This window comes from Harpegnathos saltator, unplaced genomic scaffold (assembly GCF_003227715.2).
Source record: "Harpegnathos saltator strain DR-91 unplaced genomic scaffold, Hsal_v8.6 scaffold839, whole genome shotgun sequence".
NCBI classification, from domain to species: domain Eukaryota; kingdom Metazoa; phylum Arthropoda; class Insecta; order Hymenoptera; family Formicidae; genus Harpegnathos; species Harpegnathos saltator.
The window spans coordinates 726,780-789,757 of NW_020230692.1; the positions used below are offsets into that span (position 1 = coordinate 726,780).

The following is a 62,978-nucleotide window of genomic DNA, read 5'->3' on the forward strand; positions in this document are numbered from 1 at the left end:
ATAGATTCTGGAAGATCAATAGAGGTTTAATTTATGTAGAAATCAAAGTCCATTCAAACTTGAAATGGCAGAAAATGCGCAATTTGCTGCTTGCAGGTTCTTAAAGCGAAGCTGGATTAAGTAGATTCAAAATAGGTTGATGTAGGATTTGATATCAAATTGAATTGGAGTCAAAAACGGGATCAAAATTTCTGGAATATCAAAAAAATTGGCATTCTATATCCATGGAGCAAAAAATTGTTAGAGCCATCCTTATGAGGCATAAGGCCCCCGAAAATAGGATGCCCTAAAAAAGGATGCCTCCTTATTATCACATCAGGCCCTGAGATGGATCTTTTAGAGATACTTTAAATTTTACGAAATAAGGTTTTGATAGGAAAAGCTTTAGAAGGATTTTTCGGGACGCTTTAGATTTAATGAATAAGGCTTTGATAGAGAAAGCTGAGAAGGGCTTTTTAGGGATTTTTTAGGGATACCTTAGATTTTAGGAAATAATAACGCTTTAACATGAAAAACTGATGTGGGCCTTTTAAGGATGCTTTAGATATACAAAATTAAGTTTTGTTGTGGAAAATTAATAAGATCTGAAGCATTTAATAAAATTGTCACAGTTTAGTATTGTTTTAGTAAGTACGCTCTAGCTGGTTCTTCTATTCTAAAAGTGTCCTCTCGGCAAAGCTGTGGGTTAAATACAGACAAAATAATGGGACGAAAATTCGAATTATCGAAAGAATATCCGACGAATGTCTTCTCTTACGATCGAAAAATTATACTTTCTGATTACTTTCCGGCGCTGCAGCAACGCGATTTCCAGAAACATGACAACCGAGTTCCCGATATTCTGTCAAGCGACGCGTTAGCGTTCCGCTAAATCGAACGGCATACTTCGCTCGAGGAAGAATACTCGACGCTTCCCGCAACGTGAGGCCCGAGTCCGAGAAAGTATCCGCGACCCATCTTCGTGACGACGAAGTTTTACGATAACGCGCTTGTGCTGGCGTACTGGATGTTTCGTAGCTCTATGCGAGACCTTAAAAGTTTCATCCCGCATGATAGAAGCGCATGCATCCTAATCACTTTCACTCGCTGCTTATTACCGCTCGCGTACTCGAAGTGAAGGTTGAGAAGGAAAGGACACGGAATACACATCACCTTCTTGACCTTGACAGACATCGAGACGGACGTGAAATCCGCGAAATTAAACCGCTAGGAAACCCGTCCAGGGTAGGAGACCCTTTGCGCCTCGTCGCGATATTAACGCGAATTATCTGAAAAATGTTTTCGTTCCCGCGGAAAAACGCCGCGCGCTCGCGATTGTCCTCGATTTCCATCCTACTCGACATCGAAAGGGACTCGCGACTCGCGAGCGGATGCCCTCGACCACATCCTAAATGCACAGGACGCGTCATCGAGTCGAACACGCGTTCCGCATCGTCCTTAAGAACGACTCATCTCGCGACGATGAAACATTGACACAATTCCGCGCCCCGCGAGACGGCCGATGTCGGCTGAATTTAAATACCTTTCACCGTCGGTACGCGCGATCATGTAACACTTCACGTAACACGTAATAACCGGATCTGGGGCAGACACGCTCGTTCGGGGACGCTCGTAAAAATCGTCTCAGTCTTCCGCGAGGTGGACTGCCGCGGCCGGAGGAAAGAGAAAAAAGAAAAGAAAAGGAGAAAAATGCGGCTCTCGGCGCGCCCGGTCGCGCTTATAAGGGCCGGGCGCTGCTGGCGAAGGTGTTAGAGGGAGAAAAGAAACAATTGAATCTATTTACAGCGAATGAACGTGAGAACGGAAACGGACGCCAGAGGTGGCGCAAATGAAGCTTTATTGTTAAGGAACGGCAGGAAGAGGCATTATCGTAAGAAGGAAGTTGGCGGGTAATGAAGCGACGCGCGTCGGACCGAAAATTGCGAAACGGGTCGCGCCGCATTATCGGGCCTGGCGGAGCGCACTGGCCGATTTCGGCCGGAACGGTCATAGCTATCACGTTATGTGTTAATTCGTACCACGTTAAAGAGTCAATTAGCTGGCTCAAAAATATGCGCTAATTGCGCACTCGCGTGTATCACGGCCGAACGCTGTAATGCGCGCGTCCTATCGATCGGATTTGACCGCCGGCTGTTTTTGCTTTCGTCTATTCGCCACCGTTATTATCTTTTGTTCTCACCTCCTCCCCCCATCTCTCCCTCTCTCTCTCTCTCTCTCTCTCTCTCTCTCTCTCTCTCTCTCTCTCTCGTGTCTTTCGTTTCTAACGCAATTTTTAAATCCGACGGTACTCCGTACTTGCGGTTTCTCGAGTCGCGCGCACGGCTCTTTTAGGCGAAGATAACGAACAAGGAGCTGAGCTGTACTTGAGCGAAAATGGAAAATGACATGTAAATCGAAACGGCGCCGAGCCTTCGCTTCGCATGCATATACAGAATATAATTGACATCGCTCTCCCACTTGCTCGGCGAAGGTCGTCCGAAATGCGCTACGCACAAAGAGACTGGAGTGTAAGACGTTTTGTACGAGGGAAAATATATTCCAGCGTCTTTCCCACTGTTCGAGTGAGATACTACAAATCCTCGAGCAAAAGTGTTCACAACAATTAACGAAACAACGTCCCTCTTCGAAAGGATCCAATTCCTGATGCTACGATCGTCCGCTCGGTGTTCAAAAAAAAAAACATTCCATCTACAATCCATATCAGACCAGGTACTGAGGACTTAAAATTAGAGACAAATCGATCGATTTCAATCCCGGCTGGCGCTTCGTTTCAGCGATTGCTCAGATCGTGGAGTCTTCCGTCTGCGATCTGCAAAATCCAGTTTTCAGCTTAATCTTTTATATCCTGACGGCATTTAAAAGTGCCACTCTATATAAACATTCATGTTTTTCAATTTTTTTTCTGTGTCTTACTGCATGTCTATCGATATTTGTAAGCATCATCTTAAAATCAGGAAATTGTTATAAAATTAATTTTCCTGTTCCTTATGTTTATAAAATGCCAAAAGCTATTTAATAAGAAGGTCCTGGGTAAATTAATTCACAGGGTTATAAATAAATAAATAAATAAATGAATCATAAAATTGTTGCAAAATTAATTTTCCTATTCCTTATGTTTGCAAAATGCCAAAAGCTATTTAATTACACACAAACTTGACAAGAAAACCCTAGGTAAATTAATTCAGAGAATTATAAATAAATATATCAAATATATGAAATTGTTACAAAATTAATTTTTCTATTTTTTATGTTTACAAAATGTCAAAAGCTATTTAATTACACACAAACTTGATAAGAAGGTCCTACGTAAATTAATTCACAGGGGTATAAATAAATAAATAAATAAATAAATATATAAAGAAATTGTTACAAAATTAATGTTCCTATCCTTTATGTTTACAAAATGCCAAAAGCTATTCAATTGCATACAAACTTGATAAGAAGGTCCCAGGTAAATTGATTCATAGGGATATAAATAAATAAATAAATAAATAATTAAATCAAGAAATTGTAACAAAATTAATTTTCCTGTTCCTCATGTTTAAAAAATGTCAAAAGCTATTTAATTGCACACAAACCTGATAAGAAGGTCTTGGGTAAACTAATTCATGTGGATATATAAATAAATAAATAAATAAATAAATCATGAAATTGTTGCAAAATTAATTTTCCCATTCTTTACGTTTACAAAATACCGAAAGCTATTTAATCGCACACAGCTTAACAAGAAGGTCTCGCATAAATTAATTCAGAGAGTTATAAATAGATTAATAAAGGGGTATAAAGCTGCAATTTTGCGGCCGGCACTCGCGGAGCGATCTAAATATCGGGAAATATCGACCGCGGGGCCCGCGGGGCTCGCAGGAAACACGGGGTCCTTATCAGACCTGCAGGACGGACCACCGCGAAGTAAAACGCGTCCCACCCGTACGGAGCGCACGCACGCACGCACGCACTCACGCGCTCCCTCGTCGCGACGTACGCACGTACGAGCGCACATGCGAGCCGCGTTCGCACACGCGCTCTCGCGGTCGCGCGATCGTTCGCTCCCTCGCTCGCTCGGCCGTTCGCTCGCTCGCTCGCTCGCTCAGCGCGAGCAGATTCGAGATTTCAGCCGCAGTCGTAGACGCTCGGTGGCCACGACCAGATCGGGGCCCCGGCACGAGAGGTCCCGCGTGCACAACGAGCCGCGCTCGTCGATCGCGCTCGAGATCGATCGATAGGTCGCGCCGGCGGCGGGGTCGCCCAAGTGTCGCACCACTTTCCACCTGGACAAGACGCGTGCGCGCGCGCGCGCGCGCGCATGTCAGCGCGTAGCCGAGGACGCGCGTCGTAATCCGCCGATCGATCGATCGGCCCGGCAAGTCGGTCGGCCGGCTGGCCGGTCGGTCGGTCGATCGATCGATCGATCGACTCGCGATCCAGCGCGATCCGACACACCGCGTCGGCCGCATCATCCCCCCGCGACTCGGGAGTTCCATCAGCGCGCAGCGGACGGACGAGTTGGCCGAGGGGCTGAGGGTGACGGGGACGAGGGTGAACAGGAACTCGATGTCCGGCTCGTTATCGATCGATCGGTCGACAGCCGGGAGATGGATGCAGCCGCGAAAGATCGCCGTGGAGATTCCGTGGCGGCATAGATCGATCGGTGCGACGATCGTGATACCTGCTGGTGTACAGTCGGTGCGCGCGAGTCTGACGCAGCCGCTCGTCGTCTGGGTCGTCGCCGACCTCGCGGCGGACGATCGTCCGAGATAGCCGCGCGAGCGCGTTCGCGCGCGCGCACGCAAATTGGCCGATTTCCCTTGGCCCGATGACACTCTCCTCCGGGGACTCCTCGAAGGCGAAGACAGCCGGACACCCGCCGGGACTTCCGGGCAGACGACGAGCTGAGGAGGCGACGACGAGGATGGTCCGAATGCGCGGCGCATAAGGGTAAGATCTTGTCATTCGTCACCGCGCGCGGAATGTGTGACCGGTTCGGTGAAGGTGGAGGACGGGCCGGGGGGAGGGGAGGGGAGGGGGGAAGCGCTCTGGAGACTTGTGCGGGATCGGGCGGATTGTTTCCCGGCGACTCGCCGATGACAAAATTCGCCGCGATGACGCGGCGCGGCGGTGGGCTCGCAAGGAAAATGAGACAACCTCGCTGAAAGACGGGCGGTGTCGCAACGCGCGGCGTTGGATTTTCCTGCAGCGTTGATGCGCGGCGGTCCACGTATCGCGCAGCCGCGATTAATAACACGAGAGTCATTTGTAAAAAGGCGATAAGAGCCGCTCGCCGCGTGGGTCTGAACGAGAGAAGTGCGAGAGCGTCCTTTGTCCCGTGCTCGATGCGCGACATATATCTCTCCCGTTCGCGTCGCCATTGGCTGCGCGTCGGCCGCGCTGAAATCCAAGGTGTTTCCGCTCCCATCGTCCGCGAAGCCACCTTCGCGAACTCCGGCGAAGTCTCGTGACGAGAACCGCTGCGATCCAGCCGAAACGCACGCAAGGTAGGAATCATCAAGCGGCGACAAAGGCTGCGAGCCGTCGAGGCGTCTTCGGCGTCACATTTGCGCAATCGGCGAGGGGGGCGAGGGAGTGTTTTACGGCACCGGCTCGTGGTGATAATTGGGGGGCGAACGTTCCTCGCGCGACATTTCGCTTCGACGGCGACGGCTCGGCGGTGGAAAGTCGCGATCTGCGGCGCAGAATCGGCCTGCCGACCGGTAGAGGCGGATTAAGCTGGACCTCCTTTCAGGAAGAGAACTTATCGGCGATAATGATACGCGCGTACCCGCGAAACACGCTCCGCTCCGCGCGTGTCGGTTTACTCAACATCGCGTTATTCAACATCGCGGCCCGCTCGCCGCGCGCCGCGCCGCGTCGCGCATTCCGCGCAAAATCGATCGCCACGCTATCCGGATTATTTGCGCTAATCGCGATTCAATGCGCTCCGTTTGTTTCATCGGTCGGTGAGCAGCTTGCGCGCATTCATATAATTGCGCAGCGGCGAGTCGCGAAAATCCAATCGAATCCGTCAGATATTTATGACGTTATATTCGCGGTCCGCCGAAACGCGCGCGCAGCCTTCTCGCTTCTCGTGACGTCGCGTCGCGAGAGCAACGTTCGCACGCGATGCACCATGGCGTTTCTTTTCTTCCTCTCCTTTTCCCGCGCAACGCGAGGAGAGAGGAGGCGGCTGAAACAAAGATGTAAATCTGTATCATGCACGCCTCGCGAGTGATCGCGGTTGAAGACAGCGCGCCGAGCAGCGTTACGTTTTTCCATGTCGCAAGCGACGGCAGCCCGATAAAGATAAGTAAGGCACGACAACGTTGCAACGCGTGCGCGCGAGGAAGTTTTACAATATGGTAAATTATCATCTGAAATGCACAGACTTGTCCGTACGCTCGCAATCGCGCCTCTGTGCTGTGCAATAATCATCGCGAGCGAATTCAGGTCGGCGAGACAAAAACGCGATTTTCTCGTGCGAGACTTAATGATGGCTTCCCCGAGCGATGGATATTATTACGAATGGATATTATCTCTCTCTCTCTCTCTCTCTCTCTCTCTCTCTCTCTCAGCGATATACATTTCGCGACCGATTGCAGCGTGTGCCAATCGCAACCGCTGTCGCGCGTTGCGGCGACACTTCTCCCCTCGTCGTTTTGACGACGACGAAACGATGACGAAAGCGCCGGTAGGTGCTCGCGCCATTTCCACAGCGGGCGAGAGAAGAGAGCAGCGCGCGACGGGCGGGGAGAAATGAAGCGCAAAATATTTAGCAATCGCGGGCCGGCCAGGCCGAAGAGGACAGGGGCTCGCGGCAGAAAGTGCCGTTTGCGACGACGGCAGCCTTGGACTCGTTGTACTTAGGGAGCCGGGGAAGTTTGTGCTAGAGTCGCGCCGTGACTCGAAAGAATCGCATAATGCGCGATATCCGCGCCGTGAAAACATTAACCTTCGCGCGCTCGAGTGCCGCGGATCGCTTTTTGCCGAGCAACCTCCGCAAGCATCGAGAGCACATGAGAGTATGCGCGCGCGCGCGCTCGCTTCGTATCGATCGCGCTGGGAAAAGCTGAGACGAGGGCCTGAGACGTTTCCAAGTGCGTCGACTCCGTCGCGGGAAATGAGCGGTCGAACGGAGAAACGAGATTCGGCGATAAGCGCGTCTCCGCGCGACTAATCGCGTATGCAACCTTCAGCAGGTGAAAGCAGCGCGAGCGCGTCCGTGTGCGCCGCCGCTACGTGCCTCGCACATACGCACGCACGCACGCACGTACGCACGCACGCACGCACGCGTCGCTCTGACGAAACGAGGCAGACAGGATTGCTCGCCGGTCGATTTATTTATAAACTCGCGCCGGGCGAAAAAAGCCGTAGTTTCTCATTGCGATCAATTACCCGGGCCCGAAGGGGCATCCCCTTTTTCATATATCAGCCGCCCGCATCTGCCGAGCACGTGTGGGAGCTCGGATCTGTTCGAGCGCGATCCGCTCGAGCGATACGCTCGAGCGAGGATGCAGCGATTTGGTCGCACCTTTCGAAAGTGCGCGGCGCGTCGTCGGCGGGCAAACCGTCGCGGTGCGTGACATTTCGGCCGGGCGCGTGTTTAAACGCCAAACACGAGCGCGCGCGACAAATTGCCTCCTGCGCCGGGCTATTATAGTTTGCTATGGTCGCGCTATAGTCGCGTAGAATCGCCGCGAGCGAATCGCGGACACCTCGTCGCTCTCAGCGTTCCCAGCGCGATCTACGTGGCGATCTGCGAAGGGGAAAAAAGGGAACGCGCGCGCGCGTGAGAAAGATGCATTTGTCGCAGCTGATTCGCGCTCCAGAAATCGCGCCACTTTCGAGGCTGTCGAAGCGAGCGGGGCTTGTTTGCCCGCGCGAGCGCGGTGAATGTCGAGCTGGCGAGCCGCGCGCGTTAACAGCTGATTCACCACGTGTCTCGCGCCGGCGTCTTGCGTTACGTCAATTCCGCGGCGAGGCACACACAAGTGTCCACTTGCCGAGGAAACTCCTCCGGAAAGGTAAACAGACGTGTATCGTCCGACGACTGTAAGTACAAACTGCATCGCCGAGATAAACAGGAAGGGAAAGAGAGAAAGAGAGAGAGAGAGAGAGAGAGAGAGAGAGAGAGAGAGAGAGAGAGAGAGAGAGAGAGAGAAAGGCTCTCGCGGTGGACATATCACTGTGAACGATCACCGCTTGGCACGAGGCGAAATTTCTCAGCCGGACGCGCGCTTTCCATCGCGCGAAATGGCAGACGTGTCCGCGAATTATCATTAATATATTCGCGTTATGAATTAGCTGGCACGCGCGATGCCAGATGAAACGTCCAGCACGAGTCTTTGGAGCTCCCGCGCCACGTCGTTGGAGTGAAATTTTATTTCACTTCACAACGAGGGGATTCGGTTTGCATCAGCAATCCTCAACCCACCCGCCCACCCATCCGTACCTCAACTCTCATCAAATGTTAGTGTCAATTTGACCTTTCTGAAGGTTATTTAAGTAGAACTTTTTTTTTCCGCGATCCGACCAATTTCATCTTTTGCCATCCGGCTCTATTAAATGTCACCGTTACTTTGTTAAAATTAAATTGAATTTAATTAAACCTGTTTTATTATCTGTAAAATTAAATTAAAATTAAATTAGAAATAAAATTTAATCAAAGATTAAATTTTACGCGTAAAACTTCAATTAGCATATCGATTTACTTGCAGAAATGAATATTCAGAAAGAAGTAATTTCAGAATAAGCGGAATTGTTTAAATTTTAGAGGATTTTATTTTTATATATGGCCTCAAAAAGATTTCTCTAAAATTAAGAAGAAGATATTATAAACATATTATTCTTAAAGTTAGAGGGATTATATTATATATGTAATGCAAATCTTATTGATTTTAATATAAATTTCCTCTTATACACAGATTGTTTAATCCTTTTTTAGAGAATTATTATTTATCCTTACTGTACTTTATTCTTACTGGTTATTATATTGGTTAATTTGAAAAAATATAATGTATAGCGAAAAGTAATATATATATATATATAGATGTACTTTTGGCTTTAGTTTTACAATAAGTAGGCACGAATGAAATAGGATTATCATAACAAATAAATTTTCAATTAATTTTGTTATGGACTTCATAGTTACAAAGGTGTTTATCATGATCAATTGTATGAAACGTAGTTAAAAGAAAGAATATATTATTTAACTTCTTACAATAAATTATAAATTGTATTTGACCAAATATGGATAAATTATCTTCGTTATATATTACAGCAACACACACACCTTTTTTAAAAAGCGTTCCAAATATTCTGATCCATGAACATATGGTTATTTTTTTCGTTCATGTCTGTAGGTAGTGCATGACTGAACAAAAAAAGCCGACATTCAAATCAACATATTTCTCTTCACACAAGAGGAAATTAATTGATATAAGAGGAAATCCTCTTGAAATAAGAGGAAAATAGTTAGAATAACTAATAAATCTAATAAATTTTTGATGAATGATTCACTTTAATCGCTTTATCGCAAAAGGAATTTTTTCCTGTAAAAGACTTCGCTTAGAATATAAGACTATAAGAAAAATCACTTTACAAAAATAAAATACTTTTTTTTGGGTGAATTGATTCTAACATCGGATTTGAATTTTCAAGGTTAAAGTCCCAACTTAATATCACAATCTTTCTCCTCGAGATACCATCACAGCAATGTTGTATATAATATTTTTTATACCTATTTAGATATCAACATCCTGTCATATGCCAACTATTCCACTTTCACTTGTATTCCTCTTCGCTCGTTCTCACCTCAGCCTTAACGCCGCGTCGTTATTATTCTTCCGCGTGTTCCCGCCGAATTCGCCGAAGCTCTCGCCGTTATCTTCCGCGGCGAATGCTAATTCCATCGTGACGAACGCGCGAACGACGACGCGTTTGCGACACAGCAGCGATAGCGCAACTGAAACGGCCTGACCTTTCTCGCGTTACGTAAAAGTTGAGCGAATATTTGGGTCATCGTGTCGATGCTGCTCACCTGATCGCAGTTCATTAACGGTTCCCACCGCCACGTCCGCCATGAGAATCTTCGCGGACGCAGGCGTTTGAAAAATTACACGGCTCGTTACCGACTTGCGAAGGTCGCGGGTGAACTTCGCGCGCGTAAACTATGACCTTCTTCGTCGCAACTCCTCAACGAGAGTGTGAGCGTCTGCTTTGTAGGTGAATAGCGCGATCAAAGTTTGACAGTCTCGCCGACGACGCCAAGTAAAAAAAAAGAAAATACCACGTTGAATCGGTTGTTTGTTAACTTGCAAAATTCGCCCACGTTTTCTCCACGCCCTGGTTTTCTTATTTATACGCAACACGCGCAACGTATACCGCGCGCCTTGCGATAGTCTCAGCTCGTCATAGTCCGCTGAATATTGTGCGAAAAATAGAATCTCGATTGGATCAACGGCGGGACGCGGTAACGCCGAGACATTACGTGTTCCGCGCGCTCGCCTCCCTTTGTTTCGCGCTCGCTGCCTTTTCAACTCCTCACGCGCCGCCGAGTCGTTACAAATATGCATCCCATTGCAGAAATTACCCCCACTGCGCGCTCAATACCAGGATGTGACTTATTATTCGCGCGCGTTCGCGAGATTTCGTCGATAGCGTTTGCTCACGTACACGACCGATCGATTGTACGCGTTGCAATCGCCGCGCTAATAACGGGCCGCGCTCGGCGTCGAGAGAGAAGCGCAATTATCCGTCGAATTCACGTCGCCGCGCGACGTTGGGTACCGGCTTATCCTTATCTTCGCGCCTCTTCCCGCCGGTTACAAACACAAAGGGGTCGAATTAATAGCTAATCAGTCGCCGAGGCACCGTTCTTCTTCTCTCTCTCTCTCTCTCTCTCGCTCTCTCGCTCTCTCGCTCTCTCGCTCTCTCTTTCGAGGCTGTCGTTCGCCGAGACAAAGTACAGGGCTGACGAGAGCGAGCGAGTCAGCTCGCTATACACAATGGCTGCTGTTGGCGGGCTCATTAAGAGAGCAACTTCTTAGTCATAGAGCTCCGATCGATCATCTCGCTAGCTCGCAGGTGCAAGGAGAGCGAACTGCGGCTCCGCGGCCGCGCTCGGTCGCGACTGCGTCGTTTAGAGCTAGCCGTGGCTTTTCACCGTATTTATCAGCTGTATCATGCACGCACTTTCACACTCTACAGCGCCTTAGATCGCGCTGCACGCGATAATACCGCCGCTGCCGCAACACGCGGATACACCCGGCCGCGGTCCCGGCAGCACCCGGAAAATAAAAGGAGATCAGAGACGTGGGTTCTCCCCTTGCGATCGCACAACACACGTGCGAGAACAGCAGCGTGCGCGCGGCCGACCGTCCTTATGCCAGTTACCCACATTTTCCAAGCAGGAACAAGGCTTATAATAGTACTACAGGCCGCCACCGCGGTCAGAATACCTGCTGCCGGCCTGTACTTTCGAGTTATTGAAGCAGATCATTCGTAGATTGCACTTACTGACCTTAGGCGCGCGCGCAGGCGGCCGCCTTCGTCTCTCTGCGCCCATGTGTCCCGGCTTGATCATTATTTTAATTATTCCCTTGCGAACGCCGCGTGCGATCGCTCCCGCAGATAACCGGGCTCGCAGCCCGGTTGAGGTTCGCGCGGCTGCTCGTCCGACACATTAAAATGATGAAAAAGCGCACGCGGGGCCGAACAGGTCCGTTCGTTCGGCACGTCACGCTAAAAAGAGAAGTAATTTCGGAACGAGTGGAATCATCTAAATTTTAGAAGATTTTATTCTTATACAGGGTGCTAAATTTCAAACGTAACAGATAAAAAATCTTGAAAACTATGAAAGATATTAAAAAAAGCTCAAACACACGTTCATTATCGTGACATTATCAGTTTTTTATTCGGAGGACATTTTCAAGGTCAGTTGAAGGTTAACTTAATTTTTTTAAATAGAAAGCCCAATTTTTTATTATATCTTCTTTTTCTACCAATTATTTTTAACAACTTTTGTTTGAAACATTTCTTTATTTGCCTAATATTTTTTTAAATATTTTAGGAAACTTACTTGGTAACTTTTTCAACATTTAACTTACGCTATCTCATTTATCTCGCTAATTATTCGTCGAAAGAAAAAATAGTATTAGACTTTTTTACTTTATTTACTATCAAGAATATATTACTATAATAGTGCCCTACTTTTGTTAATATAATAATTTTGTTAATATAATAATTTTGAAATTTCCAAAGGTCGATAAGTTAACAAAAGTTAGCGAGATAAATGAGATAGCGTAAGTTAAATATTGAAAAAGTTACCAAATTTTCCTTAAATATTTCAAAAAATATCAGACAAATAAAAAAATGTTTCAGACAAAAGTTGTTAAAATTCATTGGTAGAAAAAGAAGATATAATAAAAAATTGGGCTTTCTATTTAAAAAAATTAAGTTGACCTTCAACTGACCTTGAAAATGACCTCCAAATAAAAAATTGATAATGCCATTCTTTTTCCCCTTCGAAATTATGGAACACGTGTTTTAGCTTTTCTTAATATCTTTCATAGTTTTCGAGATTTTTTACCTGTTACGTTTGAAATTTAGCACCCTGTATATGGCCTCAAGAGAATTCCTCTAAGATTAAGAGGAAAATATTGTAAACACATTATTCTTAAAGTTAGAAAGATTATATGTTATATATATAATGCAAATCTTATTGATTTTAATATAAATTTCCTCTTATATACAGATTATTTAATCTTTTGTTTAAGAGAAATATTATTTATTTTTACTGTACTTTATTCTTACTGGTATCATACTGGTTAATTTGAGAAAATTATAATGTATAACGAAAAGCAATATATGTATAGATATACTTCTGGCTCCAGTTCTAGAATAAGTAGGCACGAATGAAATAAGACCATCATAACAAACAAATATCCAATTAGTTTTGTTATGGACTTCATAGCTACAAAGATTTTCATCATAACCAATTATATGTACGGAACATTAAGTTAAAAGAAAGAATATATTATTCAACCTCTTGCGATAGATTATAAACTGTATTTGACCAAATATAGGTAAATTATCTTTGTTATATATTACCGCAATACACGTATCTTGTTTAAAAAGCTTTCCAAATATTCTGACCCAAGAGCATATGCTTATTTTTTCGTTCATATCTGGTGGTAAAGCATGACTGAACAAAAGAAGTCGACATTCAAATCAATATATTCCTTTTCATATAAGAGGAAAATTAATTGATGTAAGAGGAAATCCTCTTGAAATAGAAAGAGGAAAACAGTTGGAATAATATCCAATAAATTTTTGATGAATGATTCACTTTAATCGCTTTATCGAAAGAGAAATCCTATTCCTGTAAAAAGCTTCGCTTAGAATATGAAACTATGGAATATATGAGAATATGAAAAGTCACTTTACAAATAGAATACTTTTTTTATGGGTGCAGTGACATATCTACGGGGAAATCCGCAGCTCGTCGGCTGTCGGGAAAAGCTCGGGCTCGATTATGCCGGCCCGCGTATCTCGGCGGCGCATTGAAAAGTAATGGACTGATTAATTAAAAAGCAATTAAAATTTCGAGTCACGAGCGCGAGCGCGGACGTTATCGCGGACGCTCGTGTGTGCTTGTTACCTCGCTATCTGCGTATGCATGTGTTTGTGTGTTGCCTGTAAATCTGTGTTAACTCCAACGACAGCGACCGACGGGGCCGAGCGCGCCGCCAGGTGTCTATAAGTCAGGAAATCGCAAATCAGATTACAGATTGCCGATCTTTTTCATTAATCACTCGCGCGCGGCCGGCCGCCAGCACGCACTGTGCTTCTCTCTTTCGCGTGTGCGCGCGCGCGCGCGGGCCGACAGACCTAAAGTCGAGATAATGAAATATTAATGAAGCGATTAGAGCCACGCGGCTCGCAGCGGCCGTGCTGGACGCTGCGTGAAAGCGTTCGCCGCCGATACGATACAGTCCGCGACAATGGAGACGTGTCGAAAAAGTCTTTCGGAGGAGTTGCTGTGCGCCCTCGAGGTCCGTTCACTTTAAAACGGTCCACCGACGTCATCGTGCTCTCCTGTCGAGCCGCTGAATGCGGCCCCGGTCGCGCAGCTTGTACGGGGACAAAAGTCAGATACAAATCGGCCTGTGCCGTTCGATCGCGTCGCGTGATCCGTGCATCTTTGTGTAAGTGTGTGTGTGTATGTGTGTGTGTGTGTGTGTGATCGGCGGCCGCCGCTGGCGGCGATTTCCTCGGCGCGGGGAAACCGAAAGGATTCGGCGCGGAGAAGGCGGATGACGAAATTTCGGCTGTCGTCGGGAATGCGAGGCGCACGAGCGCCGCGTCGTTGCGTCGCCGCTCGATCTCCTCGTCAATGTCGGGTGTCCTTCTTTCCGTGCAACGGCCGCAGAATCTCGGTCTAAGCGAAATCCTCGGGCTTGCCTCATCGGGGCCGCTCGCCGATTCATGCCCGAACGCTTCGCGTCGTCAGCGAGTCGCGGCGGCTGGACGAATTGAGAGCGCGCGCGCGCGCCTCCGAGTTGTTCCTCGTGACTCGGGGTTAACGCCTGAGAGACGTTTCTGTCGTCGGGCTCGTGATAGCGGAGAAATGGTCTGTGTAATCATTTCAGTCAGTTCGACGCGCCGGAGCGCCGCGACGGAGCCGGCAGCATGACGAGGCTGCAATCGAGCGCGGTGGCTAACCAGAAGCACAGAAGGACGTTTCTCTTCCCGGTAGCTGGCTTTCGTGAATTTTCGCAATCGAACTTACTAATTCGTCATCTCCCCCGGCGAAGAGACGTGTCATTTACGAAACAACCCCGCGCGTCCCTCGATGGAAATCCGACTCCGATCGGCCGTCGAGCGAGTGGATTTCTACCGTCAGCTTCTTCGGTTTTCGTGTCGCAAGCGGGAGTCGCTCGCGAGGACGCATTCCACCGGCCGCGGTGAAGCGGTGCAACGCGCGAGGATGCGCTCGCCGCTTCTGCGGCGAGTAAATGTCACGGGGAGACTCTATATGCGAGGAGTATATTCTTTCCCCCGGCGCGCGGCCTAAGATCGTGATATTCTTCTGCCGAGGTAATAATGCACGGGGAACATTCCTGGAGGGGCATTTCGCAATCGGCCATACTGTAATCAGCCCCGCAGACGATGCATTATCGAATAAGGAATTGAAACGACGTAGACGATAAATCACTCGACAAAGAATGGAAAAAGAAATTGAAACATACGATAATATGATATTGCCATGATGGGATCGCGTCGCGCGAAATTGAAGAGAATTGACAAGTTGGCGAGCTTTAGAAGATTTAAAAGATTGCAATTTTTTTATGCATAAGCAAATGGGGGGCGCATTTACTCGCCATTTGCCGCCTATTCGGCGCGTGCAACTGTCCTGAATGTCGCTCGAATGAAAATGCTATTAAGTAGCCAAGAAAGTTCGTGCCATTTTAATATACGTATGTATTTGTTTAAGCTTTTGTTAAGCTTTTGTTTAACCATACATAACCACATTTTTAATTGATAATGCGCGCATCTGCAGAGAGAACAAGATGTCCTCATTCAGAATGATCCTGAATAAGTCCAGGATGCCCTGGGGTATTTCTAGGATATGGAAATATTTTAAAAATACTCCAGGATATCCTGGATATATTCAGGATAATCTTGAGATATTTTCAGGATATTCCGTTGTGTTATTGACTTCATCAGTTATAGTACAATATTAGAATTTTAGAATGATAAATACTGTGATGAAATATAAATCTGCCATGAATGTCCACTGTGTGTATATCCGCCAGTCTCAAATAGCATAAAAATCGAGACAGTACAATCTTCTGAAAGAAGATGTTTCAAAGATAAACAATAGAAATATAGCCTATTGAATTTGCTGATTCAATATTATGCTGAGATGTACGTTTTCTGTCTTTCCCGTTTAAATTATAAATATAAGGAGAAGAAAGTATATTTGACTCTATCCTAAATCGGACTTGACAATTTGAATGTATCAACAGCTTGATTTTTTTAAAAGCAAAAATTTTAAAAATTCCAAAAGATTAAAATTTTAAAAGATTCAAAATTTTTTTGTTTCTGAAAATAAAATTAAATTGCTGATATATTCAATTTGACACTTTCGATTTAGAATCGAGAGAGAGAGAGAGAGAGAATCAGTGTTCTTTTTTCTTATATTTATAATTGAAATAGAAGAAACTTAACTTGACGCAATTCGCAGTCAGCAAATTCAGTACGCTGTATTTTTTATTTTTTCTTTAGATGCCTAAGACATATCCATAACATCTTGCAGAAGTTCTCAGGACATCCGACAGGATACCCTCTGGATGTCTTGAAAGCTAGTATTCAGCTGTCATTTTATATTCTTCAGGATCCAAAGTCCAAAGTATATCCCGGAATAAAATTTGGATATCCACAGGAAATCTTCAATGTCCGTCCTGAATATCCTTAGGATTTCTGGAGGATGTTATTGCGCCATCTGTGGTTTGTCAAGAACAAAAGCTAAAAACGTTCTTGGTTATCTAATATACTACTGTGATCAAAAAGTATCCGAACTTTATTTTTTAAAAATTGCGGGTAAATCAAATCCGTTTGCTTCCTTAAGTTGGTACACATGTCCTTCACATTTGATGAAAAAATCATGGCGTTCCTTCAAGCTGTTTGAAAATGGTAGTTGTTTGTGTCAGTGAAGATTGTTGTGCACGGCGATTTTTACGATGTCGAAAAATATGGAGCAAAGAATTTGTTTGAAATTTTGTGTTGCGAACGAAATTTCGTTCACAAACGCATTCAGGATGTTGCAAAAAGTTTATGGCGATGATTGTTTATCGAAAACAAGTACGTTTGAGTGGTTTAAGAAGTTTCAAGAAGGGCGAGAATCCGTTGAAGACGACCCACGCTCTGAAAGATCATCAACGTCAACGGATGACGGATGATTGAGAAAGTGAAAGAATTGGTGCTCCAAAATCGTCGATTGACTGTATGAGAGATAGCGGATGAAGTTGGAATATCATTTGGATCGTGCCAGCACACAATCCGTAAGAAACGACCGGAATTGTGGGAAAACAACTCGTGGGGTTTTGCATCACGACAACGCACCATCGCATACCTCGACACTTGTGCGTGAATTTCTGACAAAAAACTCAACGAATGTCACTCCGCAAGCACCGTGTTCACCAGACATGGCCCCCTGTGACTTTTTCCTGTTCTTCCTACTGGAAAAACCACTTCGCGGACAGTTTGTTTCGTATCGATTGAGGACATCAAAGAAAAATCGCTTCGTGAATTGAAGGCCACACCGTCTGCCGCGTATGAGCGATGTTTCCAGGACTGGATAAAACGCTGGCATATGTGCGTTGCAAGCAATGGGGACTACTTTGAAGGAGACTATAAGAATTTTGATGATTGAATTGTAATTTTGATTTTTAAAAATAAAGTTCGGATACTTTTTGATCACAGTAGTATCGCTCTTCCGTTGGCGAGATGCACAGAAATGGAATAAAGAATCTCATTGTGCACGAACACGAGTCGTTTCGCAGAAATGCACCGAGAGGACAGCATCGAGAAGCAGATGACGCTTGGATTCGATGGCGACGGGAGTTGTCGCAACGCGTAGCAACGCACGAGTCGATTATATTAGGTGCGTGCAAAAGTTTTAGTTCTTTTCGGCCTTCTAATTATGAATTGTGAATTGAATTTTTCTTGCCATTTTGTGTCTTCGAATGGTTGTTATTGAACTTTCTAAAACGCCATTCATGATTCATTGGTGCACATAACTACGTCAAATCGCCATGATGTAGCCGCGTGGTTTGTGTAAGAAATGTCGTTCGAACATACGAATTAATCCAACGTTCACGTCGACTGAAGTGCCGCGCCTTTTAATTCGCTCGCGCTCGCATCGAATGGCTGGTGTCTTTGTGTTCGATCTGTCGACAGAGCCGATTTGTTCAGATTGTCGATCATTACGTGCCGCGCTTTCATAAGCGAGCATGTCGCATTTAAGTGTACAAAGTGTACAAAAGTTTTGGTCTTTTTTCAGCCCTCTAGTGTAATTATTTTGAAATGAAATATTTTCCCGCTGTTTTGTGCTTTTTGAAAGATTGGTATTGAACTTTCTAAACCGTCATTCATTACGATTCATTGGTGCATATAACCTTGAAAATAACACTTGATACAACGAACGGTAAACCTTATATTCGACACTGCATTCGATGTAAATTTCAGCAAGGAAAAATGCTGCTAAAGCATGTGAATCTATTTGTTCTATTTTTGCGCAAAATTTTATGTCTCACAATATATGGAAATATTGCTTTCGTCGCTATAAAGACGATGATTTTGACGCGAGTGATCGTCCGCGCTCTGAAACGCCATGAAAGCTTGAGGCCGACAATTTGGAAGCGTCGTTGAATGAAAACCTGTCCCAAACGCAAGTAGAATTTACAGAACAGCTCGGAGTTGACCAAGCAACAGTTTCAAGGCGACCGTGTGAAATGGAAAAAATTCAGAAGCTTGGAAAATAGGCGCCGCAAAAATTGTCACTAAACAGCACTACCCGCCGATTGAGTTACGTGCGTCTCATTGCTTCCCAGACACTGCAAAAAAAGATTTTCTTTTGTCGAAAATTGTTGCTGGCGACGGAAAGTGGATTATGCATAACAATCCTAAACGCAGCTTTCTACATCGGTGGCGAAACCAAATATTCATAGCATGGGGTCTTTTTATGTATTTGGTGGGATGCGAAAGGTTATGTGCACCAATAAATTTTAATGTTTTAGAAAGTTTAATATCAACCTTACGAAAATACAAAGCGGCGGGAAAATATTTCAATTTATAATATCCAATTTATAATTTAAGATAATTACATTTGGGAGCTGAAAAAAGAGAAAACTTTTGCAGGCACCTAATACAATTGACCCTTTACATCCTGATGTTTAAAAGGTTATTTAAAATTACCTGTCCATATAAACACTCGTATATTTTGGAACTCTCTTCTGTATTTTACCCTCCTTTATATTCCTTTCGATGCTTGCAAGTACCTCCTTAAAATCATTAAACTGTCGTAGAATTTATTTTCCTATTTTTTATCTTTATAAAATGCCAAAAACTATTTAATTACGCAAAAATCTAATGAGAAGGTCTCAGGTAAATTAATTCAGGATAAAGGAGTTTAAACGGAGTGATGGCGATCCGAGGACTCCTGACGCGTATAATACGAGCGCGAGGGAATCCACGGGAACGCGATGCTCTTAGCGTGCCGTCCCTACGGCGGTGGCGGGCCGACAAGGCGTTTAACGTGCCTATGCAAATGTCAGGAGGATAAAATCTCGCGGATACAAAAGAAAGACTTTTTCCGCATTCGCGTCTGCCGCTCCGCGCCGCGAGAAATAACCAGTCTCGATAGCGCAATTTCGCGGAAAAGGGTTCTCTCCAATCTGTGGAAGGGCAATCCCGCAGCTGCCCAGTCGATCTCGCAGCCATGTTGACGTGCGTTTCGTGTATGCGAGTCCTCTCGACACGTGAAGTGCCAAAACGCAGGAAGATCCGCGCGCTACGCCTGGTGTGAATAATTTCGCAGTCGCATTTTTCGCGGCCGACGCGTCCATGGCATCCCAAACGAAACACATTATTCTTCTTTTTACGCGGGTACCATTTATTACGTATCCGCGCTAATGTTCGCGCAGTGATGGACCGCGACGGCGGAAAGTGCCGGCGGAATATGCGCGGTCGTGCGAGAACCATGAATTTCTTACAGGAATACTTCCAGTCAGAGTCGAAGCTTGTTGAACCTCGCGGTCGGCTGTAAACTCCTCGGAGTTTACAGCAACGATACAAAAGATATCTCGGACGCCTGCCTCGAATAGCGTATAACTGTTTAGACACACATACACACATACACACAGATGCGTATGGTAGCAAGAAGGAGAACCGCAGCGCGCATGCAAACACTGGACTCGCCGCGGCGAGCGGTACAATGGAGCCGAACAATGGAGTTGAAAGACGCGGCTTTAAAGTGGCATTTTTCCCCGGCGCGACGGAGCTGACGAAACGATGATTTCTTCACGGGGCAAAAATTCGCGAGGCTCGCTCGTTTCTCGTCGTATCACTCTTTGTGCACTCTGGAAAATAAAACGCCCGCTTCACGCGCCGGACCCCGCGCGCGCGCGCGCGCACGTCCGACAACGAGATTAATTTACATTCGTGCGTCAGTGTCGAGTGAACGACCTCGATCGCGACGCACACGGAATTGGTTTCGCGCGAAAAGGAAAAAAAAGGGAGAGGCTAACGCACTTGTGCAAAAGTCGGACCGTCGTCGACCGCGCGATTGACCGCATCCGCGAGTCAAACGATCGCGTTGCGCAATGCGATATCGATGACACGGCGGCAACAGCGGCTGCAGCTCGCGCGAGGCAATTTCCGACGGCACTCCGCGGCGCTTTTTCATCCGAGTATAGGCTAAGTCTGCGATAGATGGGCGCAGTTTTTTTAACCCCTTGACTGTGGAGGCCAGAAATGTACTAGTCGTGCCACTTTTGTGTTGGAAAAAATGTCGAATTTTCTTTATGATATTTTTATAATATGGGTTTTTGGGATAGCTGAATCCAAATTTGATATTAAAATTCCGAAATTCAAAATGGCGGATCCAATATGGTGGGTCAAAATTATGAAAATAATCGGATATTTATGAAAGTGGGTATCTATATGTTTTCGGGGTCGCTGAATCCGAATCTGATATGAAAATTTCAAAATTCAAAATGGCGGATCCAACATGGCGAGTCAAAATTATAAAAATCATGAAAATCTGATTTTCAAAATTTAGATCCGCCATTTTTAATTAAAAAATTTTGATATTGGAAATAACACATCTGTATTATTACAATAATACGATCAGCAACATATTAACACACTCAGTAGAGGATAATGTTTAAGGTACAGGAGAATTTTTGTGAAAAAAAATTTATGCAAATGATAACAAGATATTAAAAATATTCTGTGAGGGATATAGATGGTTATAAAGGTGTCAGGGTTAGATGGTCATATGTGAAGGATAGCTGAGCACGCCTATAATAATGTAGAAATTTGTTTATCTTTATTTATATTTTTTAGTATTTTACGTTCTTTTATTAATTATTAACCTTCTTTTAATTCCTTTATTAATTATTAATAAAATAAAATAAAACATTTCCACAAGTTTTTTATAGAAACCAAGGACAATATTGGAGAGAAGGTTGAAAAGTGGTAACACAGAAAAGAACCCTATGAGAAAACATTGTTTATTAACGAGAGGAAAAAGAAAATCTATTCGGCATCTTTAAACGAAACAAGCAGCCGTTTAAAATGTACAGAAGTTTTTAATGTCAAGTATCCAGGGAAAAATGATAGTCGATTAGATATCGGATCGACGGATCTTTTATACGTCTAAAGCATCTAGAAAATGTCGATCCGACGCCCATTGCTTGCTATTTTTCTCGTTGAGTACGCTGCCCATTTAACCTTGATAAAAATGAATCATCTATCCCGTTGAGTTCGTATAAAGATGCGTATACCACGTGAAACGTAGTCTCGGTGACGAATTTTGAGTTTAAGTACGCAAATACAATGTCATTTTAGTCGTTTAACCCTTTGAGGCATAGTGGTAAGTATACTTACCCCACCTATTTATTCTCACATTTTCATGAAATATTTTATATTTGTGGGATTCTTGTCGGGTTTTTTATGTTTTTTAGCTTCTTATATGATATAAAAACATACATGAAAGGTTGAAAAGTGTTTTGCATTTATTATAAATAAACAAAGTGTGAAAAATATACATTTTTACAGAAAAAAATCATTTTCCACGGACTATGAGTGAATTTTTTGTTCAAAATCAAGATTTGGGAGTTTTTTTGAGTCGCTGATTACGAATTTGAGGTTGAAATTCCAAAATTAATTTTCTAAGATAGCGGGTCATCGAATTTTTATTAAATTAGCTAAAATTGTACTCTGGTTAGTTTTTGAGCTCGCTGATTACGAATCTGAGGTCCAAATTCTAAAATTTATTTTCCAAGATGGCCGATCATAAAATTTTTATATGATTAGCTAAAATTGTACTTTGGTTAGCTTTCAAGGTCGCTGATTACGAATCACTGATGTCATCGAAATTATCGCGATTTTTCATATTTGTGGTCGCCATCTTGGATCCGCCTTGAATTTCGAAAATCTGATAACGGACTCGTCATCAGCGATTCCAGAAACCCTCGTATATAAATTTTCATCTGATTCGGATTTTCTGAAAAATACATGCCTCAAAGGGTTAAAAGCCCGAGTCTAATGTTGTAACTCAAAATAAACCATATTCGCAAGATAATTTTCCGACGTGTGAAACATCTTGGAGGTTAATAGAAACATAAAACATTTATTTACTCACAGTAACAGTGTTTTTGCGCATCAGGAAGAGACACACCTACTCGCGGTACATTCAACTCACAACTGACCGATCAGCGCTGACGCCTAGCATATATTAACAAAATTATAGCAATTGACCATCTATCCTCTATGCCCATCTATCCCGGACTTTAAAAGAGAGAGAAAGGAAGAAGAAGCGAGCCGGTTGTTTTCGATGGTGGCCGAGGTATCGTGTGTCCGAGCAGCGTAATATCGCGTTAAGAGCGCGACCAGCTCTTTACCGGCCAGCACGCACTGTAAACCAGTTTATTACGCATTCGCGTTACACGAATGGCTAAATCGCGCCAGTGTCCAAAACATTCGCTTTCTCTCTCTCTCTCTCTCTCTCTCTCTCTCTCTCTTTCTGCCCAAGCTTCCGACTTGCATTAACGCATTGTCCGGTATAATCAACCGCGACACGTGCCGTTGTTGTTTGCATGACGCCGTGAAGCCTGGCAGGATAATATCTGTGAATGCAAATCGTCGCGCGAGCGTAATGGAAAATCTCGCCGATGAGGAAGCTTTATCGCGCCCGCATCTTGCTAATTTTCTCCCGCCGCTCCTTTCTGGAAATCGCCGAGCTGATCGCGGAAACGCAGCCGAGGCCTCTTCGCGGAAGCGCACAAACGAATCGCCTCGCGGCTGCGAAACTGCTCCCGCGGAATATTTATCGATACAAGGCGCGGCTGCATCGGAGCCGCGCACAGCGAACGTGCACCGCTGCGAGCTCGTAATCCTGCTGAGATACTACACTTGCGTCGTCAGATAACGCGACACGCAAAGCATGCGTGCGATTCGTGCATTATCACGCGCGCGTTATCGCGCGGAGACAGTCGTTACGCGTCGAAATTCACGTCACGACTTTTCGCGAGAAGCGCACGCTGCGACGGCAGAGCGCAATGGGCGGGGTTCTTTACCTCTCCCCCCTCCCCCCTATTAAGCTTCTTTATTGTCATTCCGTATACACGTAAAATGTAACAGTACTTGCTAACGAGTGAGGGCATGGTTTTCCGCCCGCGCGCGCGCGCGTGCGAAAGAGAGAAGGAGAGAGAGAGAGAGAAACGGGAATTAATTATATAAGACGGAGAATTAGTACGACGAGCGTGCTGCAATCGCGACAACAAGTGCACGGTTGATTGGAACGGCAACGTTGGAAAGTCGAGTTATCTTCTAGTGTCTTGTAACGAGCATTCAGTCAGTGACCCATAACAATTAACGTCACGGGTAGGGAGCCTTCACGGCACGGAGGGGAAAGCCGATTGACGGAAATGGAGTAAACTTGCGTGATCCGGTGGGGTAAGCCACCCGTGTTTTCTTATCCTTCCGGATTTTTCTAACTGCGTCCTCTCGTTCCTCATGTATCTTGTTTTGTGCATACTTTGTACACACGTGCGTACGCTTGGGAAATATCGACACGCTCGATGCGCACTTTGATCGCGCGGATTGCGAAATCGCGATCAGTGAGAACGACACGAAGAGATCGGATGCGACGGAATTGGATTGTTTACGGAGCGAAAATGAGCGTTTGACGACACACGCGCGTGCGAAAACACAAGGCATTATTCGCAATCGCAGCGATGATCTTTGCATTGCGGAGGATTATTAAAGTCATAATAAAATTCCCAGATTTGCAGTCACCTTCGCGTGTAAACGACAGCGCTTACGACGGCTTACGACGACGACGACGACGTCGGCGACGACAAATGATCGCCTGTCGAAAAACACCGAGTGTATGAGAGAAAACAGCTCGTCTGTTCCGAGGAATTCGATGCACGTGCGTAAAGTCTACAAGCCGATAATGAGGTATCGTGACTCGCCAAGAGATTACGATAACTTTGGTTTCTCGAAATGAAAGTGGCCTTCGGAAGTATTTTTAGCAAGGAACATGCGAAAATTTGTAAAAAAATTTTATCATCAATATTAATGAATTAACGCGAGAAAAATAGTAAAAAAATTCCATGATCAATATTTGTCATTGTTAATAAGAATATTAAATATAAAGGCATATAACCATATTTTAACCATATATCGTGTCAAAAAATTACGTTCTGCTTACAAAAGTAAAATAAAATAATCTACAACTGCCAAGAATGTATTTTTACCGACTATTTATTGTCAATTATTTTTAGTATATTTATTTTAATAAATTTATCTATTTAATAAGACGAAGATTTAAAAGGAATATTCACAACATTTGTTTATGAGCTAAAATATTTGTTTTCCTCTTTTCCGTTTGTAGTTGTTACTTATTTTGATATCTGTTGGTCGGAGAATTAATTTAAAATATCTTTTCTATGTTTCTCGTTAAAAATTTCTCCGAAAATCACTTTCATTTCGTGGGGCCAAAGTTATCGTAATCGTGCCCGATTCGCAACCTTCCGCCCACACGTGTCGCACGTCGGGCAAGATAAATATATCTTGTTTTAAAATGTACTTATCGCAGATACGAAAATTACATGAAGCAATCGCGCCCGTCTAAAGATGAATTGAGTGTAAAATTCGCAAATGATATCGCGAAGAAACGCTGTAGAATTATAAATTGCGCAATAAAACATTAGAATAGGTCACGACAACGCGCAGCCAGCCGCCAACCTTTCGTTCGCGCTTCGGCCCCGTAAAGATGGCGAGATTAGAAAAGATTTCTTCACGGCTAAATAAATAAAGAAACAGACTGGAAATAAGAGCAGCCTCCATATATTTCTTTCTCGGATATGAAACATTGCGTTTAGTCGCACCGAGGGCTAAGTTTATAAAAAGTTTGCGAGTTACGGCGCGTTAAAGCGATAAAGGCAGACTGGGATAACCTGCCGCCGACCGGTTTCTCGCGCATCGCATGTGCCTAAGTAAATTGTAAACAGAAATATCCTTAATTGGAATCAACCATGTTATGAATAAGCAATTAAGGCCGCATCGATATACGTGTCCAACAAGCTGAGCATACATTCGTGTTTAATTAACATACTTGGATTTGTCGCGACCACAAAGACTCGTCTTTCATCTGTAATATACACCCAAAAGAAAGTATTCTATTTGCAAGATGATTTTTCCCATATTCTAAGCGAAGCCTTTTACTTTAGAAAGGATTCCTCTTTCGATAAAGAGATTAAAGTGAAAGTGAAGAAAATTTATTAGGTATTCCAATCGTTTTCCTATTATTTCAAGAGGATTTCCTCTTACATCAATTAATTTTCCTCTTATAGGAAGAGGAATATGTTGATTTGAATGTCGGCTTCTTTTGTTCAGTCATGCTCTACCTCCAGACATGAACGAAAATTTACATATACTTGGTTAAAGAGTTTATCTACAGTTAATCTACAGTTTACAATTTATTGCAAGAAGTTGAATAATATATTCTTTCTTTTAACTACGTTTCATACAATTGATCATGATGAACATCTTTGTAATTATGACGTCCATAACAAAACTAATTGGAAATTTATTTATTATGACGATCTTATTTCATTCGTGTCTACTTATTATAGAACTGGAGCCAAAGTACTTCTGTATACGTATTACTTTTCGCCATATATTAATTTATTACCAGATCATTTTTTCAAATTAACTTGTATAACCAGTATACTGGTATAACCAGTAAAAGTAGTATAACTAGTATAACCAATAAGAATAAAGTAGAGTTAGAATGAATAATAATCCTCTTAAGAAAAAGATTAAACAATCTGTGTAAGAGGAAATTTATATTAAGACCAACAAGATTTGCATTGCACATATAACATATAATCCATCTCATAACTCTAAGAATAAGGTGTTTACAATATTTTCCTCTTAATCTCAGAGGAATCCTCTTCAGGCCATATATAAGAATAAAATTCTCTAAAATTTAGATGATTCCATTTCTGAGATTACTCTTTTCGAGTATACATACAGTGCATTTTATTTATTCTTCGTCTTAATTATTTTTAGCTTTATTTCAGTCTTAGTTTTATGCATTTACAAATGTCCATCGTAAATAACGACGCGCGGAAGTTACATAGGAATCAGCCAGAAGGATGCCCGAGAGAGGAAAATCTTTCTGTATACCTTTTCTCTCATTCTCGTTCTCTCTCTTCTTATTGAAGCTAGTGTATCCGACGATTCAAGAGCGGGACAGCTTTAATTGCACATTGCACATTGCCCTTTGCGTCAACCGAGTAACCCAGCTGCGGCAGATCGAAAGCACGGGTGAAACGAGAAGCGTGCTGATTTATTTAACGAAGATTGCCCCGTTTCGCGCGCGCGCGTATATTTGACTTGAAAATATTGTTTCTGTCTCAAAACGGCATGGAACTCGTTCCGCTAACGAGCCGTAGCTACATCCACTTGGCAGCGCCTTGCAGCTGCACGACGCCGGTGGCTTTCTCGTGACAACATCGCGAAATGAAACTCCGATTCGCAATCGATCTCGCCCGAAGATCTACGCTTCGAAATCTTCATGCCGTCTCGGCTGGAGAGCTAACTAGCCCGTTTCGTTGGGTCGCCTCAATTAGATCCCAGGCGGTTTCTTGTGTGACCATTCGACTCGCTCTGTGATCGCGTTTCCTGCGCCTAATGGGCCGACGCAACGTGCCCCTTTCAAGCCGCGGCCGCGAGGCTACTTAAATAATTCTTCTCCATTGGCTTCTGCGCGCCGCTGCGTATATCAAGCGCCCGCGACAAGCGAATCGCACCCGGCTGTACGCTCAATTATTATCTCCCCCGGCCGAGATTTCTTCGACGTCTCGTCGCCCGCTGCCACTCTCTCACCGCGAACGCTGCCGAGGAGCTCACAAGCGAGCGGACCTTTCGTGCGAATTCGCGCCCCGAGCTGCGTCTCGTCGGTCCTTTGGAGAAGAAGGTAGCCGAAGAGAGAGCCCTCGCGAGGGCTGTCTTGTGCTCTTCGCGCGGTTTACGTAATATAATATAACCTCCTCCTCGTCATCGATTCGATCTCGCAATGACAGGTCCGGTCCGCAGCCTCTCTTGAACGATGACGACGACGACGACGACGACGACGACGACGATGTGGACACGCACGCCGCTAGACACTCGACTAGACAGACTCGACAGACATAAGCGCGCTGTTTATGCGAACGCGCATAAGTGGGCGGATGTTTTGCATAGGGAAATGCGATGCGTGGGCTTCCGCGTAATCGGCAGATTATTCAGCGGGAGCACCGGCGAGTTTTGCATCTCGAGTCAAGATTTCGCATAATGACGAGCGAGTCTCCGGTCCATCTTCGCGTTGCGGACGCGCGCCGCTGCTGAGCGCGACGATACTTGGCGACTTGTTTTTATCGTCGTCGAGTGAGAAGCAACAAGTTCAAAAGTCACGTTGCAGGCTCCTCGTTCGTTTATTCGAGGAACGTTATCCTCGCGGACGCTTGCGAACGCATGTTGCACAATGTTATTTATCGTTCGATGCACCGGCCGACGATCAAACGCGAAAGAACGCGGCGGTTTATGATCCCGAACCGACGTTCGGTTTCGCGTGACTTTCTACTTTGCACTCGCCGAGTGTTTATCACCGCCCGGAATCCTGTGTGTATATTCGCGTGAAATAAACAATCACGCCGCGAATCTCCCTGAGAAAGGAGGAGTTACGTTCGCGGAATCCATCGCGACCGATGCATCGCGCAAAGTTCGTCCAAAGCCGAGAATAAGAATCCGAGAGACACGTCCAGCTCAACGTCGACGAGGAATGTCCGTAAAGTTTTAATCGACCAGGCAAGCCGGTCTTGTATGCTCGAGAGCAGAGGCGAAAGTGCTGGCTGTACCTTTCCGTTTTACTAATTTGGAAGCTAAACTTCTCACGCGCTGTCTCCCGATCGTCCGACAGCTTCTCTTTCGTCCAAGTTCGCTGGCTCGTGGTTTTGCAACTAAGACCGCGAGAAATTTTCCCGAAGGAGAGAAGGCCAAATTTCGAATCATTCATGTTGTTGTACCATCGCTCGTTGAAGTTGTATCATTCTTTAATTCAATTCCATTGTTGTCGACACGTTGAGACGAGAGCGTTTCTGACGCGTTGCAACAATTATTAGGTGTACAAATGAATGATCCAAACTTTTTAAGCGGCTAAGAAATTAAGTTTCAAGTAATCAAATTTCCCCGTTCTTTCCGTAGTTTATGTAGTGTTGACATATAAAATTATATTTAGTATGGCGGAAGGCTCAACACATAAAGGCACAAAAATTATTCAGTTTAATACAGTCAAAAATGGCAATAGCTAAGGTGCATATCCGACACTGCATTCTTTACGAATTCCGACAAGGAAAAAATGCTGCAAGAGCGTGCGAATTGATTTGTTCTTTCCTCGGCGAAAGTGTTGTATCGTACAATGTGTGTGCATTTCGGTTTGGATGGTTTAAAAGCAGTGATTTCAGTCGGAGTGACAAAGAACGTCCTGGAGGCCCACGGAAGTGCGGCAACGATGATTTGGAGCAATTGCTCGCTGAGAATTCAGCACAAACGCAAAAGAGCCTGCAGAGCAGTTAGAAGTAACGCAACAAACTATTTCCAAACACTTACACGAGATGAGGAAGATTTAGAAAGAAGGAAAGTGGGTTCTGCATGAACTCATTGAAGCCAACAAAAATCAACGGGTGGCAGTGTGTCTTTCTCTTCTCAATAAACAGGATAGAAAGTTTTTTTGTGGAAAATTGTTACGGGCGATGAGAAGTGGATATTCTATGACAATAGGAGACGCAGAAAGTCACAGGTAAATCCTGGCGAACCATCAACATCGGTCACAAAGCCAAAACACTTCGGCAAGAAGATTCTGCTCTGCATTTGGTGAGATATGAAGGGCGTGATTTATTATGAGCTATTAAAACCGAATGAAACAATTACCGCGATTCGTTAGCAATTAATCCGTTTGAGTGAAGAATTAGAACGAAAACGCCCGTATAGTGGCAAAGGAGCACGTCCTGTGAAATTGTTGCGTGATAAGGTCACACATTGCTTCTACGACAAAAGACATCATAATGAGTCTTGGCTGGGACGTCTTGCAGCATTCGGCAGACATCGTTCCTATCGATTACCACTTGTTCTGGTAGATGCAACATGCCTTGTCCGATATGCACTTCAAATCAGTGGATGAGATCCGGAAATGACTTGACGACTTTATCGTGCCCAAAGACACAACATTTTTCCGACATGAAATTCATCAGCCGCCTGAAAGATGGCTTAAAGTTATAGGAAACAACGATGAATATTTCGATTAACAAATTTGTTTTATTTTCTCTTAAAATAAACTTTGAATTTGGCTGAAAAATTTGGATTTTATTCATTTGTACACCTAATATCAAGCGTTAAAGAATACTCCACTTCAAAGACAGAAAGAGGAGAGGAAAGAGAAAGAACATACGTTTCCACCGCTTTCGAAAGAGCGATGTCTTTGGTGCAACCATCGACGGGCAAAACGATAGCAGCGCGCGGAACAATCGAGAGATCCCGGGCGTTCCCCGTCTCGACGCTTTTGTCGTAATCTCATGAATATGTATGCTCACTTTCATTCGCGGCTGGTAACTTCGAATCTCGGTATATGGGGCGATCTTCCTTCTCAGATAAACGGCCGCGCTATTACGCGACAGTCGCCACGGATTCGCGCGTCGGGACGACAGTAAAAGGGCTGAGGACCCGCTCGCGAGCGCGACGACATGTTGCGAACCGCCTATCGCTGCGGAAACCGCACGCGGAGCGAGCGGCGATAATAGCGAGCCCGCCCGCGCCGCATCGGCGGCTGATAGCGGCGCGCTGAAAAGCGCGCACGTGCTAAATAACTCGCCCTCGCCGCGTGTGACTCAGCTTCGCTCGCGCGCGCGGGGTTGACCCAGAGACGTTTAGTCACAAAGAATGCGGCTGACGGAAAAATCGCGCGCTGGCCTATTAAGCCCCGGCGGTGATAAATCGAGCGCCATTAGGCCGCACATTATGCACGCGTCCGCCGCGCTCCGAAACGCTCTATTCTATTTCGAGCGGGAACGTATTGATGACTACCTCTCTCTTTCTCTCTCTCTCTCTCTCTCTCTCTCTGCACTCGCAACGCAACGCATTCTCGCCGCCGCGCGAGAGGGTCGACGGGGTTGAGTGGCGACAGGGGAGGAGAACATGAGTTCAACTGAAGAAAGCGATTTTCTCATCGAATGTCGCGATCGCGTCGGGGAAGAATTCTTTCTCCCTCTCCGGCCGTGTGTAATTATGAAGCCTCGACGCGTCGATATTCTCTCGCGGCGCGTGATATTCTTGCAGGCCGCAAAGGCCATCGGTAAGGCCAAGCGCGAGCGAGGCACGAGCGCGTGCGAGGAATGTCAAAGTTTACCGGAGTGCCCGATGATCGAGGAGGCGAGAAACGCCTCGCCGGGGACACGTCCGTGCCGCGGATATCGCCACGGGGATTAATTCGGATCGATCCACCGCCCTGTCCCCGCCCTCCCCCGTTCGCGGGACATTGTGTGAGAGGATTGCGATCGCGACACAACGGGAAAGACGAATTGGGGCGTGCACGCGTCGTGCGGAAGATAAAAACGACGTGGTTCGGTCGACGGCGGAGGGGGGGTGGGGGAGGGGAGGCTATCGCGCGCTTGTTATGTCAGTTAAACGTCGATGCAACGCGCGTTCGCACGCGATCGCGGCCAGCCGTCCGTTATCGTGTAAACGTGCACGATAAATGTCATTTAACTTTTTGTTCTCCATTAATTATTACCGATGGTCGATTGATTATTATGCGCCGCCGCGAAGCTTCATTAAACGTTAAATTAATTTCTATCGCGATCGGCTATTATATCTAGCATTGGACGGTTTCATGGTCCGTTACGAATGCATTATTCGCAGATGAGTATCTATAAATTAATAGTCGCCGGGAAAGGTCGAGTGATTCTCATCGCGAGCATAAATCGCCGCTGAATCGCGGCGTCATATTTACGAAGAAACGATGAGAACGCGCGTGACGACGCGTCGCTGAGCGAAGACGCTTCTTCTCCGCTCGGTCGAGGCAGCAAGCTCTGCACCCCAAAAAGAAAGTAATTTCAGAACAAGTGGAATTATCTAAATTTTAGAGGATTTTATTCTTATATATGAAATCCTCAAGAGGATTCCTCTAACAAATAACACTATCCAACTGTCACTCACCGATTCCAATGAAATTTGGCATGCACGTAGAACATTGAAAAATATTGAACACGTGTTTTTTTATATTGGCTGACAACGCATTTTAAGGGTGGAGATCACCCCTTGATCCCTGAATATGAAAGCACTATTTCAACCCTTCGTACATATTACATGTGATTTCCGTCAAACTTGTTTTCCATTGAACTAATCAGTAAGGGGTTTTTAAGGTCGCTGATTACGAATCTGGAGATAAAATTACAAAATTCAAGATGGTGGGCCCAATATGGCGGACCGGCGGATATGGCAGAAATTTTGAAAAGACGGCTGATTCAAACCAACTTTGATATCTGGAGGTTTTTGGGGCCTCTAATTACGAATCTGGAGATAAAATTACAAAATTCGAGATAGCGGAATATGACGCAATATGACAGATCGAAATTGTACCAGTGAAGGAGGATATTGCCTCAGGCAATTACATTTACTGAATTTAACAATGAATCGGTATTCAAAATTGACCTGTCGCGTCAGTTCTTTTCAGATTAGGAAGTTGGTCTTCCAAAAGATTATTATCCGTCAGTATCCGAGCGGAATATGTAATGATATTCTGACATATCTTGATAAGATGTAGATATAGATAGATATCAGATAGATGTAGATATCTTGATCTCTTATGCCTTATATTTATTCATTTATTTATATTCTATTTATTTATATATTTATTCATATTCATTCATATTATTTACTTAAATTCTGGATTTGAATAGCAAAAAATCTGTTAATGTTCAAAACGTTAATCTTAACGTCCAAAAAATTTATATAATTAATATCTTTGAAAGTTTATAATGAACCTTCTTAAAAATTACAATCTTACAAGTAAAACACATTACAATAATAATAATAATAATAAAGTGCGACAAACGAATATTTTGACTTCCAACTTCAGATTAATTAATCGTAATTAGAGGTCCCAAAAATCTCCAAATACCAAAATGTGGTTCGAATCAGCCATCGTTTTACAATTTCGGTCCGCCATATTGGGTTCGCTTGAATTTTGCAATTTTATCTCCAGATTCGTAATCAGCGACTCTAAAAACCCCTTACTGACTAGTTCAATGGAAGACAAGTTTGACAGAAATCACATGTAATATGTACAAAGGGTTGAAATGGTGCTTTCATGTTCAGGGATCAAGGAGTGATTTCCCTTAAAATAAGTTGTCAGCCGATATAAAAAAATACGTGTCCAATATTTTTCAATGTTCTACATGCATGCCAAATTTCATTGGAATCGGTGAGTGACAGTTGGGTAGTGTTATTTGTAAGAGGAAAATATTGTAAACACATTATTCTTAAACTTACAGGGATTATATGTCACATGTATAATGCAAATCTTATTGATTTTAATATAAATTTCCTCTTATACACAGATTGTTTAATCTTTTTTTAAGAGAAATATTATTTATTCTTACTGTACTTTATTTCTACTGGTTATGCTGGTTAATTTAAAAAAATCATTATTAGGTGGTAAACTTAATTCCTGCCGTTTTTTCGTCTCCGAAATTGATTTGTCTCGAAAAGAAGATGAATGAACCTTAATCAAAGTAATTTCCTTTATTTTCTACTACTTTTTCCCATCTCTTTAGCAACTCAGAGCAATCTCACGACGATAGAACGCGGTGTCTGTCGAGGCGATCCGTTCATCCACCCACCATTTTTGGACTACTTCGTAACTGGAGAAGTGTGTGTCCATAAGTGCGTGTTGCATCGACTGGAAGAGATGGTAATCCGACGGTACCAAGTCTGGAAAGTTCGTTAGATGCAGGAAGACTTCCTTCATTCAAGCTCTAGAAGTGCTCAGCTTCACGCTTTTCGCAACATGCGGTCAAGCGTTATCATGCAAAAGAATGACTTTGCGTCGATTCTTGGCTACGGATGGTCTTTTTCGCATCAACTCGTCACTCAATCGGCATAATTGCTGTTGTTAGCGATCAGCTGTAACGGTTTCATTTGGATGCAAGAGCTCGTAATGCAGCATACCCTCCTAATCCCAAATGCAGAGCAAGGTCTTATGCCCGTGAATATTCCTCTTCGGTGTTGAAGTGGATGGTTGGCCAAGGTCCATCCATGATTTCCTCCGCTTGGGATTATCAAAATAAATCCATTTCTCATCGCCGGTCACGATACGCTACAACAAATCCTTTTTTCTTTGCCTGGCAAGCAAAGAAGTCGCGGTAGACAAACGATTTAAAATGGCATTTTCTGACAACTCATGTGGTAGCCATATCTCTTCCTTATGAATTTTTCCCATGGCATGTAAGCGTTTTGAGACGGCTATTGGAGTAACATTTAACACTTTCGACGACTTTAAAAGCATTTGAGCTGGATTCTCATCGAGTAGTTTTTGTAGCTCAACATCTTCAAATTTTTTCGGCTGTCCGGGACGTTCTTGTCTCTTACGTCAAAATTTCTATTTCGAAAGCGTTCGAACCAAACTCTACATGTTCTTTCCGATAAAATTTCATCATCATACACTTCAGATAATAAGCGATGAATTTCAGCTGCGATTTTCTTGAAGTCGAAGTTGTGAAGAAGCACATGTCGGAAAAACAGCTCGCGGTTCATTTTCAATCGATTGGAAAATCTCTTTGGTGTTGAGAAATCTAACCTGTGAGGATCACTTTCAGCAATGTCTAAACTACAACAAACATGCGACTTCACTGTCGAAACTCGCCAGCGTTGGAGCTGGCACCCTCTAGTAGCGAGCGGCAGGAATTAAGTTTACCACTTAATATATAATTCAAATATAATTGATTTTAATATAAATTTCCTCTTATATACAGATTATTTAATCTTTCTGTAAGATAAATATTATTTATTTTTACTGTACTTTATTCTTACTGGTTATACTAGTTAATTTGAAAAAATTATTATAATGTATATAGCGGAAAATAATACATATATATATATAGATGTACTTCTGACTTCAGTTCTACAATAAATATAGACAGGAATGAAATAAGATCATCATAACAAAAAAATTTCCAACCAGTTTTGTTGTGGACTTTATAGCTACTAAAATGTTCATCATAACCAATTGTACGAAACATAGTTAAAGAAAATATATTATTCAACTTCTTGCAATAAATTATAAACTATATTTGACCAAATATGGGTAAGTTATCTTTGTTATATGTTAAATATGTTACAGCAACACACATCTTTCTTAAAAAGCGTTCCAAATATTCTGATCCATGAATATATGATTATTTTTTCGTTCAGATCAAGGTAGACCATAACTGAACAAAAGAAATCGACATTCCTCTTTATATTCCTCTTCATATAAGAGGAAAATTAATTGACACAAAAGGAAATCCTCTTGAAAGAAGAGGAAAACAGTTAGAATATCTAATATCTAATAAATTTTAGATGAATGACTCACTTTAATTGCTTTATCGAAAGAGGAATCTCTCCTTTTTCTGTAAAAGGCTTCGCTTAGAATATGAGACTATGGGAAAAATCACTTTACAAATAGAATACTTTTTTTGGGTGTGTCGCGCGCTCTGTCTTTGTCACATATTCGTTGAGCGATAAAGACAGAGGCGGGTGCTGTCTGCGTATTGTATGTCACCAAATGGAAAGCACTTGACATCGCGGCGGCTAAACCGCCGGTATCATCACCGCGGGTGAGCCTCCGAGTTCATCAGAGGCAGAGGCTTCCGTTGTTTGATAACAGAAAGGATGGCCGGGCTGATTTCGTTGTTCCCGGTCGAAATCTAATCCATCGGGTCGGCTTCCTTTGCCGCGCGGGCAGACGCGAGTAATTTCATCTGTTCGATTGAACGACGGAAAACTTCATTACTACAGCGCGCGCGCGCGTCGGCGTAATAAAGCCCGCGGGCAAAGCAAAAGTTCCGTCTCGACCACTCTCGGCCACCCTTGATGGGATTCCCAAAGCGAGTTACGCTTCCATTCAACCACATCATTCTCTTCTTCCGCTTGGTCGGTCGTCGACGACGGTGCGCCGTGTCGTCGTTTATGGCGTTTCCGCGTACGACGACGACCCCGCGTCTACAACGAACAACGGCTCCGGCGGGGGGAGTGTCACGTGTATTTGTCTTAACAGTTTACTGTGTATCTTCCTTCCATCTCTCTCCTTCTCCGCTCTTCCCCCTCGCCTTTGACCGTGTAAGACGCGAGGAAGAAGTGCCTGTTCGTGGTGGCAGACGTTTAATTTCGCTTTCACTCGCACTGCACTTCGGACTTACGCTGATTCTGCTGACGGGGCCACGCGGTGTGTGTGCGTGTGTATGTGTGTGTGTGGGTGCGCGCGCAATGGCGCATCTGATACGTTATATTGCATACGGGCGGATACGCTTAATCGAGTGAAAACATTAAGAGACGTGGTATTAATCGTCCCTCATGAGAAGCGCAAGAGGAAATGCGCCGTTCGTTGTCCTAACGGTTCCTCGCTCGACGATATTTTATCTGGGCGCTACTATCAAGCTGCCGAGTTTGTGTATTCACGCAGCGTGTGCGATAAATATCGATATTTGCCGGAAGTTTGTAAACGCGGCGCTTTACCTTCCGACGAGTCGCGTCTTTTCCGTCTCACGACGTATCTCCGCCCCACCCTTCGCAAATTCAAAGTCGGCCTCGCGTGTGCCGGCTGACATTAACCCATTGGCATATTTATTTTTTTCACACCTGACGTCCTTCTGTGCACATTGTTTTTCCTCAACCAGAGTTACTATTTCTCGTCTTCGATCTTACTCGTGTGAAAGAAATGTTTTGAAATATTAAGAGGGGTAGTCCATGTAACTCGATGAAAAAGGCAGTATTTTATGAATTTTTTATAATATTTTTGAATAAAAGTATTAAGCAAATATTTTTGAAACTTTCAGAAGATTTTATTGATACTTTAAACAAGTGGAAAAAATTATTCGCATAAAAGAATAATTTCAATATAGTGGATTTTAAAGGCAATTGTTGGTACCAAAGTGGTTTTAAATGGCCCGCACTCTGGCGTCTGCTGTATTTATCTGAAACCAAAAAACTAAATTTTTCCTAACTCTTTATGAATTTGCGCTGTCGGTGAATTTAAAAATAAAGAGGAAACTTGAATGAAAAAAAGGCACGGTTTTAAAACAGAAATTTCCAATTTTACAAAAAATTTTGCCTTCTTTAAAGAACAAAATTATTTTATTTAATTATTTTGTCAAAATTATAGGTTCATCTGGAAGAAAATGTTTTTATTTAAATATATGCAAAAAATCAGAGTGATTGGTTGAGTGGTTTTTGAGTTATCGTGCGGGCCAATTTCAGAAGAATTGTTTCAAGAAAAACGCATTTAAAGTTTCGAGAAGCAAAAAGTTAAAGTTTTTAATAACTTCCGGCTACTTATTGCTAATCTGCAATTACAGAGCCATATAAGAGTCTTTCCTCTTCCTCGTACAATTAATTTTGCTCTAACAGTTGCTGTTTTCGAGTCAGCCGAGCCTCTCTGATGCTACTCAAGCTGCGGCGCTCCTGTCTTTCCAGTCAGTGTCTATCATAGCTTTCGGCGTAGGTTTTACATAAGACTGCAGAAAACATTTATTCTTTTTCTGCCGATGCTTAAAAGTCGCATGACAAATACAATCCTGCGATTAATCCATTAATTCAAATCCATTGTCGATCAAAGGTCCTGAATTGTTGTCTCGGCGACTGCAACGGCATACAAGTACAAGTTTGAGACCACGATTTCTTGCTTGCTCAAATTCCGCATTTTATTTATACTCACGGCAAATAAGATAGTTTGAAAGTATAGTAAAAATAGTACAAAATTCGATAATCTTGTAACAGTGCATTGGACTCCAATTAGTATTCTCACTGCTAGTACTAGATTTACTTTTCCTGCACTCGCACTCTGTCTTATATTTTCACCTTTTTTATCACTAAATTGATTGCCATGAAAGCATCTTTTTGCCGGCATGGATGTCTGACTGCGTTGCTGCTTAGTTCCTTCCGGATACGACGACATTTTGCCGATTAGAACTGTTCTGCACGGGCCTGACTCGCGTCATCGTCTTCAAAACAACGAAAACAATATTTGCGTGTATTGTGTTGGACATAAAATTTTCCGCAAGAACAGAACAAATGGATTCACATGCTTCAGCAGCATTGTTTCTTTGCTGGAATTCATATCGAGTGTCGAATATAAGATTTTTGTCGTTTATTATATCAACTGTTATTTTTATATGCACCGATGAATCATAATGAATGGCGTTTCAGAAAGCCTAATAACAACATTACAAAAACACAAATTTCAGTTCAGAATAATTACATTAGGGAGTTGAAGAAAAAACTAAAACTTTTGCATACGTCTAATAATTATTAGGTACTTTCTATCGCACGATTTTGTCGTCGTGGAATTTTTGCCAAATGGAGCGTACACGAAAACAAAGTCGTGAAACACAGAGCACTACAATTAGATATAAAAAAGTGATGTAGAGTTAAATTTCTTTTCGGGTCATACAGACCCGAGGGGAACGTAAAGGTTAATAAAGAACGGCCGCGCAATTGTCTCAGACCTCCCCAGCAGGCGGCTGCGAGCGACAAGCGCTAGTCACTTGCAAGGATCATTCGAAACGCGCATCCCCGGCGCATCCTCCGGGGCTCATCAGTGTCGATTTTGCGTTCCTCAAGATGCCTCCGCCTTACGCTCGTGGCACTCTCAACGTCTCGCGCCGACTCTTCATTCAAATTCTAATTAAGAGCTACGTCAATACGTTAATAAATGCCGAGCCGCAGCTGTCTTCCTCCTCTGCTCGTTTCTTCCGCTCGAAGGCGTAAATCGAATGAGAGATCGGCCGGAGGGCCAAGGTGGCGCGGATATATTCATGACAATCGTCCGCGTCATTACGTTGTCCGTTCGTGCAAGGTGTTCGCCTGCGTAGCGAGACGCGACGGAGCGAAACGGATGCGGGGCGACCGGTCGCCCACTCTCGCCGGCGCGGCGCGGCGCGGCGCGGCGCGACGGCCTGGAGGAAGCCCGTGCGGCCGCACTCGCCGTCCTTCCTGATCGCGCTGATACGCGCCACGAAGAAGCGAATTATCGAATCCAGCTGCGCGAGCGGCTAGAGGCCGGCCGGGGGAGAGAGTTCAGGTACGAGGTGCACCAAGGTAGACCAAGGTGCTCGTCCGCCGCACGCAGGTGGGGATGAAGGCCGCGGGCCTTCTCGCTCGTGCAAACACCTCGGTGACGGCGCGCACTTAGACCTACATAATACGAGATAGCACGCTGCAACTCCACGACGACGACGACGACGACGACGTGCGAGCCGCACGTGTGCGGTCGGCGTCCGCGAGCATCCGTAGCTCTCCCCAGTGCGTAGCAGGACTCGCAGGACGCGAGCGTCGCTCCACGAGTAGCGAGTAGCGAGTGAAATCCAGCGGCGGTTTGTCGACTTCCAATTTGTCGACTCGCTGATCGGCCAGGCGAGGCTGATGATTGCCGAAGGGCGGCTCTCGATTTATGGAGATTCCCGCGTGTCGGCAGACGCTCGGCGGAGCGTCGCCTTGACGGTCAAGCCGTCTCATTAAGGATCCCTCCTAAAGGAAGGGAGGACAGACAACGGTGTTGCGTATCTCGGGTTCGCCGTTCGCTTAATGAGCCTCGCTCAGCAGCTTGCGCTCATTATTCACGTTCTGTTTCAGAAATCACTGACCCAGCCAGCCGGCCAGAGATGTGCTCACGCACGCGACTCCTCCTCCTGGCGCTGACGCTCGTTCTGCTGATCGGCAGCCAGGTCCGCAGCGGCAGGTCGCAGCGGCCGCGGCTCGGCGGCGCCGTGAACGTGTTCAGCCGGTATGGCTACCTGAGCATCAGCATGCGAGTGGTGCCGCGGAACGACACGGAGACATGGGTGTTCCGCGAGCCCACGCTCGACGTCTTCAAGAATCCCGCGCCGATGGCGCTCAAGCAACGTCAGCAGGGCAAGACCGGCGCCGCCGTCTTCGACGGCGACTTCCACATGGAGTTCTGCGACAACATCAGGCACGTGCCCCGCGCGCGCGCGCGACGGAGATGGTGCATGCCGCCGTGCGCGTAGACGCTGAAACTATCGACAGTTCTGGGAAAAGATAGGTCGCGCAACGGCACGAGTGTTTGTTTATTTATTTCGGTCTCGTTCGCGATGTTTTAATGAAAATAGAGAAACGCCTCGTTGTATCAGTTCAAGCGTGCGCCGTTGTACGGAGTGTCTGATGATAACATATAAATATCTCGTGTGTGTCTATTGAATCAGAGGGAAAAGTTCCTCTCTACCATTTTGCGAAATTTCGAGGTACTCTCATTAATCCTTCGCACTCGAGGAGTATTTCTACTCGATAATTATATCAATTACACGTGAATTTATTGACAAAATTTATAAAACTTTACATCTTTCAGTTTATTAAGTGTGATACATTTTCTTGTTTTATTGCTCTGTCTTTAAATTATTTCCTGCCAGCACAGCTGGCATTTCGAGTTGCCGGAGTGAATGTCCATGCCAGCTGTGCTGGCATTCCGAGTACAAAGGGTTAAAGATTGGCGAATTATCACGAGCGATACGGCGGATGAGCTGTGACACAGATTCCTACCGTCGTATGCTTGTGGATTAAGTCAAACTGAACGGAAAAGTTCCGTGTTATTTTGCAAATAACCACGTGGATCTTTAATTATCGATGCATCATCGCGCGCAATCAGCCAATCTTCTTCAAGATCAAAAACTCGAAACTTCACGTGATTGTTCGCAAAACAGTAGAGGTATTTTCTCTGCAGTTCGATCTGACCCGCACATGTACGAGAAATTTGAGAGCATGTTCTCATCAGACACTTTGTATAGTTCGAAAAAATCCGAGCGATTTTTACGAGAGATTACAATCGCCGGCCGTTTGGATGAAATTCCACGACGAACGCGGCAGCAAACCGGAAGCCGAATCAAACGTTTTCCCACACACCGCGGAGACCTAAGTACACAGGATACCGGCCATTTTGGCCGCTGTGTTATTTTGAGTTTTGTCAACTCGAGCTTCGGCTCGAGAGGAACGTCGCGATTAGCGACAGGACGTAACGTGGTGTATTCGTTTGTACAGACAGCTACTACAGGCGTACTTCCGCGACTTCACTTTCGAGAAACTCGAGAGGCCGTGGCACGCCTTCACCGCAAGCTGGTCGAAGGTTGCGATAGCCAAACATCTCGGCATTAACTCGTCCTTCATCACGGGCGACCACTGTTACGTCTTGGTGCGCGTCGCGAGATTCCGCGACATTCAACGGCTCGCCGGCACCGCCGAGACGCTGATCCTCGACGACTCCGTGCTGCAGCAAACGGAGAACATCACGCTCGGCGACACCGCGAGCGTCGTGCGATTCATCAGGAACTTCGGCTCGCACTACATCGCCTCGTACATCACCGGGAACTCGCTCTATCAGGTGAGCCATCGGGAAATTCGAGACTGAAACTGACTCGCGCAAAAGCGGCGGTTGATGTTTGATGAACATTCGCCGTGGCAAGTGCGATAACCCGGGTCGGAATTTTGGTTCTATTTGACCGTCAGTATCCTACTTAACGTTAATCTTATACGCTGAGACCTGATATTATTAAGAATGTGATTTAGTTTTAAATACTCAGTCTTTAAATTCTTTCATGCCAGCACAGCTGGCATTCCGAGTTGCCGGGACAAATATTCATGCCAGCTGTGCTGGCATTCCGAATATAAAAAGTTAAAGATTTGCAAATCATCACGAGAGATACGGCGGACAAGCTGTGACATAGATTTCTGCCGTCGTACGCATGTGGATTAAGTTAAACTGAACGGAAAAGTCCTGCACCATTTTGCAGATAACCACGTGGATCTTTAATTACCGATGCATCATTCGCGTGCAATCAGCCGCGCCAAGAAGAGGATTTATTTTTTCAAAGACTGATTTACTTAAACAATGAACAATGAACGAATATCTTAATCAAAATATTTTTCTTCGTTTTTTACAATTTTTTCCCCACTTTCCTGGCAAAAGATGGATTCCGCGACGATAAAAAGATTCTTCTTTGGAGTTGATCCAATTTTCAACCAAATTTCGCACTTGTTCGAAGTTATGAAAATATGTATCCTCTAGAGCATGTTGCTTCGATCGCGACAAGTGATAATCGGATGAAGCAATATCTGGAGAATACGCGGAGTGCGGTAAGATTTCTCATTCCAGCTCTAATAGCGTTTGCTTCACTGAAAATGCAACATGAGGTCGAGCATTGTCGTGAAGAAGGATCATTTTTACGCGTTGTTTTCATTGCGTCGTTTGTTCGCAATTGGTGATTATTTTTGGCTCAATGCTCGCTTCAGTTTGTACAATTGTTGTCGAAAACGATCAGCGGCGATAATTTCACTCGGACTCAACAGTTCATAGTACACAATTCTTGATCCCACCAAATACACAGCAATACTTTTGAACCGTGAATATCGCGCCTCGAAGTGGATGTTGCTGGTTAATCTGGATCAACCCATGATTTTTTTTCGTTTAGGATTATCGAAATATATCCATTTTTCACCCCCGGTAACAATTCGATACAGAGAACTCTTCATTTTTCGTCCGGCGATCAATGAAATGCAACCGGTTCGCAATGGCATTTTCCGATGATTGATGTGGAACCTATTTTCCTTCTTTGTGAATCTTTCTCATATCATGTAAACGTTTAGTAATTGATCCTAATTAACCCGTGTCTCTGGCCGAGAGATCCTCTCAAGAACTTGCGAATGCTAAATTGGTTTTCTGTCACTCGGAGGTGCTGTGTGTGAGCGGGACTTTCGTTTCCATGCAAATTAAATCTCCATTGGTCCTTCAGGATCTACAGATGTTAGCCAATTCGGATCGAAAATGGAGACGAAGTGAGTCAACTCTCGGCAAAAGTTATAACAACAATTTTACAACAATTATTTCAAAACTATGAAATTTATTCCGGTTTTGCAATTGCTATTTATTAGGTAACTTATTCGACATTGACGGCCCTCGAAGACCCGCGGTCACCGCAAGTGTCCGGATTATTTCGCAAAAAGAAAGTCAGCGCTTCTCCCGAAACCGCTTGCGTCGAATTTCGAAGCGACCGCTCTCGTCGTCCGCTTTGTCTCGATTGAAACCGCGATATGCGTGTTTACGCACACAATTTATTCCGACGATTCCGAGCGTGTATTAGTAGCTACCAGGGTTGGCACATCGTAAACTTTTCTTTAAAACAAAAGTTTTAAACATGCTAAAAATTTGACAACTTCAAATATTTCTTCTTTTTTAACGTGTTTTCAACATAAACGCGTTTTCTTTCAGTGTTTAATATAAATTTCGGATGTAAAACTATTGGTGACATAAATTGATCTTTTCATAAAATATCTATTTTTTCATATTCTTGCACATTTTACACTCAAATATATACATTATTAAACAATTATTAAAAAAAAATAGTTATTATATGAAGATAGTTACTATATAAAGATAGTTATTATACTATGTATATTAAATATTACACGTTTTTCATCATCGTTTTCTAAAATATGATTTTTGGACTTGTTTAAAACATATCCAAAACATAGGATAGTTTTAAACAAAATGTTTTGTTTTTTATTTTAAACATATTTTTTATCAACCCTGGTAGCCATTTGGCGTTACAATCGATTTGCGCTCGTGTTGACGTGATTCATTTTTCCTTTCTGAGAGATCTAAAGCCGCTCGGAACGCGCGAACGTAACTCGTTCGCTCCGATGAGAGGAAGGAGCGCGGCCGGTGAATACTTCCACGGCTGGAAATGTTCGTTTGAGGCGAAGAAAAGAATCGCGCAAGCCGCACCGTGCACGTGTATTTCCCGTAAGACTGCGGCTTGATCCGACCGGGCCGATACCGCAACGACATGGCAAAAACACAGCATAAAATTTTCACTTCTTTGCACCGGTGCACTCTCCTTAATTATGCGCTCCGTTGATCGCCGTCGCAATCGGCTCGCCGATAGGAAGAGCACAGTCGCGGCGCGGCGCGGCGGAGCCTCAGTTATTTCTCGGAGAGAAGTCAAAGCGGGTCTCGTTCCCATCACACGCTCGTCCGCACAGCCAAGAAATTCGCAGCATCCTTATTTCTACTCACGCGTGAACGCTGCACGAAGGAACGTCACGTTATACACCGCGCGTCTACTTTCCGCCAATAGTTTGCGTCATCGCTTCAATGTCGGTAAAAGTGAAGCGTTGCGTAAGCGTGTCTGCTTGAAATTCGCGATGCCGCAATCCGGAGGTCCAGTCGCGCAGATCTTCATTAATCGCGCGAGTAGCAGCGATAAATCTCCAGGCTTGCAGCGCGGGTGTTGCGATGAGCGTGTGATGAAACGCAGGGGACGGATATTTGTGCGAATTACTCATGGAGAAAAACGATTAATCGAATTAACGTGACGACAAGCGAACCGGACGCGCTTTGGAAGCTCGAAGGAAACGGAAAAGTGTGTTTTTCTTTTTATGAACGAAATTCAGTCGCAACACACGGAAATTCTGTTTCCTTCAACACGAAAGAACATTTTTTTTATTTATTTTATTTATTGTATAATAAATTATTATGCAATAATATATGTCGTACTCAAGGTTGGGAAAGTTACTTTGTAAAAATATATATTCACAGTTACAGTTTTTTCCACTGAAAAAGTAACTGGTCACAGTTACAAATTACTGACCTTCAAAAATAACATGTTATAATTATAGTTATTTAGAAAGTATGTGTCGTTACTTTTCAGTTACTTTTTTACATAGTGTTATTATCTTAAACTTCGTAATTGTGTAAATTCCTTCAATTTTATATAAAAACGGTTTGTTGATTATTATATTCCTCATATTGTATATAATTTTTATAAATTAGATTCATTAATTTAAATAAGCAAATCATATATTTATTCTTTAAGACTATTAATCACAACTAGGCAGAGAAATGCCTAGTTGTTTTCGTTTCCAAGTTTTTACTGTAACTCGAATATTTATGCATATGCTGGCCATAGCATCTTACAATCCTTTTTCGAAGATTGAGATGTTTTATCTATTGCTTGAATTTTTTACATAACTGAAACCACGCAGCGGACTTCACGCTCAATGCAGGTTATATTAACAAATAAGAACTGGCGACGTGCGACGGAAATGTCTAATAAACGTACAATTCTTTTGAAAGAAATACAGGTTGCGTTCGGAGAAGAGACTATCAGCGCTATTGCGTCATTTTATCCTTGTTTTACGTCTAATGAGCGATAAAAATAGATGATGCAATAGCGCGTTTTCCAAATGTAGTTAGAATAATTGCTTATTGGATATCAAGCATCGCATATTGCGTTTCGTGCTAGTCTGCCAGAAATTTCAGTTTGAAATATATAAAGTAACTATTAAATTAGTTACCAAACAAATGTAACTAAATTAAGTTACAGTTATAGATGGAAAAAATGGAACAGAGTTAAGTTATAGTTACCAAAGATAACTGTAACTGTAACTTTGTTACAAATAACGAGTTACTTCCCAACTCTATATCGAGATACGATTTTATATATTATGATACAATTGATTGTTTCTTCGAAGATATTCTGTCAACTTGATGATATAAAACTTTATATATCATATGCAAAATATTTTCCCGTATTACCTTGAAATGTATTTGTGTGTTTCGATTTCCGACTAAAAATAATTGTACAAGATTATATATAAATTTTGCCTCTATATGTGGTCATACATTATGCACACTGCAAAAAATGCTGTTGTGCAAATATAAACTTGATGACCTTGAGAAATTGCAAAATCTTCAGATTAAGAAAAATCACGGCATTTTTGTAACAGCATATTCTTGAGACTAAATAGAGTAAAAAAGTTTAGTACCCTCCCCCCTTATTTTTTCTTTCGACAAATAGTTACCGAGATATCATAAGCCAAATATCGAAAAAGTTATTAAGTTTTCTTTAAATATCTAAAAAATATTAGGCAAATAGAAAAATATTTCGGACAAAAGTTGTTCAAATTGTTTGGTGGAAAAAGATAATATAATAAAAATGAGGATTTCCACTTAGGATTTATAGTTGACCTCGATTTGACCTCTAAGTTTGATCCCTGGGTCAAGTTCAAATTCACCACTAGATGCCCATCTCCAAAGCCTAAAACTCTTCTACTTAACATTTTTTTTCCAAAAACATCGTCCCTTCAAATTAATCCGGGGTACTCATCTTTCCGGTACATCCTGTATAATAATATATAGTTCACATGTAATTACACATGAGCTTATCACATATAATCGTTTTTCTCGATCGGAATAATATGTGCATATCCTGACAATACCTAATATGGCGCTTTCTCAGCGTAGGAATGTCAATACCACCTTCCAGGAAGATTCCCCGCGTGTATCTTTCTTCCAGGTTTTCGTGTACACTCCGCAGGTGTACTCGCGGATAAAGGAACGACTGAAGACGCGCGGCGTGGCGGAGCTGTCGACTCTCGAGCTGAGCAATTACTTCTCGCCGTGGTACGCCGAGCACATGGGCTCCATACAATCGGCGAGCGGCAACCGCAGCGTGGAGGCTTGGGCCGTGCAGCGTCTTCGAGTACAGTACTACATCTTCACTTACGCCAGCCTGCTGAAGCTGCACGGCGACACGGCGCTGCTCAAGCAGCTGGACGGTCTGCTGGGGGACGAAGCGTTGCTGCAGCTGCAGCTGCGGACGTTGGCGCCCGCTTTCAAGGATCCCAAGAGGCGCGACTGGTTTCTTGAAGTGATCGACAATTATTTCAAGCTCTGGGAGGTGAACATGTGACACCGCCAGCTATGCTATGTTTATTACGGACGAGCTCGGACGAGCCTTCCCGGAAGCTTTACCGGGAAGCTCGCGTATTTAAGCTCGCGCTCTCGTAGGTCATTAAATGGCGACCGGCCGCTAATGATTCCTCGCCGTGTCGCGGATCTGTCCCGCGACACTCGGGGAGTGATCGTGATGCGACCTAACGCCCAGCACGTTATTTGTCGACGTTAACTATATAGGTTCCTGTTGGACGGATATATCGTGTTCCGCCACACACGCACACATACTCACGCAGAGACACATATACACATACATACACACATATACACACAAATACAGGTGCGATAGACAAGAATGCGCGTGCAAGAATGCGCGCCGTGTTTTGTTATAAATAAATATTTATTATTGTAATCATTAGTAGAAAAAACGTGTCTTTATACAAACATTTTTAATATATCACAAGCATTATATTCGTAATATCTGACTGAAGAACATGGTGTGTCTCGCGCGATATACCGCAAGTTCTTTACTCGAAAACGATCCATTGATAACCGCGTCAGGGACAAGAGGTGATGTGTTTTTGGGAGTATAAAAAAGGATTTGTGCGTTTCATCCGTTTCAAACTGATATGCGCCCTCCTGTTGCACGCGAATAGGCTCAGCGGATCGTTACCTCGCTTGAGATACGAATTTACACGTATAGTTAATGTATCGTATTGTAAGACCTGTTTTTTTTTTGCCTTTTTTACGAAGCAGAGAACGCTGTTCTCGCGCACTCCCGCGGATAGGGAGCGAAGAATTTACAGATGAATTCGCAGCGCGACTGTGTATCGACGTTGTAGAGAATTGTAGATATTGTAAGACAAATCGAGATTTATTCCGATTTATCACCGCGAGACAATCGACAGTATGTACACACGGTTTCCGTGAATTTAAAGCCAGAATTCGAAGGATCTCGACGTAAACACAGCACGATTCACCTTCTGATCTTACGCAGAACAAAATTTAGCACGATGTTCTAAATCCGGCAATACAATTGTTTCTTTTCTTGTTTGTGCATACGCAGATCGACACGATAGCGATGATATTTATTTACGCTTGGGTCTACTAAAATTCTCCGTTGCATTATGTTTACATGTTCGTGTGTCGTAACTCTTGCTAATTAGGAGGAGAAATAATGGCGATATCTCCAATGCTGCTCAGATGAAGTGGCGCTTGCAACGTACAGCTAAATTATGCATAAAAGAAGAGTACGTGTCGTGCCGGTTTGTGCATGTGGATATCTTGCTTGTATGTTTGATTTAATGATTTCAAGAATACAGTGTCTGATATCAAGTTTTTGTAACCTAATAAACAAGAAACAAAGTCGAGAGAGAGAGAGAGAGAGAGAGAGAGAGAGAGAGAGAGAGAGAGAGAGAGAGAGAGAGAGAGAGAGAGAGAGAGAGAGAGAGAGAGAGAGAGCTACAAAATGCCATATTATCAATGTATAAAATTTGATACTGACGAAAAATATGAGGCTTGTGACACGATAATACTCGCTCCGCCTTAATACTCTGATTTATAGATGCTTGATATATAAACAGCGCTCTATTATATTACAATATAATAGAAGACGATAACGATATTACGATAAACAAACGGCACTACGCGAAATGGATTTCCTAATACATCAGCATCAGCGAATTGTATAAAACTACGATATTTCCAGCAAAAGAATATTCTTGCATCTTGTACTTTAATATTCTTTTTCTCGTACGACTTAATCCTGTTATGAATCACGCTGAATGAATTATTCAACATCAAACAACAGTACAACTTGAAATGTCATATAAATAAAATATTACGATATTTCTATTCTCTTATCGTGAGGTGAACATAAAAGATGAGGGCAAAGTCTTACAGCTCTATAAATCGGCGGATACAGTGATCGCCTTTTTTGTGCACAAATATCGCATTAATATCGCAATAAACAGTAACATGTACATCTTTTCTCGTTGATTTCAAAGATGTGATGTCTCAGACCTCCATGTGAGTATTTTTCTTGTACGTTGTTATAAAATATAAAATTGTTGTAACATGGCATATATTCTAAGCAATGTCGCAGATTATTTTTGATTATTGCCGATGTAACACTTTTTCAAATATATTCATTTTCAACTTATTTGTCATGCGCAGCATACTTGAGGAAATCAAAGGACTAAAGTATATCAACGAGCTTTTTTGCGTTATCTTTGCTCTTATTGGAAAAGGATAGGATAGAAAATCATCTATACCTGGCTGTTGTATGATTCAATGCTCGATCACCATGTTTCATTTAGACTCAATTCGTCTTTTTGAAAGTATGCAAGTTTGCGCTAGCTTGTTGTTCTCGACCTAACTTTCTTCCGTTAACTACGAGTACGACTGGTGTCTCAACGCGGATAGATTTGTAATCGAAATCCTAGAACGGGAAATACATTATTGTAACAATGGAAAACCTCGTCGATATATATCGATTGTTTGTAACATGCACATACTAACATTGTCCATGTAGGAAAATTTCTGATGTATGACGAAAGGTTCTGGGATTCCGACGGAATCTCCGACCGTAACTCCTCGGCCTTTAGCGAGATTGTACACGGTAACAACGATACAAGTCTTTTGTTCATCGACGAGACAGAAAGCGCTGAGAATAAACACAATAAATAGTTATACATCAGGTTAAGCAGGGAAACATGCAACGGTATAGAGGATAAACACTTACAATGGGACGCAATCCGAGTCTTGTATCCAACAAACCACTTTACCAAACACGACTTTTTCTGTATTCAATCCGAGAGCCAATTCCTTTAATGGAATTAGCTCTAACTTTATAGATTTCTCTCCAGATGTGTATGATCCACCCTTGTACGGTCCTAAATGTTTAATATCCAATGCCTGCATTTAATCATAAACCTATAAATATGTATATTATGCCAAAATCACACGTTATAAAATTAATAGAGCTTGTAGCTACTACTAATTATTATTAATTTAGCGCTATATATGTACCCGTATCATTTGGTATAGCCGTTTTGGTTTTACGTATCCATTGTTATTGATCGAATTTTGTATATCTTTAAGATATTGTAATAATTCGTCCCGTTTGTTACGTGGAGTTTCCCACAATGGATCTAGTGCCATCGCATTTTCGAAAGAACGTAACGCTAAGCTATATTCCTCTTGATATTTTAAGGCCTAAAACAAATTTGCCAAATGGAAACGATTTCATGTATCCAATTAGATAGTATGTTTAACATCGAAATTGGTATTAAAATTTTTATTCATACTTACTACTGCCTTATTATAAAACAAGTCGGGATTACTTTTGGCAATGATATCTTTTTCCTGAAAAGATCCTTCAATTTGAAAAAGAACAAGGAAACTTTAAATATGTTAAATATTTAAATATGGCATCTTTTTTAAGCAAACTCAAATATAAGATGATCAAGAATAAGATCCTTATATAGGCAATAAAAACATCGCAATAGTAAGGAAGTAACTATTTAAACCAGACTCGATTGCTATTCTTTTAAAATAAAAAAATTGACAATGTTTTTATATCAATATGTGAAATAACATGTTATAATAACAGATAAATATTACCTATGTCCAACTTACCGCTTGCATGTATGCTGACATACAAAGACGTAAGATAGTTGGACTTTGTGCTACTGTAAAAAAGGAAGATAAATAAGCATTTCCTAATATGGCCCAGGATATGCCGTCTGTTGTGTCCAAACTCACAGCCTCCTTGGCATACTCTACTCCCTGCTGAATATTTTTTATTCGCTGTTCCATAGATGAAGTCTGCTCTTGTCTAAGTACCATTGACAAATTGCGCAACGACACTTTATTTCTGTCCTATGAAAGAAACAGAATATGTCAAATAAATTCTTGAATCAACCAGATACCTTAAGCATGTGACAAAGAAGGGAAACTACATACATGTGGTAGGGCGCCGATGAAACAATTTTTAGCCTGCTGTATATCATCATTTTTCCAGTAACATTCCCCCAATTCATTCCATGCCTCTATTAATTTAGGCTCCAATTTTACAGCTTTGCTCAAGAGCTCCTCTGCTTGTGGAATGAAACGATCCACAACATTCAGAGCTTTTCCCTTTAAGTAATAATAATTTGCGCGTGAACCATCAATTTCGTATCCCTTGCACTCGTCGAACTTGCTCAGTGTGTCCTTCATCTCCTTCTCGACATCGCTATTTTTCCTTATAGCTTCGTCAATAGAATGTGTTTCAAAGTAGCGATCTCGAAAGAGGTACAAAGCATTCACCCTTTCCTGAAATTTGTAATAATGTATAAGACAATATATATCACGCTTTGAATCACTTGCAATCGTTTCAATAGTACGAAATAATCTATCAAACGGGATAAACGCAATGGGAATAATTCAATAGATTTTTCTTACTGTTAATGCCACTATCGGATCTTCTTTGACAGTGTTTGAGCTTTTCGCACCTGCGACAACCTTGTCATCTATAATCGCGGACATTATTCACGAGCTATTATGCACACGAATGTCACGTCCAACTCGTGAACATTATTATACGTTACATGCTTTTTAGACAACTTTTATGCACAATCCCTGGCAAGTGTATGAACTTAATTGCTGGGTACTAAATTATCATTCGTCAGCTGTCAAAACAAAAGCGATGGACAAACATAGAGGTTCCCCGATCTGATCATGAATAAAGGAATACTATTGTCACACATACGCCATCCCATTTTTGAGCTGAAACTACGTTTGCTACACCCTTTTTCAGACGTTGCCGGTAACGTCTCTGATTACCTCATGCTGTCCATCAGAGAGGAAGCTGAGAGCGGCCAACACGATGTTTTCGGCGACACTGACTTTCCGCACTGGGAAAGGGCGCCATCTGCATCCATTTGAGAGAGGAACTACGATGCTACATCCACTTTCAGGTCTCGGCGGTAAAACCTGCATGTGATAGCAGTCCGTGCTACATCCACTTTCAGGCGGTTTATGTCCGTGCTACAACCATAATAGCGTACTTGATAAGCACGGTCTCGCACATTGTTACGCGTTTGTAACATGAATTAACATGTTAACATGTGCAAAAAAAAATAAGAATTGACATTGTGTACAATTAATATCATGAAGATCATACAAAGGGTCCGGTAATTAACTGCCAACCCGAAGTGTGAAGATAGATTGAGTTAAGTCAAACATAAAAGTCCTATACCGTTTTGCGAGATTCACAATAATTATTGAGTTATTAATGATAGAAATCTGAGGAGTAGGAGCGCGCCGACATAGGTGATTGGAGAAACGTTGCAGCTGCTCAGGGCAGCGATCATGAATCTTTTCCCTAGCGTGAACTAGTGGAAAATGAAAGACTTCTGGCAATTAGTGAAAAATGAAACATTTTATATAAATTTGTCAAATCGAAACATTTTACACGACAACTCTGAGTTGTTCAACATGGCAATAATTGAAGAACGATGACAATACCGATTGTTTTAATTAAACGATGAAGATAACGCAGACGTTTAAACTATACTGTATTTCAATTACTAATGCGATACAAGTTACTAACGATATAGAAATATTGTATAAATGTATCGTTATTATAATAAGTCTGTTGCGTTGCTTGAACGTTTCTCACCTCTTCTTGCTTCCTTCAACATTTGAATATGCTTCCGTCTCGTTTCAGATATAAAAAGTACGAAAAGTTGAAACAACACGACAAACCTAACAAAAGCTGCAAGAAATAAAGCATCAGTGCGCAATGTGACGTAATCAAAAGATTGCATAACAATATCACTAAGTAATTAAAATCTTTTTTAAAAGAAGTACGACAGTTTGCGCACTCACGCAGTTCGTGCACGGCGCGGTTAAAGTATCACGAGTGGTGGGAGGTTTCGCGGCACGAAAGACGCAAGCATGGGAGTGTCTTCTCCGGAGCTGAGAATGACGCGAGAACTATGTGTCGCTTGAATGTGCCCGGTAAGCAATCGGACATTTCCCGTCAAACGTACTCTTGGAGAAATCCATCAATCGTGAGCTTGTAATATTGGATAAGTCAAGTTTGGCTTTGGATTTCCTCGACGGCAGTCTTCTACGAGAGAAACATGACATTTAAAATTACCGATTCTTGAGATTTCGGACGTTTAAATAGTTTTATTTTCAGTTACTTTCAGATATCTTTTGAGTCGTCGATCTTTGATGGAAAATCATACATTTTTAGAATCATTGATTTAAAAATTATAAATTTATATAGTTATAGATAAAATCATAATTACGATTAGATCTGAAAATGGATGTCAGAAATCGAAATGGACTTTTCGATTGTGTAGCCAATGCACACAGGACTGCCTGATTATCTCAACAATCCGGCGAAATCCGACTGAACCAGAAATTCAAAATGCAGGTATAGGAACGCGTCTGTCAGCCGAACAAGTCGCGAGCGTGGCGGCATAGATGACAGAATGCGCGAGGCTTCAGAAGGGTATGGTCGGTCCGCGAAATATCCGACACACAGAGTGCCCATCTATGCACCAGCGAGTGACATTGGATTCGTGAAGACGACAATCGCGCGAGTGCACATAGAGCACGGCTGCGACGTGGAAGTGCATAACTCGCAGAGGATCGCGGCTTCAATGACTTTCCGTTAGAATCGAACTCTTTATTAAAATGTAATTATAAAACTGTTGATTCGCCATATCACAGAGGTATACCATTTTATCTAGTTTTAGAGAACAACACTGGAAGTTCTTACCGAATAGGGATCCCTCCTCTCGCCTGATCCTGATCCTATTTGATTGAGAAAAACTTAACCGTAGTATTTGACTCATATCTCATCCGTATAGTCGAATAATTCTCACACAAGAAGCGTAAGTAGCTTTCGGATTCTGCAGAGCCTCCGCATGTGACGGGAGAGCATGTAGTAGAACGTGAGAGCGAGCAACAGAGTCACCAGGCACAGCAGCAGATTTCTGCCCTTGGCGCGACTCGTCTTCCACTCGAGCAACTGGTGCAGCTGCGAGAAACGGTTTCGATATTGCGCCAGCAATTCGAAGGTGCTACGCAGCGGATAGAGGGAGCGATAGAAATCATTCAGCAGAGCGCGAACGATCTCGTTCTCGGAATGTCAACTGGGATCTATGTTATCGTTCAAGCAGATGAACTTTCTGGAAGAAGGCAAGATTGTGAATTGAAATTTCAAGAGAGCTAAAGCGGAGACTGGTTGACTCGGTCGAATTCAATCTTTCATTCCTGATTGAATTCTGATCCCCATCTCAGAATTCTCATACCTGCCAGATCTCCGATACCTCCAATACTTACCCTAGTCAGGACGGATATAGTGTGCATTCATTTTCTCCGGAGGTGTGTCGAAAAAAGTGTCCAGATGTAACTGCCCCCGTGGCTGCTCTCAGGTTTTTCTCTGATATCATAAAGTTCAATACATATATTTGTAACGCAATATATACTATAATATTGAAGCCGATAGGCCGAAATCAATGCGATAATAAAGGAACACCGACTATAAGTTAATTATTTGTGATAACTATTTGTGATAAGACGCTAATTTAGATTCGAAATAAGGATGATCCGAGCAAATCGTATTGAGTTGTGACTGAACGTTTTAAAGTTAGAAGTCACAAAAATTTAAAAAGAGAGAGACCCAGAAATAACGAGTCATCAAATATTGATTAAAAAAATATGAGTAATGAGGTTTTAATATAGACACAAAGTAACTAAGATCCTCATAAATTGTAACGACGTGCGCCTACGCGTTATCGAGAAATTGAAGCCGATAGGCCAAGATCGACCGGTGCGAACATAACGAGTTACAAGGTACAAATTGCAAAACTATTTGCGATAAGATACTAATCTTGGTTCTAAATAAGAATGATCCAAGCCAACCGTCTCGAAATCCGATAAGGCGTTTCGGAGTTAAAGGCCACGAAAGATGGAAAAATGACAGGCTCGGATATGACTGACGTCACGAAATATTAATAATCAAAATATGACAGTGATAAAGTTTCATTTCAACCCAAAATAAAAAAGATATTCGTGAACCGCATCGAACTGCACTGACGAATTTAGGCCGGTGTGAAGTTGGCACCTCATTTTGTAGCACCGCAAGTTTTAGCGATAGTTCCATTGGCACCCACAATAGTTCTACAGTTCCTGATAGGTTATACCAATAGTTCTGTCGAATTAGTTAACAAAATGGCAGTTTGAAAATATGAGGTGCTAACTTCCCGTAGCACCGCAACTTCCAAAAAAACCAATTTCAGGCACGAAATTTTATAGTTCTAGAATAGTTCTATAGTTCCTGATATGTTTTAGGAATAGTTCTGGCTTCTAACCAATTTTAAATAATTTTTGAAACTCAGCGCCAGCACCGCATCACAAGAGTAAAGTATCAGTTTGCTGGCAGTTCCAGCCGACTTCTGGGTTTCTTTTAGTAGTTCTACAATAGTTCCAACGCTTTAGGTTGGTCCCGCCGCGGGTGTCGGCCTTTAACTATTTTTAAATAATTTTTGAATATCAGCGCCAGCACCGCATCACAAAAGGAAATTATTTAAAAATAGTTAAAGGCCGGCATCCGCGACGGGACCAACCTAAAGCATTGGAACTACTGTAGAACTATTAGAAGAAACCCAGAAGTCGGCTGGGACTGGCAGCAAACTGATACTTTACTCTTGTGATGCGCTGCTGGCGCTGAGATTCAAAAATTATTTAAAAATAGTTAAAGGCCGGCACCCGCAGCGGGACCAACCTAAAGCGTTGGAACTATTGTAGAACTACTAAAAGAAACCCAGAAGTCGGCTGGAACTGCCAGCAAACTGATACTTTACTCTTGTGATGCGGTGCTGGCGCTGAGATTCAAAAATTATTTAAAAATAGTTAAAGGCTGGCACCCGCGGCGGGAACAACCTAAAGCGTTGGAACTATTGTAGAACTACTAAAAGAAACCCAGAAGTCGGCTGGAACTGCTAGCAAACTGATACTTTACTCTTGTGATGCGGTGCTGGCTGCAAGTTTCAAAAATTATTTAGAAATAGTTAAAAGGCGGCACACGCAGCGGGATCAACCTAAAGCGTTGGAACTATTGTAGAACTACTAAAAGAAACCCAGAAGTCGGCTGGAACTGCCAGCAGACTCATACTTTACTCTTGTGGTGCGGTGCTGGCGCTGAGTTTCAAAAATTATTTAAAATTGGTTAGAAGCCAGAACTATTCCTAAAACATATCAGGAACTATAGAACTATTCTAGAACTATAAAATTTCGTGCCTGAAATTGGCTTTTTTGGAAGTTGCGGTGCTACGGGAAGTTAGCACCTCATATTTTCAAACTGCCATTTTGTTAACTAATTCGACAGAACTATTGGTATAACCTATCAGGAATTGTAGAACTATTGTGGGTGCCAATGGAACTATCGCTAAAACTTGCGGTGCTACAAAATGAGGTGCCAACTTCATACCGGCCGAATTTAGGAATTATAGGCGACGAAAGATGGAAAAGTGACAAGCTCGAAAATGACCCATTCACGATATCGAGTCACGAAACATTAATTATCGAAATATGAGTGATAAGGTTCTAATCTAGACCCAAAATAAGAAAGATCTTCGCAAATTATAACAAGGTGCGCCTATTCGTTATCCAGAAAATAAAGTGGAAAGTTCAAGGCCGATCGTTGCGAACATAACGTGTAACCGGATATAAGCTACAAAATTATTAATTATAAGACATTAACCTTCTAAGTCCGTGAGATGACTATAGTCATCGCTACATGTACTCCTCAGAAAGCCGTGCGATGCTTTAAGGCATCGCGAAGTTATTCGCGAAGATTTTTATAAAGCAATATATATTTTTCTTTATATTTTTATTCCAATATTTAAGTCTTCATGTATAATATTGTTTTATATAGAGAATATGCTCGACTTGAGGGAATAGGAGTTAAGGAAAAATTCATCCGCAAACGGTTAACCTAGGTTCGAAATAAGATTGACCTGTGCAAACTGCATCCAGCTGTGATCACGCGTTTCGGAGATACAAGCACCTCTGTTAAGCTGGCAGGACCAAATCGGCAGAATCGATTCAGACCTATTGCATTATTTAGTGCTTATTTTGTGCTAATTTGTGCCATTAATAAAAATTTTGTGCTTCGTGCCGTTTTGAAAAAAATCGTGGCGCTGCTAGCTTAATATTAAGCTAGCAGGACTACATGCAAAAAAAAAGAAAAAAAAAACAAAGAAAAGATATAAATACAACGGCCAGAATTTGTGCTAATTTGTGCCGTCCAAAACAAGCAGCTAAATAGAACCATTCTGCTTGAAACAACGGCGAATTACATTTACCACGATTAGGCTCAAGAGAAAAGTACCCGTTTCCATCAGCAGAATCAATCGGTACTGCTACACTCGAAGCATGATAATTTGTGCCTCTCAAATATTCACTCACAGATTTTGTACTCCTGCCCTTCTCTGGGAAATCATCTCCGAAACCTATTCGGTTTAAGAGTAAAATATCTGTTTTCACAAGCAGAATCAGTCAGTATTTGCAACGTTGAAACCTACTCGACTTAAGACAGCGTGCAAGTGTACAAAGGATATATGTGCGTAAAACAAGGCAATATTTGTACATACATGTCGTGGCGTTATTTCTATGATAGAATTTCAATGTGGTAATACATCTGTAGGGACTTATAAATTAATTATGCGTTTAGTATTTCACGCTGACAAGAGTGATGAATGCAAGGATAATCGTAAATGTAACACTATGTTAACTGCAACACAAATATTTTTATATAGAATATAGAAAAATAGCATAGAACATAGAAAAATAAAATAGGTAACATCGTTTGACAGACCATACAATTTTGTAACAAACTTATAAGAAAGTATGTGGAAGGTAGAAAGTATATGTAAATATTTAAGTATATGTAAATATATGTGTAACGCTTTTTTTTTTTAACAGAATAAAGTTTAAAAGCTATTTGTATAGAGAAGAGAACATAACATTTTGTAATAAATTTTACAACAAACTTTGCAATAAACTTTACAAAGTTGTGATAACGAAATTAAAAATAGTGTTATGTTCTCTTCTCTATACAAATAGCTTTCAAAACTTCATTCTGTTAAAAAAAAGCGTTACACATATATTTACATATACTTTCTACCTTCCACATACTTATTGTTGTTCCAATACTTATAAGTTTGTTACAAAATTGTATGGTCTGTCAAACGATGTTACCTATTTTATTTTTTTATGTTCTATGCTATTTTTCTATATTCTATATAAAAATATTTGTGTTGCAGTTAACATAGTGTTACATTTACGATTATCCTTGCATTCATCACTCTTGTCAGCGTGAAATACTAAATGCACAATTAATTTATAAGTCCCTACAGATATATTACCACATTGAAATTCCATCATAGAAATAACGCCACAACATGTATGTACAAATATTGCCTTGTTTCACACACATACATCTTTTGTACACTCGCACGCTGTCTTAAGTCGAGTAGGTTTCAACGTTGCAAATACTGACTGATTCTGCTTGTGAAAACAGATATTTTACTCTTAAGCCGGATAGGTCTCGGAGATGATTTCCCAGAGAAGGGCAGGAGTACAAAATCTGTGAGTGAATATTTGAGAGGCACAAATTATCATGCTTCGAGTGTAGCAGTACCGATTGATTCTGCTGATGGAAACGGGTACTTTACTCTGGAGCCTAATCGTGGTACATGTAATTCGCCGTTGTTTCAAGCAGAATGGATCTATTTAGCTGCTTGTTTTGGACGGCACAAATTAGCACAAATTCTGACCGTTGTATTTATATCTTTTCATTGTTTCTTTTTTCTTTTTTTCTGCATGTGGTCCTGCTAGCTTAATATTAAGCTAGCAGCGCCACGATTTTTTTCAAAACGGCACGAAGCACAAAATTTTTATTAATGGCACAAATTAGCACAAAATAAGCACTAAATAATGCAATAGGTCTGAATCGATTCTGCCGATTTGGTCCTGCCAGTTTAACAGAGATTTCTCTGTTGATAACTTCGCTTCTACTGGGAGTAGAGAGTTGTCCATGTTGTCCAAAATGTAGGGTTTTGAAAGGGCTTTAATTTGGTACCTGTCCGAAGCCTGTATCTCTAACCGTTTAGGAGATATCGAAGGTTAAAGTTTTCCAAGCTTTCTCCGTCGATATCTCCGCTTCTACTGGGAGTAGAGAGTCGTCACTTACGGCAAAATGTAGGGTTTTGAGAGGACTTTAATTTGGTGCCAGAACCAGGCCTGTATCTCTAAACGTTTAGGAGATATCGAAGGTTAAAGTTTTCCAACCTTTCTCCGTCGATATCTCCGCTTCTACTGGGAGTAGAGAGTCGTCACTTACGGCAAAATGTAGGTTTTGAGAGGACTTTAATTTGGTGCCAGAACCAGGCCTGTATCTCTAACCGTTTAGGAGATATCGAAGGTTAAAGTTTTCCAAGATTTCTCCGTTGATATCTCCGCTTCTACTGGGAGTAGAGAGTCGTCACTTACGGCAAAATGTAGGGTTTTGAGAGCACTTTAATTTGGTGCCAGAACCAGGCCTGTATCTCTAACCGTTTAGGAGATATCGAAGGTTAAAGTTTTCCAAGCTTTCTCCTTTGATATCTCCGCTTCTACTGGGAGTAGAGAGTCGTCACTTACGGCAAAATGTAGGGTTTTGAGAGGACTTTAATTTGGTGCCAGAATCAGGCCTGTATCTCTAACCGATTAGGAGATATCGAAGGTTAAAGTTTTCCAAGATCTCTCCGTTGATATCTCCGCTTTTACTGGGAGTAGAGAGTCGTCACTTACGGCAAAATGTAGGGTTTTGAGAGGACTTTAATTTGGTGCCAGAACCAGGCCTGTATCTCTAACCGTTTAGGAGATATCGAAGGTTAAAGTTTTCCAAGCTTTCTCCTTTGATATCTCCGCTTCTACTGGGAGTAGAGAGTCGTCACTTACGGCAAAATGTAGGGTTTTGAGAGGACTTTAATTTGGTGCCAGAACCAGGCCTGTATCTCTAACCGTTTAGGAGATATCGAAGGTTAAAGTTTTCCAACCTTTCTCCGTCGATATCCAGCCTTCATCCGTCGATATCTCCGCTTCTACTGGGAGTAGAGGGTCGTCCATGTAGTCCAAAATGTAGGGTTTTGAAAGGGCTTTAATTTGGTACCTGTCCGAAGCCTGTATCTCTAACCGTTTAGGAGATATCGAAGGTTAAGTTTTCTAACCTTTCTCCGTCGATATCCAGCCTTCATCCGTCGATATCTCCGCTTCTATTGGGAGTAGAGGGTCGTCCATGTAGTCCAAAATGTAGGGTTTTGAAAGGGCTTTAATTTGGTACCTGTCCGAAGCCTGTATCTCTAACCGTTTAGGAGATATCGAAGGTTAAAGTTTTCAACCTTTCTCCGTCGATATCCAGCCTTCATCCGTCGATATCTCCGCTTCTATTGGGAGTAGAGGGTCGTCATTGTAGTCCAAAATGTAGGGTTTTGAAAGGGCTTTAATTTGGTACCTGTCCGAAGCCTGTATCTCTAACCGTTTAGGAGATATCGAAGGTTAAAGTTTTCTAACCTTTCTCCGTCGATATCCAGCCTTCATTCGTCGATATCTCCGCTTCTATTGGGAGTAGAGGGTCGTCCATTGTAGTCCAAAATGTAGGGTTTTGAAAGGGCTTTAATTTGGTACCTGTCCGAAGCCTGTATCTCTAACCGTTTAGGAGATATCGAAGGTTAAAGTTTTCTAACCTTTCTCCGTCGATATCCAGCTTCATCCGTCGATATCTCCGCTTCTATTGGGAGTAGAGGGTCGTCATTGTAGTCCAAAATGTAGGGTTTTGAAAGGGCTTTAATTTGGTACCTGTCCGAAGCCTGTATCTCTAACCGTTTAGGAGATATCGAAGGTTAAAGTTTTCTAACCTTTCTCCGTCGATATCCAGCCTTCATCCGTCGATATCTCCGCTTCTATTGGGAGTAGAGGGTCGTCCTTTGTAGTCCAAAATGTAGGGTTTTGAAAGGGCTTTAATTTGGTACCTGTCCGAAGCCTGTATCTCTAACCGTTTAGGAGATATCGAAGGTTAAAGTTTTCTAACCTTTCTCCGTCGATATCCAGCCTTCATCCGTCGATATCTCCGCTTCTATTGGGAGTAGAGGGTCGTCATTGTAGTCCAAAATGTAGGGTTTTGAAAGGGCTTTAATTTGGTACCTGTCCGAAGCCTGTATCTCTAACCGTTTAGGAGATATCGAAGGTTAAAGTTTTCTAACCTTTCTCCGTCGATATCCAGCCTTCATCCGTCGATATCTCCGCTTCTATTGGGAGTAGAGGGTCGTCATTGTAGTCCAAAATGTAGGGTTTTGAAAGGGCTTTAATTTGGTACCTGTCCGAAGCCTGTATCTCTAACCGTTTAGGAGATATCGAAGGTTAAAGTTTTCTAACCTTTCTCCGTCGATATCCAGCCTTCATCCGTCGATATCTCCGCTTCTATTGGGAGTAGAGGGTCGTCATTGTAGTCCAAAATGTAGGGTTTTGAAAGGGCTTTAATTTGGTACCTGTCCGAAGCCTGTATCTCTAACCGTTTAGGAGATATCGAAGGTTAAAGTTTTCTAACCTTTCTCCGTCGATATCCAGCCTTCATCCGTCGATATCTCCGCTTCTATTGGGAGTAGAGGGGCGTCCATTGTAGTCCAAAATGTAGGGTTTTGAAAGGGCTTTAATTTGGTACCTGTCCGAAGCCTGTATCTCTAACCGTTTAGGAGATATCGAAGGTTAAAGTTTTCTAACCTTTCTCCGTCGATATCCAGCCTTCATCCGTCGATATCTCCGCTTCTATTGGGAGTAGAGGGTCGTCATTGTAGTCCAAAATGTAGGGTTTTGAAAGGGCTTTAATTTGGTACCTGTCCGAAGCCTGTATCTCTAACCGTTTAGGAGATATCGAAGGTTAAAGTTTTCTAACCTTTCTCCGTCGATATCCAGCCTTCATTCGTCGATATCTCCGCTTCTATTGGGAGTAGAGGGTCGTCATTGTAGTCCAAAATGTAGGGTTTTGAAAGGGCTTTAATTTGGTACCTGTCCGAAGCCTGTATCTCTAACCGTTTAGGAGATATCGAAGGTTAAAGTTTTCTAACCTTTCTCCGTCGATATCCAGCCTTCATCGTCGATATCTCCGCTTCTATTGGGAGTAGAGGGTCGTCATTGTAGTCCAAAATGTAGGGTTTTGAAAGGGCTTTAATTTGGTACCTGTCCGAAGCCTGTATCTCTAACCGTTTAGGAGATATCGAAGGTTAAAGTTTTCTAACCTTTCTCCGTCGATATCCAGCCTTCATCCGTCGATATCTCCGCTTCTATTGGGAGTAGAGGGTCGTCATTGTAGTCCAAAATGTAGGGTTTGAAAGGGCTTTAATTTGGTACCTGTCCGAAGCCTGTATCTCTAACCGTTTAGGAGATATCGAAGGTTAAAGTTTTCTAACCTTTCTCCGTCGATATCCAGCCTTCATCCGTCGATATCTCCGCTTCTATTGGGAGTAGAGGGTCGTCATTGTAGTCCAAAATGTAGGTTTTGAAAGGCCCTTTTTACGAAATTAAAGCCCTTTCAAAACCCTACATTTTGGACTACAATGACGACCCTCTACTCCCAATAGAAGCGGAGATATCGACGGATGAAGGCTGGATATCGACGGGAAAGGTTAGAAAACTTTAACCTTCGATATCTCCTAAACGGTTAGAGATACAGGCTTCGGACAGGTACCAAATTAAAGCCCTTTCAAAACCCTACATTTTGGACTACAATGACGACCCTTACTCCCAATAGAAGCGGAGATATCGACGGATGAAGGCTGGATATCGACAGGAGAAAGGTTAGAAAACTTTAACCTTCGATATCTCCTAAACGGTTAGAGATACAGGCTTCGGACAGGTACCAAATTAAAAGCCCTTTCAAAACCCTACATTTTGGATACAATGCGACCCTCTACTCCCAATAGAAGCGGAGATATCGACGATGAAGGCTGGATATCGACGGAGAAAGGTTAGAAAACTTTAACCTTCGATATTCTCCTAAACGTTAGAGATACAGGCTTCGAGACAGGTACCAAATTAAAGCCCTTTCAAAACCCTACATTTTGGACTACAATGGACGACCCCTCTACTCCCAATAGAAGCGGAGATATCGACGGATGAAGGCTGGATATCGACGGAGAAAGGTTAGAAAACTTTAACCTTCGATATCTCCTAAACGGTTAGAGATACAGGCTTCGGACAGGTACCAAATTAAAGCCCTTTCAAAACCCTACATTTTGGACTACAATGGCGACCCTCTACTCCCAATAGAAGCGGATATCGCAGATGAGACTGGGATATCGACGGAAAAGGTTAAAAAACTTTAAACCTTCGATATCTCCTAAACGGTTAGAGATACAGGCTTCGGACAGGTACCAAATTAAAGCCCTTTCAAAACCCTACATTTTGATTACATGACGACCCTCTACTCCCATAGAAGCGGAGATATCGAGGATGAAGGCTGGATATCGACGGAGAAGGTTAGAAAACTTTAACCTTCGATATCTCCTAAACGGTTAGAGATTACAGGCTTCGGACAGGACCAAATTAAAGC

General features: G+C 42.8%; 2 protein-coding genes across 3 annotated transcripts; one reads left to right on the plus strand and one right to left on the minus strand.

Annotated features, from left to right (window-relative positions):
• The first annotated feature begins 4,105 nt into the window (after positions 1 to 4,105).
• On the plus strand, positions 4,106 to 47,182 carry tsl (membrane-attack complex domain containing protein torso-like). 2 transcript variants are annotated; one of them, XM_011136755.3, is made up of 4 exons: positions 4,106 to 4,935; positions 39,214 to 39,553; positions 40,633 to 40,972; positions 45,945 to 47,182. In XM_011136755.3, exons 2-4 carry the CDS (start codon positions 39,243 to 39,245, stop codon positions 46,338 to 46,340), a joined length of 1,047 nt encoding a protein of 348 aa, XP_011135057.1. In that variant the 5' UTR covers positions 4,106 to 4,935; positions 39,214 to 39,242; the 3' UTR covers positions 46,341 to 47,182. The 2 variants fall into 2 exon arrangements, with proteins under 2 accessions (XP_011135057.1, XP_011135058.1); XM_011136756.3 differs by lacking the exon at positions 4,106 to 4,935 and adding an exon at positions 5,299 to 5,492.
• Positions 47,183 to 48,198: 1,016 nt separating this feature from the next.
• Positions 48,199 to 51,161, minus strand: LOC105180590 (tetratricopeptide repeat protein 5). The gene is made up of 8 exons (XM_011136754.3): positions 50,771 to 51,161; positions 50,291 to 50,641; positions 49,964 to 50,206; positions 49,637 to 49,690; positions 49,355 to 49,540; positions 49,068 to 49,240; positions 48,845 to 48,989; positions 48,199 to 48,764 (listed from the first exon to the last, which is right to left on the minus strand). Exons 1-8 carry the CDS (start codon positions 50,852 to 50,854, stop codon positions 48,645 to 48,647), a joined length of 1,356 nt encoding a protein of 451 aa, XP_011135056.1. The 5' UTR covers positions 50,855 to 51,161; the 3' UTR covers positions 48,199 to 48,644.
• Positions 51,162 to 62,978: the final 11,817 nt, after the last annotated feature.

Excerpts from the sequence above, each read along its gene's own strand:
- tsl (XM_011136755.3), top strand. The coding sequence starts at position 39,243 with ATGTGCTCACGCACGCGACTCCTCCTCCTGGCGCTGACGCTCGTTCTG. Across the intron at positions 39,554-40,632 it reads GAGTTCTGCGACAACATCAG|ACAGCTACTACAGGCGTACT; the intron begins GCACGTGCCCCG and ends TCGTTTGTACAG. Across the intron at positions 40,973-45,944 it reads CCGGGAACTCGCTCTATCAG|GTTTTCGTGTACACTCCGCA; the intron begins GTGAGCCATCGG and ends TCTTTCTTCCAG.
- LOC105180590 (XM_011136754.3), bottom strand. The coding sequence starts at position 50,854 with ATGTCCGCGATTATAGATGACAAGGTTGTCGCAGGTGCGAAAAGCTCA. Across the intron at positions 50,207-50,290 it reads TCATCGGCGCCCTACCACAT|GACAGAAATAAAGTGTCGTT; the intron begins GTATGTAGTTTC and ends TTTCTTTCATAG. Across the intron at positions 48,765-48,844 it reads AATTTTCCTACATGGACAAT|GATTTCGATTACAAATCTAT; the intron begins GTTAGTATGTGC and ends TTCCCGTTCTAG.